The sequence below is a fragment of the Dama dama genome, chromosome 23 (genome assembly GCF_033118175.1).
Source record: "Dama dama isolate Ldn47 chromosome 23, ASM3311817v1, whole genome shotgun sequence".
Taxonomy (NCBI): domain Eukaryota; kingdom Metazoa; phylum Chordata; class Mammalia; order Artiodactyla; family Cervidae; genus Dama; species Dama dama.
The window spans coordinates 53,396,587-53,457,534 of record NC_083703.1 but is presented as its reverse complement, the minus strand read 5'-3'; the positions used below and the strand labels follow the sequence as shown (position 1 = coordinate 53,457,534).

General features: G+C 44.7%; 1 protein-coding gene and 1 non-coding gene across 3 annotated transcripts; both read right to left on the bottom strand.

Moving 5' to 3' along the window:
* Positions 1–15,655: 15,655 nt before the first annotated feature.
* Positions 15,656–29,361, bottom strand: PDYN (prodynorphin). 2 transcript variants are annotated; one of them, XM_061125780.1, is made up of 3 exons: positions 29,054–29,361; positions 19,151–19,298; positions 15,656–17,855 (listed from the first exon to the last, which is right to left on the bottom strand). In XM_061125780.1, the coding sequence occupies exons 2-3, from the start codon at positions 19,277–19,279 to the stop codon at positions 17,208–17,210; spliced, it is 777 nt and encodes a 258-aa protein (XP_060981763.1). In that variant the 5' UTR covers positions 19,280–19,298; positions 29,054–29,361; the 3' UTR covers positions 15,656–17,207. The 2 variants fall into 2 exon arrangements, with proteins under 2 accessions (XP_060981763.1, XP_060981764.1); XM_061125781.1 differs by having other exon boundaries at positions 19,151–19,295.
* TRNAC-ACA (transfer RNA cysteine (anticodon ACA)) lies at positions 20,064–20,135 on the bottom strand. The gene has a single exon. It is a non-coding gene; the product is annotated as a tRNA-Cys (tRNA).
* Positions 29,362–60,948: the final 31,587 nt, after the last annotated feature.

Below are 60,948 nucleotides of genomic sequence, written 5' to 3'. Positions count from 1 at the left end.
AATGGAACAGGTGGAGAAAGAAAAGTGCTTTGTTCTCAAGTGAGGCTTAAATTTCTGAAGCCAATTGCCCAAGATCACTCTTTACCCTTGCAGATGGGCGCTCTGGCAAGCCTTATATCCTTTACTTTGCAGTAAGGAAATTGCTTAATCATTTGCAGCCAAAGAGAAAAGACGGCGCCGAAAAACAGCCTATTTTAATAGGAAGCACAGAGACCTCTCATCTTAATGCTAATGACTGCCCATTTATATTAAATAGGCCTCTGAGCTCCAATCTTAAATCCTCATTTTTTCCCTTGTCTCCTGGAGTTTGAACCACAAGACCACCAGGATGGTGGGGGAAAAAAACCCAACTCCCTCAACATGTATTGCTCTGTCTCACCACCAGGGGGCACTCCCAGATCAGACACAGGTGGATGCTGGCCACCTGCCTCTCTGCCGCCACCTTCTGTGGATGTAGCATCTTTGCAGACTTACCCAGAAGAGGTGGACCAGAGAGCTCCTGCCTTCTGAAGATGACCATGAAGGCCAGATGCAGCTTTGAAGACTGGAAGTCACTACAGAGGAACCAGATGTTCCTTGAGGCTTCTCTGGATCACTATGAAACATACCGGGCCTCAAGAGGAGGCGATGGGAACTAAACTGAGGCCCTATTATGTGCCAGGGCTTTACATACCTCAAGTTATTCACTCCACAAACACTGAGGGCGCATGGGAGGAAGTTGAGGGTCGAGGCGGAAACTTGATCCTCGAATGAGTTTCATTGGCAGCCAGTACCACTCTCCACCTAAGTTATTAAGCAAGAAAGCAGTCTCGGCTGCGGACTAGCCTCAGCCTAATTCCAGGTGAGCTCTGGAGCGCAAAGGGCACCACACAAGGTGAGGGGCTGGTCTTTTGCACCCCAGGCCAGGGAAGGGAAGGGTAGACTTGCCGGGGAGAGGGCAGGTTTATGGAGAAGAGGGCGCAGTGGTGAGCAATGGACTCGAAGCACTGAAAGAGGGGTGCAGCAGCCTGAAGTGGGGGTTTGGGTGTGGCGCGCGCAGCACTGACTGCGGAAGTCAGCGTGATCGCTCTCAGGTTATTATCACGTCCTGGATTTATCCCTTCCCAGCCAGAGTGCGGAGGTGGCTCTCAGAGAAGCCTCTCTTTCAGAGCTCCTCTGAGGACCTCGCTGGCAGCCCAACACTTGCACAAGCATCTCCCATAACCTTTTTCCTTGCTCCAAAGGGAAGCTTTCCAGGAAGATCAGTGTGTGACCTCAGAAAGTTGAGATGAGTGAGATGGGGCAGTGGGGACCTGTGTGGGCTCCCTGAGCTCACACACCTGTGCTGACCTGAAAACAATTCATTCTTGATGCCTTTTCTCTTGCCTCTCCTCATCCAGTCAGTTGCCATGTCCTGCCCATTCCATCCTCTTCATGCTCCCCACCCAGCTGGCATCACTAGGTAGCCAACAGGGACTTTGAGATCACCCACAAAATCCTCAGCTTAGCTCCTGAGTAAGCCTGGGAATTTCAGTGTCAGAAAGATTTTTTTTTGTATATAGAAAAGTTTGCCTATGAGTGCTTATTATTTAATTAATATTCATTGTATTACAGTAACTTAAATAAAAACTAGTCATTCTTAAGTTTGAAGTTCAATTTACAAACCATTATTCTATTTTTATGCAGTCACTTTTAAGGGGCTTTTGATTAATGACCAATCCACTCATAGTCAGTTAAATGATCCATCCCATTTGCAAACTTGGTTAATTAAATTATCTTCAACATTTTTCATAGGACTTACTAATTTAACACATTCAATTTCCTTTTTTAAACACTTTCATTGCCTGACCTGACAAGCATAACTTCCCAAAGTACTTAAACTACTTTGGAAAATCTAATTTAAAAACTTATACATACAGTTAATCTCAAGATCGTGTATACATTCTGGTATCATTTATAAATTTAGTATAAGAAGATTTGTATGCTTTTCCGCAGAAGAATCACGAGTCTAAGACCAATTATACATTTTTAAATTGGAGTCACAAGGCTAATTTGTTCATACTCTAATATGAAAAAAAAAGTCTCTTCAATGTTATGAATACTTTAAATACCAAATACATAATGATATGGGTTTGACTTCTAACCTTTGCTGGGTTACAGGCATTTGCATAGTGAAGGGACAACCTCCTTCCTCGATGAATTGCAGGTGACTTCCTTCAGTGTTCGAGGCCATCTCAGGGCAAAAGGTTTCATGTGGCAGAAACTGCTGGGCCCCCATATCCATACTCTCCTTCCTCTTTAGAAATAGAACTTCAGTTTCTGAACTGGCATTTGGCCATCTGAAATAAAGAAAGTATTTCCCAGCCTCCCTTGCAGCTCAATGTAACCGTGTAATAAAGATCTGGCCGGTGAGACAGAAGCAGAAATATTAAGTGGCAACTTTAAGAAACCTTTCTGAAAAGACAAATAGTGTGTGTCCTTTCTCTCTTTTGTCCTTTTCTCCATCTTGCCACCTGGACTGTGGGTGTGATGGTTAGAATCTAGCTACTTTTGGACCCGAAGGACCAGGGTCCCCCTGGGGATGGTGGAGGGGTGAGCTGGAAGGATCTCCTGGGATTGGAGGACTTCATGGAGCAGAAGGTCCATCTCAGCCTGTGGTAGATTGTTGGGAAGACCCCTGCTGTCCCAATACCTCTGGGCCATGTGACTTTGCCCTCTTTCTGTCAAGAGACAAAGTCTGTTTCCCTGCCCTGAATCTGGACTGGTCCTGTGACTTGCTTTGATCAGTAACATGTGGCAGAATTGGCATTGGGTGACCACAGGGGCCACAGAGCTTCCACATTTGCTGTCTCGAAGGGCTGACCCGAGAACCCAAGAGAGGATGAGGGTCTCAGCTGGGAGCTCCAGCTGCAGGGACAAGAGTGAAGCTGCCCTACAGCTGAGCCCAGGAGAAGCCCAGGGGGGAGGAATTCCAACACCACCCAGAATGGAAGAAATAAACTGTCATTGTTTTCAGCCACTAAATTTTAAGACAATTTGTTTATGCAGAAAAGGCTGGATAAAAGAGCCCTAGGCTGCCCACCTCTGACCTTTTCAGGAAAAAGAAACCTTGTTCTTGAAGCCATTCTTGTCGCAGGTCTCAGGTGAGCCAGGTCCCGATGCGCCTGTGGACCAGAGGTGTACCCTGGGATGTGACACCATGGAGGCTGGAGTGATGCTCTGTGGCCGCTGACTGACAGGCTGAGCCATTTTTGAATTGGTCGCCATGACAACAAGGGACTCCATTTCCTCTAAAGAGATTGGTCTCCTAGACAATTAGATTCTGGCCATACCCATTACCTAATTCTTCTGACTGATCTGAAACTACAACCCCCCCTAACACTCTGCGCCTTGCCCGGGAGGTCAAAGCCGACTTCCTCTGCTAATCTCCTTACAACCTAATTGAATTCTTACCCTTGCTGTCTGCCCGGGCTTACCTCTGATAGATATTCAGAGGCTGCCTTTTGGATTCTGTGTCTCTTTCTGTGCTCTCTGCTGCATCACCCCTGAAGCTGAGTTAGACAGGTTCGGCGCGCCTTCTCCTGCACTGAGCCTCAGTTTCCTGATCTGTAGGCAGAGACTGGATCAGACCTCATGCAGCTGCTGGGAGATCCCTGAGAAAACATCTACGGACAGCTTGCAGCCCTCAGTCCCTTTCTCTGTGTCCCTGAATGACACCCAGGGCACTGGCACATCTCAGGGCTCGCCAAGGCCTGGAGGCCTGGGTGGCTGTCCACCTCTGCCACTGCAAGCCCCTCCCACCCTCTCCCCCACTCTCACCCCCACCCCCTCACCCCCTCACCCCACCCCCGCACTGGCCTCATGCCCTTCCTTCCTCAAGCCCCTGTGTGTTCCCACCTCCGGGCCTTGGCCCTTGCTGTTCCCTCTGCCAGGGATGCTCTCCCCTTGGCTCTTCTCTGCCTGGCTCCTTCCCCACCCTTCAGGCCTTATTGTGAAAGTCATTTCCCCAGAGAGGCCTTCCCTGATCATATTGTCAAAAGGTCCAGCCTGTCCCATCTTATCCCAACCTAAGAAAATAACCTAACAATTAAATTATAACTTTAATAAAAAGTAAACCTCTTAGTTGAAAACATGTCCACACAAAAACCTGAACACAGATATTTATAGCTTTATTCATAATTGATAAAACTAAGATGTACTTTGGTAGGTGAATGAATAAATAAACTGTGGTTCATCTGACAATGGAATATTACCCAGCACTAAAAGGAAATGAGCTATTAAGCCATGAAAAGACACGAAGAGCTCTTAAATGCCTATGAGTAAGTGAAAAAAGCCAGTCTGAAAAGACTACCCACTGTGTAAGTCCAACTACATAACATTCTGGAAAAGGGAAAACTATGGAGACAGTGAAAGATCAGTGGTTGTATAAGCTAGAAGAGAGAAAGATGGAAAGATGGACAGGAGATTTGGGGGAGTGAAACTGTCATTCCATACAACACTGTCATGGTGGACACACATTATTACACATTTGTAAAAACCCAAATACAGCACAAAGAGTGAGCCGAAATAATAATGTATCAGTATTAGCTCATTAATTGTAACAAATGCATCACACTAATGTAAGACATTAATAACAGGAAATTGTGTATTGGGAGAGGTGAAGAAGTATATGGGAACTCTATATTTTGTTCATTTTTCTCTGTGAACTTAAAACTAAAAAAATAAAATATATTAATTTTTAATATATTTTTAAACTGCACTTTTAAATGTATTTTTTTAACTGCACTTAACGCGTGCAGTAAAAATGGGGTTTTATTGTCACCGTTTCATCTTCTAGAGCATGAACCCCAGAAGAACAAGGAGCTGGCCTTGAACCATAGGAGGGATGAGCAATGACCAAGTGAAGTGATTGACAGCTCAGGGCAGCATCCATCCCATGGAAAGGGCCTAACCATGCTGCTTCCACACTTAAAACCCTTGGAGTAAATTCCAAACTCATTGCCAAGTGCATGAAGCCATCATCTCAGGCCACCCCAGACCTCAATGTAAATCACTCCTTCAGGTTACAATGGGCCCCAGCTTTGCCACCAGGAACCTGAAGGAAAAGTTTTCTTTGAAACCTTCTGATTCTATAAAGTGAAACGTTCTGTCAGATGTTAGAATCATTAACATCCTTCAATGTTTGCAAAGCTGCCTTCTCACTGCAGGCTTGGCCCAGAGCTGGTCCTTTACAATATTGTTCTTTGAACGATTGTTATACCATTTTATTTCTATTAATAGAATACAATACTGGCTTTCCACTCATGCTAGTAACATAACATGTCCTTCTCTAATCAATTCATTCACAGAAGTTTTTAAAAACTAAATTGAATTGAAGGAAAGTATTAAGTACAGGCCGGTGTTGACAGTAGGTGGCTGAACAGATGGCATGTGAATGTTTGAAGTTTGAGAAACACAACTAGAGAAGTTCTGAGCATCCTTTTAACAAGGATTGTTTGTGAGTATATGGTTTGTTGAAGCTGATCGGCTGAAATATATCCATCACTGGGTTATTCACAACAGTAATAACATTACTATTAATAATAATGTAAGCAACTCAAACGTTCATCCCATAGGAAGGGTGGCCATATAATTGTTCATCCAAGGCTCTCTTAAAAATGGAAGAAGTGCTATTAATGACAACAGAGCAAAGGTACCTCAGGAAGATCAGATGTGATGTTCAGTCCCTTTATTATCAGGAAATACTTGAGTAAATTATAGTGTATCCAATTTGTGAACTATTATGATTAGGTATATTTATAAATGACACTTATGAAGGGTATGTAAAAAATGCTTAAGACATGTAATTCTAATTGAAAAAAGCATATCATTCAGTGTTCAGGGACAAGCAGAGAACCCAGCCTGGGAGGAGACATGCTATAGTCAATTGCAACTATCACTGAGCGATGGGATCAAAGGTGGTATTTTTTTCTTTGTTGGAGGTTTATGTAGAAATACATATGCTTGATCATGTTCCAGAAAACTCTGATTTAGTACATTTGACCATGTCACTTCTTTGCTTAAAATCCCCTACTTACTCCCTTGTTCTTAAGATAAAGCCCGCCCATCACAGCATGGCCGACAGATCTTGCATGATCAAGCTTCCGCTCTGTGTCCTTGCTCTGCACCCTGGCTTTCCTCTAGACTCTTCTGTGCACAGTGCTCCTTTCACCTCTGCCCATGCCACTCTTTCCACTGAAAACCCTCCCAGTCCCCACCCACACACCCACCTGGCCAACCCCTGCTCCTCTTTCAGATCTCAGCTTCAAAGAGGTATCTTCAGGCCCCTGTCCTCCACCTCTGCTGCTTCTTTATTACACACTCATCCCTGGAGTAACTCTTCATTTATTTTTCATAATTTCTTGCTTTACAAGTTCTTCCCTGATGAAATGTACACTCCTTGTTGTTTAGTAACTCAGTCATATCCGACTCTTTGCAATCCCACAGACTGCAGCACACCAGGCTTCCCTGTCCTTCACCATCTCCCAAAGCTTGCTCAAACTCATGTCCATTGAGTCAGTGATGCCATCCAACCATCTCATCCCCTGTCGTCCCCTTCTCCTCCTGCCTTCTATCTTTCCCAGCATCAACGCCTTTTCCGATGAATCGGCTCTTCACATTATGTGGCCAAAAGATTGAAGCTTCAACATCAGTCCTTCCAATGAATATTCAGGACTGTTTTCCTTTAGAATTGACTGGTTTGATTTCCTCGCAGTCCAAGGGACTCTCAAGAGTCTTCTCCAACACCGTAGTTCGAAAGCATCAATTCTTTGGCACTAAGCCTTCTTTAAGGTCCAACTCTCACATCCATACATGACTACTGGAAAACCATAGCTTTCACTAGACAGACGTTTGTTGACAAGGTGATGTCTCTGCTTTTTAATACTCTGTCTAGATTTGTCATAGCTTTTCTTCCAAGGAGCAAATGTCTTTTCATTTCATGTCTGCAGTCGCAATCTGCAGTGATTTTGGAGCCCAAGAAAATAAAATGTGCCACTGTTTCCACCTTTTCCCCATCTGTTTGCTGTGAAATGATGGGATCAGATGCCAATATTAGTTTTTTGAATCTTGCATGTTAACCCAGCTTATTCACTCTCCCCTTTCACCTTCATCAAGAGGCTCTTTAGTTCCTCTTCACTTTCTGCCATTAGGGTAGTATCAGCTACATATCTGAGGTTGTTGATATTTCTCCCAGCAATCTTGATTCCAGCTTGTGATTCATCTAGCCAGGCATTTCACTCTGCATATAAGTTAAACAAACAGGGTGACAATCCAACTGTTGCTCCATGTCTGGTTCTGTTACCTCTTGACCAGCATACAGGTTTTTCAGGAGGCAGGTAAGGTGGTCTGGTATTCCCATCTCTTTAAGCATTTCCAATTTGTTGTGATCCACACAGTCAAAGGCTTTACTGTAGTCAGTGAGGCAGAAATAGATGTTTTTCTGGAATTCTCATGCTTTTCCTATGATTTACTGAATGTTGGCAATTTGATCTTGGTTCCTCTGCCTTTTCTAAAACCAGCTTGTAAATCTGGGAGTTCTCGGTTCATGTACTATTGAAGCCTAGCTTGAAGGATTTTGAGCATTACTTTGCTAGCATGTGAAATGAATGCAGTTATGCAGCAGTTTGAATACTGTTTGGCATTGCCCTTCTTTGGGATTGGAATGAACACTGACATTTTCCAGTCCTGTGGCCACTGCTGAGTTTTCCAAATTTCTGGCATAATGAATGCAGCACTTTCACAGCATCATCTTTTGGGATTTGAAATAACTCAGCTGGAATTCCGTCACCTCCACTAGCTTTGCTCATAGTAATGTTTCCTAAGGCCCACTTGACTTTGCATTCCAGGATGTCTGGCTCTGGATGAGTAATCACACCATCATGGTTATCAGGGTCATTAAGATCTTTTTAGTATAGTTCTTCTGTATATTCTTGCCACCTCTTTTTAATATCTTCTGCTTCTGTTAGGTGCATACTGTTTCTGCCATTTATTGTGCCCATCTTTGCCCATCTTTGAAATGTTCCTTGTTATCTCTAATATTCTTGAAGAGATCACTAGTCTTTCCCATTCTATTGCTTTCCTCTATTTCTATGCCTTGTTCACTTAGGAAGGCTTTCTTATCTCCCCTTGCTATTCTTTGGAACTCTGCATTCAGATGGGTATATCTTTCATTTTCTCCTTTGCCTTTCACTTCTCTTCTTTTCTCAGCTATTTGTAAGGGCTCCTGAGACAACCTTTTTGCCTTTTTGCATTTCTTTTTCTTGGGCGTGGTTTTGGTCACCACACACTGTACCATGTCACAAACCTCTGCCCGTAGTTCTTCAGGCTCTCTGTCTATCAGATCTAATCCCTTGAATCTATTTGTCACTTTCACTGTATAATCATGAGGGATTTGATTCAGGTCATACCTGAATGGTCTAGTGGTTTTCCCTACTTTCTTCAAGTCTGACTTTTGCAATAAGGAGTTCATGATCTGAGTCAGAGTCAGCTCCAGGTCTTGTTTTTGCTGACTACATAGAGCTTCTCCATCTTCGGCTGCAAAGAATATAATCAGTCTGATTTTGGTGTTGATCATCCGGTGATGTCCATGTGTAGAGTCATCTCTTGTGTTGTTGGAAGAGGATGTTTGCTATGACCAGTGCATTCTCTTGGCAAAACTCTGTTAGCCTTTGCCTTGCTTCATTTTGTACTCTAAGACCAAACTTGCCTGTTGCTCCAGGTATCTCTTGACTTCCTACTTTTTCATTCCAGTACCCTTTGATGAAAAGGACATCTTTTTTTTGGTGTTAGTTCTAGAAGGTCTTTAGGTCTTCATAGAACCATTCAACTTCAACTTCTTCAGCATAAGTGATTTGGGCATAGACTTGGATTACTCTCATGTAATCTCAATGGATTGCCTTGGGAATGAACCTAGATCATTCTGTCATTTTTGAGACTGCACCCAAGTACTGCATTTCAGACTATTTTGTTAACTATGAAGGCTACTCCATTTCTTCGAAGGGATACTTGCCCAGAGTAGTAGATATAATGGTCATCTGAATTAAATTCACTCATTCCAGTCCATTTTAGTTCACTGATTCCTAAGATATCAATGTTCACTCTTGCCATCTCCTATTTGACCAAATCCAATGTATCTTGATTCATGGATCTAACATCCCAGTTTCCTATGCAGTATAGTTCTTTACTGCATCAGACTTTACTCTCATCACCAGCTACATCCACAAATGGGTGTTGTTTTCTCTTTGGCTCAGCCTCTTCATTCTTTCTGGAGCTATCTCTCCATTCTTCTCCAGTAGCATATTGGACACCTATCAACCTTGGGGGGGCTGGTGGTTCATCTTTCAGTGTCATATCTTTTTGCCTTTTCATACTGTTCATGGGGTTCTCAAGGCAAGAATGCTGAAGTGGTTTGCCAGTCCCTTCTCCAGTGAACCACGTTTTGTCAGACCTCTCCACCATGACCTGTCTGTTTTGGGTGGCCCTACAGCACATGGCTTATAGTTTCATTGAGATACACCAGGATGTGATCCATGTGATCATTTTGGTTAGTTTTCTGTGATTATGGCTTTCATTCTGTCTGCCCTCTGATAGAGGAGTATAAGCAGCTTATGCAAGCTTCCTGATGGGAGGGACTGGCTATGGGAAAAACTTGGTTTTTCTCTGGTGGGCAGGGCCATGCTCAGTAAATCTTTAATCCAATTTTCTGTTGATGGGTGAGGCTGTGCTCCCTTCCTAGAATTTGGTCTGAGGTGGCCCAGATCTAGAGCCTGCAGTCTCTATGGCAGGGCTGTAGGCTCTAGGGTAGAGGTAATGGTGACCTCCTCCGAGAGGACTTATGTTAGCATGCTGGACCTCCCAGGACTGCTGTTGCCAGTGCCCCTGACCCTGTGGTAGGCCACTCTCGACCCACACCTCTGCCAGAGACTCCCAAACACTCACAGGCAGTCTGGCTCAGTCTCTTGGGGGAATCACTGCTCCTTTCTCCTGGGTCCTGCTGCAAACAAGTTCTTGTTTGTACCCTCCAAGAGTCTCTGTTTCCCCAGTCCTGTGGAAGTTCTGTAATCAAATCCGGCTGAACTTCAAATTCAGATTCCCTGGGGATTCCCAGTCCCTTTGCCAGAGTCCGCAAGTTGGGAAGTCTATCGTGGGCCCTAAAACTTTTACAACAGTAGGAGAACTTCTTTCATATAATGGTTCTTCAGTTTGTGGATCACACACCCATTGGCTCTATGGTGGGGCTAATGATGACCTCCTCCAAGAGGACTTATGCCACACACACACAAACTCCTTGAGGCAAAGATTATTCACGTTTTGATCCCCACTGGGCCTTGACGCCATGGCTGAGTAAACACTTTGATATCTGAACCCTGATGCTTTTGTGAGTTTTACAAATGTTCCTAAGTGGGCAAGGAACCCTGTTGTAATCTATAAAGTGAATAAGAAAGTTAAATGGCAATATTCCCTAGTGTATTAAAATTTGATTGCAAAAATTTGATTTATGTACTTTCCAAGAGCCATCTTTTATACAAAGCAAGTCTCAATTCAAGGACTTTTCTCCCCGCAAAGTTCAAAGCTCAAACCACTGAGCCTATATTTTTCATGGTTGAGATGGTCAGGGGGTGGGGAGTGTTCACTGGAAGCTGGCTTCTGCAGACTGATTTCTTAAGTGCAACCCACCACCACTTGCATGATGATGGGCCTGATGCCCATCACTGTCTGTTAAGGAGAGAATGCTGTGCCTATAGCCTTGGTCCCAAGACAGGAAAGCTCCTAAGTCATTCCTGGCACCCTGTGTCCCTCGAGTTCACTTTAGAGGGTACCATTTGCCAACAGGACATTCCCTCATGCTCCCTGCAACCTGCTGTCCACCCAGAAATCAGCCTGATCCCCCTAAATCCACATCAGATAATGTCTCTCAGTCATTTTCGAACCTTTCAGCATTCCCTCTCATCCAAGGCAAAAACTCAGGGTTCTTTCCATGGTTTATGAGTTGGGCAAGAATATAATAGATTGCCCAGACCAGGGCACTCTGAGAACAGACAGGGCTCTGTTAATCCCACGAGGTAACAGTGTAAACCAGGATGCTGTCCTGGGACCTGGGAAGCCCTGAAAGATTGGTGCCTGTCTGCTCTACAACCTGTTTCCTCCCCTCTGCCTTCACCAGACCCCGTTGCTTCCTGACTTCTTCATACAACCACAGACCAACCCCTGGGTCTTTGCACTTGCTGTTCCCTTGCCTGGAATGCTACTCACCCACTGACACCCACAAGACTCCCCAACCTCTCACACATCTCTGATCAAGTTCTCCCCCATTCAGACAAGCCCCTGTGACCCCTCTGAGTCATCACTGGCATCTTCCTACCCTTTTATTTTCCCGCACAGCCCTCGTGCCCACCAGAGATCTTGACCCATTCCTTCGTTTATAGGCAATTGGTTTCCCCAGGAGAAAGTTAGCCTCATGAAGTAGGGACTCCACTACCCCAGGGTGGGGTATACCACAGGTGCTCAATAAACTTTCATCAGGTTCTGGGATGAATTTGAATGGGAAGGGCATTAGTACTAATCACACAACTGTGGGCCAGAGTCCCTGAGTCTTCTCATGCAACCTCTGCGCTACCTGCCAGGGTAGGACTCATTACCCCCATTTTCAGACAAGGAAGTTGAGGGTCCTTTGCTTTGTTCATCAATTGCTCACTCAGTGCCTGAAGCAGAGCAGGTATTACGTGTCAGTTCTCAAAAAGGCAGAATTCCTTATGAAATCATCCACGTGGTTTTACAGATGAGAAACCTGTGTCCTGCAGGATTCAAAACCCACCTCCCACAGCAAGTTAGCACAGCTGGGACCACTCTCAGACCCCAGGTCCCCAGACTCTCAGCCAAGCGCTGCTTCTGCAGGTCCAATCACAACCTGGATCTCACCTGGAACAGGAAACTGCTCCTGCCTCCCTCAGCACCATGGCAGGTTGCTCAGGAGCTATGCTGGTGCAATGGGGGTTAAGAGTGAGACGGGAGGGCATTTTCACATGGCAAAACTCAAAGGTGATTAAGGATGAGGGGAGCCCTGGAGAAAAAGAATAATGGGGTTTGGCTTAAGTTAAACAGAGATAAGACAACAGTGAAACTCATGTAAATTTACATATTAGAAGAGTAATTATAAGTCTTTCTTATAAATCTCTCACTTCTATAATGGGAGGCGACAGGGACTCAGCACATGAATCAGAAATGCCAAAATGACATCTATTAGGGCACCATTGTTTCTGACACTGTCATGGGGATTTTGTTGTCTTCAGCTTTGGGGCCTTTAATTAATATACAAGGCCCATTGCTGGGCTCTTAGTGTGAAGGATCTGGAGTTGAGTGGGGGAGGGGCGATCCAAACACACGGGATCATTAGGATTGTCATGATCATTATGACAAGACTTTCCTCCCTGGTGTTGGTGTATGGCGTTGTCGTGGAAACGCCAGGCTTATTAGGAACACACTCTTTTAAGGCCACTGGGATGTTGGCATCCCTTAACCAATGCCTGCTCTGTGATCACTGCCCAGTGTGGCCTTGGTGATGTGGACAAAGAACCAGAATTCCACAAGGCCTGTGATGTCTTTATTCCAATTCTTCCTCTGGCTTGCTCTCCATTGCCGCAAATAGCTCATAAAAAAAGATCACCCCCCTGGGATGTTAGAAATGTTCTACATTGCAATCTGAGTGGTGGTGACACGAGAGTGTACATATGTAAGAATCCATTGAGTCACACACTTAAGATTAAGGACACTTTACAGCAAGTATAGCTTGATTTAAAAAAAAATTTTTTTTTTAATATTCTTTTCTTACCACCAGGAGAATTTTGTCCTTTCAACAGGTGTGTGCCTTGCTCAGGTGACATCTGAAATACCATAATCAGAGGCACTGCCCCTCAAGAGGAGGCAGCACCCAGTGTCACATACTCTGGGGTATCAAGTGAGTCAGCTGTTACTAACCCCTCACCTCTGTCCAGAGAAGTCGGGATTTCTCTCCCCATTTGACGGATTGGAAACTGAGGCTCAGTGAAGCACAGTGGCTTTCCTAGAGTGAAAAGGGATCTGAGCCCAGGTCTCTGTGACCCCTTCCTAGCCACACTCTTTTCACCTTATTTGGGCAACCCTCCTTGACCAAAAGAAATCCATCCAAAAATGGGAGTTCAGAACAATAGTGTTCTAGAATCCATAGCATATGAAGAAAATCTTAAAACCAAAAAAAGGAGTGTTCTCATTTTTTAAAAAATATCACACAATAGTGAGAGTAATGAACATACTATTGCTTGCTCTGCTCAGTACCTTTAAAAAATGTTACTTGACTACATTGAAAAAACTCACAACCCATATTTCTAGTCCTAAAAATAAAATCTGACTACTCCAGGCCCATGTTCCCCTGGCATGCACTCTTCAGTTTGCCGTAGTCCCCACCCAGTCACCCTCACTCATTCGGGTGATGACCATCCTATTTGGTGGGCTGGCATTCATTCACTGTCTTACTGGGACTCATGCTCCAGTTTTTCTCTGAAGAACCACCCCTTTCTCCCTCCTTGTTCAGCTGCTTTGAATTGGGTTGAATGCAACTCTGTCTTTGGTAGTGATCATGTGGTTCAGTTCTGACCAATCAAGGCATCATGTCCATAATGATTGGCATTAGCTCAGAATTGGACATTTGACCCATTCACAGCCTATGGGTGCAATGAAACTTTGGTTGTGATTTTCTGTGAAAACAGCGTGCTAGATTTGAACCTTGCCTGGATAGCCTGGAGCTGCTGTCACCCATCTTAGAGGCATGTTCAGTCTTAGAACTGAGTCCAAGACAGAGGAGAAAAGAGCCTAGTGATAGAGAGGTGCTAGTGTCCTCATTGAACACTTGGATCAAGCTCTACCTAAAGCTAAATATCCTGGCTCTTTCTTTTGTGTGAGTCAACAAATTATCCTTTTTTTCTTTGCTTGTATAATCTATTTGAGATGGTTAGGCATCATTTGCTTGCAAGTAACAGAAAAGTCTGAATGGCTTCCCTGGTTGCTTAGACAGTCAAGAATCTACTTGCAATGCAGGAGACTCGGGTTCAGTCCCTGGGTTGGGAAGATCCCCTGAAGAAGGAAATGGTAATCCACTCCAGTATTCTTGTCTGGAGAATTTCATGGATAGAGAAGCCTGGTGGGCTATAGTCCATGGGATCCCAAAGAGTTGGACACCACTGAGCGACTAACACTTCCACTTTTCAGGCATCATTTGTTTGCATGTAACAGAAAAGTCTCCCTTAGAGAACCTCCTAGGCCAGCAGACAGCAAGATCAGGACCCAATGAGTAAAAATAACAGAAATCTAAATTTTAACTCAACAGAAAGATGGAAACTTCCAGTATGGAATTATTAATTATATGTTGTGAAATCTAAGTAAGTGTTCAAGCAGATCAAAATTTCTTAGTCTGTCAATTTGGGCAGAGGGTAGGTGGTTGGAGGAGATAATCTCAACCTTATGTTCTTTCCAACTTGCTAATCCTATGAATATCAAGAATGGAATATTCCTTGAGAAGGATTTCCTGTATACCTTAGGGAGATTCTTCTCCTACCACAGTTTTCCATTATCACCAAGTCCCAGTTGTCTCCTTCACAGCAATTATCAATGTTTTAAATTTTATTTAAATTTATTTTTAATTTTAGCTTTATACTAATATTTGCCTACTTGTTTATTTCTGTCTCCCCCCTGGGCTATAAATTCCATAAGATATTGTAAAATAATTAGCCTCCAACTAATAAAAATAAATGGAAAAAAAATTCCATAAGAGCTGAGACCTTATCCATCTTGTTTTCTTGTACCTCTAGCACCCGGTAAAATGCCTTCAGTTACTACTTTGTTGAATAATTGAGGAAATGAATGAGATCTCCCTGACTCTACATTTTCTATGGATTTACTCAGAAAAGCAGTATCCAAGCAGAACCCATAGGTCGGTAGCCACTGAATCTTCTAGTCTTAATTAAAGACATCTCATCTATGCTGTTTAACGAAAGATACCATTTTAGTAAAGGACGCTGTGTCCGCATTTTCTAGAGTAGTCTTCATCCCTAGGACACCCCCTCTTGTCTAGAGACATTTCCCCTCCTGCTTGGTCATGCAGCACAGGAGACAGCACCCCCCTTACCTCTCCCCACTGTGTTGCCATATGTTTGAGCTTTGTCACTATTCCTTAAGGCAATATAAGAAAGAAACCATCATTTACTGAGTGCCTACTATGTTCTAGGAGCTTTGCGTACTTGATCACACCTGACCCTCACAGCCACCTTACAAAATTGGCATTGTTCATCTTTATTCTACGGAGGAAGGGACAAAGGCTCAGAGAGGTCACATGACTTACCTAAGGTCAAACAGATTTCAATATTAGGACTAGGGTAGTCTGAAGTTTGTGCTCTTTCTGTTATCCTACATTTAGTTCTTAAACTTGAATATATGTGTGTATGTATGTGTATATATATATATATACACATATATATAATTTTTCCCCCCTTTCCCCATCACTCTTTTCTGAAAAGGGTCTTATCATTCTTGGGGACTAAGGTACCCCCCCCCCAACCACACACACACACATATACACACAGAGCCCAAGTTATCAGCATCTTTTTTTTATTTATTGTACTGAAGGAGTTGGAAATAACACAAGCCTGTTAAGAACTAAGGAAATTCCAAGTAAATTGAAAAAATGGGATGTTGAGAAGCACACAAAATAATTCTAAAACAATCTATACATTTCAGAACATCATGAGAGAGGCCCGAGGGTTGTGCATGAAGAAGTGTGCTCAGTAGCATCTTATACAAAATAACCAAACTCAAGTTCATTTCCTCCCCGTCTAGACCAGCCTCCTGGATCCACAAACCAAACCATATTGCCTGGGTACAGTGAAGAGAGAGAGAGAGGTTTGAGAGACAGACAGAGACAGAGAGACAGGGAGAGAGAGAGGAGAGGAGAGGACTTAGGTCAAGGTCACTTCCTCTGCTTCTGGGTTATTTGAATCAAGGAACTCATTTGGCCTCAAGCACTTAATCATTTCATTCCTCTTTCTAGTTTCATTTTGAGACATTAAGAGGAAAGAATTGCCGTGAGAGCTAAAGAGGACTTTTTCCCCTTTCTAGCTGTTGCTTCTGGATTCCCTTACCCAAGGCCCAATGCATATGCTTGGCCAGATGGCTTGGACTCTTGGCGGCAGATTCAGCTGCTCAAGAACATGGCTGTGCTTAACCTCATCAACTTGACTCAGCATCAGTTCATCCTGGGGTTGGAGTGTGATACCGATCAGTTTAATTAGTTTAATGAGGGCTGAGGGAACTGGTCCACATTTTGAATCTGTTGCACAGAACAAATCAGTTTGCCTCACTCCTGCTTGATTGTTTCAGCATTCAGAAGGCGAGTGGCTCTCATTAACCATTTTGGAAAGAGATTTTTCACTCCCGTCCTCTCCTGTGAGAAGTTGGGTGCTGTCCAGGGTATCAACATGGACTGGAGTCCAGGAACCAGGTTCTTCAAAAGGTGTGTTTCTAAACAGCACGAACTCAGAGTACACTGACTGAACGTTTAACCCACTGGGAGACTGAACTCTGTAGTGTAGAAATTCCTGCTCCAATAAAAAGCAGTGTTTGAGCTTTTTGCCTAAAGCGTGGTCTCTATAGTAGGGAGAGCTTTTGAGGTTTGAGAATAAACTGTTAGGATTTTTATATATCTATTTTGTTTTAAATTTCTACCTTTTATATGTTTTATTTTATATATATATATATATATATATCTGCATGGGGAGGGGGAATGTTCATTTTTCTTCTGAGGGGCATTGATCAGAATACTTGATCATAGATCCAGAGGGATCAAGAGGTCAGTCTGGATTCCTGGGACGGGGGAGTCATATAAAGTGAATTGATAGCAAAGCTGCTGCTGCTGGTAGTTTTACAGATGTAGGGTTGAAGGCAAGCACTAAGCCTACTGGAGAGGGAAACCTCCCTCCTCCCCCCTCACTGACCTGGACAAACACGGCATCTGGGCAGAAGAGAGGCAGACTAGGTTTGGAAGTCTTGTAGACAATGCTGAACTGAGCATGGGGATGGGGACCATAGGGGCGGATGAATGAGTTCACTCCAATCTCCAGGGCATTATGGGAAGCTCCTGACTCAACTCCATGATGTGGAGGTGTTTACTCATCAAAAAGCTCTTCGTAATAGGCGCTGGGGTCTTCCTGAGACCGAGTGACCACCTTGAACTGACGCCGGAGGAAGCCACCGTAGCGCTTCTGATTGTCCCACTTGAGCTTGGGACGGATGCGCCGTAAGAATCCCCCGTAGCGCTTGTACAGGTCCTCATGGCCCACCTCATCCCCCTCCCCTTCCCCAGCTCCCTGCCCAGTCACCTCTGAGCTCCTCTTGGGGTATTTGCGCAAAAAGCCCCCATAGCGTTTGACCTGCTCCTTGGGTTCCTCCTCATCAGAATTCCGCGCTCCAGCCTCCAGGGCACCATCGTTCAGCTGAGCATCCCCATTCAACTCAGACTCTGCACCCTCCCCCAGCCTGCCAGAGAGACCCCTGAGCTTCTCTGCCAGGCTGCTGCTTAGAGCGTTCTCCTCTGCTGGGGTGCTGAGAAGGAATCTGTTTTGTTCTAGTTCCTTCAAGTAGGGCCTGATGTGCTTGGCCGGCTCACTGCTGGACTCTTCCAAAACTGCCTTGCTTTCCAAGTCTTCCTTGCCATTGAGCCCAACAGTGAAGGGAGTGAGGAAAGACAGAAGGCCCTGGCACCTCTCCCACTCCTGAGCAGGCTGCAGGGCAGCCTGGCATTCCAGGGAGCAAACCTGCAAGAGACCCCAGAAGACCACAGTGGTAATGCCACCTCCATCAAACTGTCAAGCCACAAGCTCCTGCTCCAGAGAGTCCCCTGTCTAGTGTCTGATAAAATTAAAAAACCATTACTAAGTCCCAGGCCACCCACTTTCATGCTCCCAATGGTGCCTAAAGGTAAGTGACTTTATGCCCATGTGGAGGATGAGGAGAGATGAAACAGCTTTTCCAAGGGCCCAAGGCTACAGATGACACTGTGAAAATTGGAAGGAAGATCTTCCCATAGTGCTCTGCTGGGCTCATCCATAATCTTCTGCTTCTGACTCCAGAGGGACTACTTGGTTCCCCCAACCTTTCCTGGGTATAAAGGATGCTGCAAACATTTTATACAGAGGAATAGAAGCAATGCAGAATGGTGGAAAGAACACATATAAGAAGTTGTTTAAGGGTTCATTAAACCTGGGATGACAGTATCTACTTCAAAAAAGTAGTGAGGACTCAAACATGATGATGATGGTATTGATAATAAGAGTGACCACAGTGACAATACTAGACAGTACTGGAACTTGAACCCATGTTCTAATGCCATGAGTCATCATACTTAAGCACTGGGCACTTCTGAGATCAAACCAATACATGGTGCGCTGTGTGCATCTCAGTGAAGAGTGGCTAGACTTAATACTTTGCATCATCAGCTCATGGAATCACTCCCATTTTGCATGCAAGGAAACTGAGGCTCAGAGAGGGGGTTCCAGGGTCATGGAACTAGAAACTGGCAGAACCAAAGCCCATGTCCTGTCCACCACAGCCTTGAAACTTTATTACAGCTATCTGTTGTTGTGGGAGAGGCACAGGGAGGAGCTTGATTCAAAGTAAAGCCAGCAAGGCCAGCCAAGCGGTGGTGTAAAGAGCTCCTTCCAGGAGATTGACTAGATTTGGGAATGCCCATCAGCCTGGTTGTGAGAAGCCCTGAAAAGTTCATCTTGGGCTGCCAACACCCAAAGTCAACACCACCTCATGAACGACATTCCTTGTTATCAGGCAACAGGCTCCCTGGAAACCTGATCTTTGCTCCCAGACCTGAGTGTGCCTATGGCAGTAAGGTCTGGGGAGGGAACAGGAGTCTGGAAAACAACTGTCCATTGCTGCCCAGACTGACCACAGGGCAGGATGTATTCTTCACAGTCTGGGATGAGCCTACAGAACAGGCTCACAGCTGCCCAGGCGTGCTACCTCCTCTCTCTGGGCTCCACACACGGACTGTCCCTTCCATGCACTCTGGCATTGAGGAGCCTTGCCTGAAACTCACCAGGGGGTTGATGGGTTGGGGCTCATCCTGTGTCTTCACAGCACACAAGGAGCACTGGGCCGGGCAGTCCGCTGAGACAGAGGGGAGTGCGAGCAGGCAAGCAGCCAGTACCAGCCCTTGCCACACCATTCTGTCTTGGCTCTTCCTGCTGGAGAGAGAGAAAGAGGAAATGAAATCTGTGATCGCCTACTCTGTGGGGTGTGTCCTTAGCCTGCAAAGCGAACTCTTGCTGGCAGCACTGCACTGCAAGGCAACCATTCTTGTTCCCATTCTACAGCCAAGAAAGGAGGAGCAGTGGGTGCCCAAGGCCAGTGGTCAAGGAAGGGAACTAACATGCTGAGTGCCCCAGTGTACTAGGAGCTTTCCTACATGCTCACATTCAAGCTGCACAATAGTTCTTAATGTGGGTTGTACCGTTAGACAGATAGGAAAGTGGAGGCTCAGAGAAGGTAAGCGATTGCTCACACAGCTAGGAAGTGGACAAGGATTGAAACCCATTCTGACCATTCACCAAGCTAGAAGACGTGGCTATCTGTTTTTCTGCATTCTCTGAAGCTTCTACCCCCTGCCCGTCTCCCCCATTCCCCAGGTTGGCCCCAGCCCAGTCCTTTCTGCTGTGGACATTTCCCACGCCAGCACTCCTCCTTGCCCCAGCCATGGCTCCACCTTCACCGATCTCCATGCTGGTCCCCCCTGCCCACCTTGAAATGCCCTTCTTGGTATATCAATTCCAGAATCAGAACCATTGGATTGGGTCAGGCTGGGCCCTTCTCCTAAATGTCAGAAAAGTGAAGTCACTTAGTCGTGTCTGACTTTGTGACCCCAAGGACTGTAGCCTACCAGTCTCCTCCGTCCATGGGATTTTCCAGGCAAGAATACTGGAGTGGATCGCCATTTCCTTCTCCAGGAGATCTTCCCAACCCAGGGATTGAACCCGGGTCTCCTGCATTGTAGGCAGACGCTTTACCATCTGAGCCACCAGGGAAGTACTAAATGTCAGAGACACCCTCAATTCTAACCCTATAGCCAGCTCTTCAACTCTGCATTCTGACCACATTTAGCTACTTGTAAATCCCCTAATGAATGGAGCAGTGCCTGTCCCACCTCTGGCCCTTTGCACATGCTAGGGCCAGAGAATCCTCCTAGAAAATCCTCTTCCTAGGAACCCCTCCTGTCCTCTCCTGTTATCTGTCATTTTGGTCCTAGAGTAGATGTCATCTCCTCCAGGCAGCTTCCTCTGATCTCTTAGGTGGAAGGGATGTTCCTCCTTTGTATTTTTCCAGAGATTTGTGCCTCCTTTTTTAAACTATTCCACTACTCAGTAACTACCTATGTGAGTCTTTAAACTTTGGTTCCACGAAGGCAGGAGCTGTGACTTGTTTTCATCTCTGAAACACTTTCTCTGTGTTCCCCAAACATGCCAGGTTTGCCCCTACCTCAGGGCCTTTAATTCCCTGTTTCTCCATCTGTGGTACTGTGGCCTCAGATTTTTACCTGGCTCACTCCTTGTAAACTAAATGAATACAGTGTCACATCACCTGGGAGATGTTTGCTGACCCGCGGGTTTAGCATGGCTTCCTGGTTCCTCTTGCATTCCTGTGCTTTTGTTTTCATCGGAACACTCACCATCTCAGACTATCCTACTGTTCGATGCTTGTCATTGTTTATTACATCTCTCCCCTAGAATATTAGCTCCCTGCAGGCACAGACCTTAACTGGCGTGTTCCCCACTATAACCCAGCACACACAACTCTGACCAGCAGATAGTAGGCCCTCAATAAATCCTAAGCAGATGAATTAATGCTTCACAAAGAGTCTATTGAAAGCTGTTCCTTTCATAGCTAACTCCTTATAAACCAAATATCAAGATGCAAAGCTGCCAAGGAGGAGCACAGAACTGGAAATGGGCAGGGCTGCAACACACTCTCCAGCCTGGTCCCTGTAATCTGTTGCCTCCGTCGCCGCTCTCAGAGACAGCTGTCCTCCTCCCCGCTCCATCCCCCAGATCCTCCTGCACAATGCCCTGTTTGCTCAGGTGAGGAGGGGGAGTTATGAGATTCCACCTGTGGCTCCAGGGCTCCATGCCATAGCCCAGAACTGGTCTCAGAGCACACAGGAGGTTTCCCTCTAAAGCATGCCTGATGAGGAGCCCAGCCACCATCGAGGTGCTTCAGGCCTTGACTGAGCCCCTACGTCTGTTGTCTCATCTATCCATGCCCAGTGAGAAGGACACTTCCAGTTCTGTGAGTTCCCCATGCCCTCCAGTGAGTGGTGAAAGTGGGGTGCAGGCCCATTCTCTTTGACTCACCACATGTGTGCTTGTAATGACTACAGGTTCTAGAACCACTTTGATTTATTAACAGCTGAAACCTCCACGAGGTCCAGAGGGCCCCATGCACAAGGCTTTTTCTTGTATATTATTCCCAACCCACCTGCCAGTTGTAAGAGGTGGGCATTCTTAGCCCCACTTTGTAGATGAGAAAGTTGGTGCTCAGAGAGGCTTGGCAAATCTCCTGAGGCCACACAGCGATCAAAGGTGAGAACTCAGGCTCATCTGCCTCTCTTGAGGCTGGGCTATTTCTGTTCTCCTAGGTACAGAAGCTCAGAGAAAAAACCTCACGTAGGCGGGCCTGTGTCCATCCACGCCGCTCTCCTTCCTTGAGTTTTTCTCATGCTCTATCAACTGCTGAGCGGATTTGGGTTCCAGGTCAGTGAGCTGTGCTGTTTATGTGCAGATATAAAGCAGCAGCTCATGTTTTCCTCCTATCAGCGATGGCTGGGCTGGCCTGGTACAAGATTAGCAAGGTCTTGCTCATCCACTGGGGATGGGCAGCAGCAACGCCCTCTTACTCCTGGCTGGAAGCTTTCTGCTCGGTGGCTACAGTAGGAAGCTGGATTTGAGATCTCACTGTCCCACGCAAATACAGTGACAGCATCCCTTTCTTTCATCCATTTCCTTTATATCCAGCAAGGATCATTCTAGCCGATTTGATGGTTAGTGAGCACTCATGATATTCTGAGTAACTTTCATGAATGAACTCATTTATACTCACAGCAACTGTGTGTGGTGGGTACTATTGTCATGCCCACTTCACAGACGAGAAAACTGAGTTAAGACACCTGCAAAGACTCCACAGCTAGTTAGCAGAAAAGCTGGAATTTGCACCCAGGCAGTCTGGCTCCAGAGCCCACCTTCCTAACCACCAGGTATGGCCCCAGCTCCTTCAAGGCACCCCAGCCTCCAGCTCCTTCCTCCTGCTTCCAGAACAGCCTCTAATCTTGTCCCCCGAGAACCCTCCACAGGCAACCAGAGGACAATTCTGAATCCAGTCTGACTGCACCCTGCCCTGCATTTGGCTTCTCCATCAACTTTGAGAGGACCTGCCCCTTAGCCAGGCTGTCCAGGGCCTTCCTGCCAAGGAGAGCCACCATTGACCCGGCTTACCACGTGCTGGGCCCTCTGCTGAGTCCTGTGTGTGTCTCAGTATAAGGGGTGCTCGTAATAACCCCCTAAGGCTGGGACCAATATTCTCCCCGTTCTACAGGGAGTAAGTAGAGGCACAGAGAGATCACATCTAAGCAAGCAGCCCCAGCAAGGACACGCAGGCAGGCTGGGTGTGCGCGCCATCTGACCTGGGCCTGACCACATCACCTGCAGCTCGATGAGAAATGCCCTCTGTGCCCTGTCCCCCAAACTTTTGCACATGGAGCACCTTTATCACCACCTCCACACTCCTGTCTCCCTCTGACCTGCCTGCCTCTCATTGTTCTTTAAAACTCAATCTTAGTTACCTCCTTCAGGAAGTCTGTCTAGGTTAGGCTTCTCCTTTGACTGCTCACAGCTCTCCGTGTATCACACAACTGCCTCCTTCTGAGTTCCCTGCCAGGGCAGACTCTAAGTGCAGAGGCCCTGAGGTGAGAGAGGCTGTGTGTGAGGATGACAGGAACAGCGTAAGGGAGGAGACAGGAGACCTGGGCAGAGGCCGCATGGTGTCAGCCCTTGCAGGCCAACGTGCAGCTTGCATTTCATTCTAATGTAATGGGAAAACTAAGGAAGTTAGATTGTTAAATGAATGAATGAACGGATGATGTCCCCTGCACCGAATGCAGAGCTAGAACAGGAACAAGAAGAGCACACATGTGTAGAATGAATAACAGGCAACCCTGCATCTCTCAGAAACCCAGTTTGAATTTTTCTGACTCACACTTCTGTGCCCCCAGAGAAACCTCACGGGTCCACAGGATGTCTAAAACCAATACCTGCTAAAGAAATTCAGCAGATGTTAATGAAACCATAGGAAGAGGTGGGGGCAGGCCAGGGGGAAGAGAAGAGGCAGGTAGGAAAGGGGAGAGAGGAAGAAGGGGAATGAGACCAAGGGAGTGAAGTAAGGGAAGGAGGGGACAGGGAGGAAGTGAAAACCAGTCAGAGACAGAACAGGGAGGGAGAGAGGGGGAAGTGACTAGAGACACAGGAGCAGCGGAGAGAGAGGCAAGGCTGTCGAGGGGAAGACACAGAAAGAGCGGATGGGGGTAGAGGAGGAAACAGGGGGAGTATGAAGGATCCATTCCAACTTCACTTGGGCTACAGCAGATGGAAAAGAAAAAGGCAAAAAGGGGTAATAACATAGGACCTCCAACATTGGAGAAACAAACCAAAAAGAGGTGTTGAATGAATTAACTGCCGCGTGTAGAGACCCTACCATGTACTGTTGCATTGAGAGCTCTCTGTTCATGGTCACATCGATCCTCAGTGCCAGGCTGTGTGTTACCACTTTACATGCATTATTCTCACCCTCACAACACTCATGCTTGCATACCCACTGTATGTGGGACAAGACTGAGGGTGGGAGAGAAGTTCCTTGCCCAAGTTTCCTTGGCTTGTTAGGGGGAGAGTTAGGCCTCCGAATGGATCTCTCTGGTGTCTAACAGCAACACATCAGCCCTGAGGTTTTCCTAAACCATCCTGCTTCCTTCCTTGTGTAGGATAAACAAATTATTGAGCAACGTCAGTTGAGTCCCCCCAGGGAGCCTTTTCGCCTTTGCTGTGAGGATTAGCTTGGAAGTCATACATCAGAGATAGCCCTGCCGGCTCATTCTTGACTTGGGAGGAGGCAGGAGAAAAGGAACTTGGCTGTTCACCTCTGTGTGAGATGCAGAAGTGAGTCTGCTGAATGAGCTCAAGGGGCAGTGAGTCAGCGCACAGACCCCGGGGAGGGGGCTGAGATGGGGGGCTTGCATAGTCTATGGTGAAGGAGCCTCAGAAGGGTCTCCCAAAGGGAAACTTCTGCACTTGCTAGTTTAGGAAGCATTTCCTCAGCCACCACCTCCAGGCACAGTATGACAGCCCAGCCAGGAAAGCAGGGGCTGGCGGGGGAGGAGGGTGACTCTCCCCTAAGGGAAAAGGACACTTTGGACTCGTCAGCCTCCATAATCACATGATCCACTCCTAATAAATTTTTCACTATATGTATACATCCCACCATTTCCGTTTCTCTGGAGAACCCTGATTCATACACCATCCGTTTGTTTATAGCGTGTCTTGTGACAAAAGCACAGCTGAGCATTGAAACAGATGCCAGACTGCCCATAAGTGTAACTGTCTGGTCTTTTACAGAAAAAGCTTGCTGACCCCTGCTTTCATTATTTTATAGCCATTTTATAAATCTAATTATTCTAATAGTTTTGAAGCTGATTTTCTTGGGGAAATCAGAGAGAAATCGTCCCCTTCTCCAAGCCCCCGTCTTCTCATCTGTCAGTGGGTTGCATGTCACCTCCCCGTCGTGGCTCCATTCGGGCCCCTGGATGGTCCCAACAAAGGCCAGCGCACCATAGATCTTTCTTCATCAAGGGCCCAGAGTTCCTTCAAAGGGAAGGGACTGCTTGCCCTCTTCTCCCCTCTCAATATTTCTACCTTATAGTCAGAGGACTCTGAGGAGCAGCGAGCTTTTTCATTTAAAAAGCCAGCAAGGAATAATAATGGCTTGATTTAACATCGCAATTATCTCTCTGAGCACTTTATCGCATATGATTATCCCTATTTGATAGAAGAGGAAATGGGAAAAGGTAGAAATGAAGTCACTTGTTTAAGGTCACATCATGAGTCAGGAGGGAAATGGAGACAGAATTGGAGCCTCCCACACCCAGGCCATGACTCCAGCAAGCGCTGTGCTGCCACTTTGGGCCAGACCCCAGTCTCCCATGGACCCTCCAGGGCAGGTGCTAGTATTATAGGCTCAGGTTCCTGGTGGAAGAGTGAGGACCCTGTGACAGAGCCCCCCACACCCCACCCCAAGGCCCAAGCAGGTGTGTAGCTGAGACAGGATTCTGAGTCCTCCTCATGCCCTTCTGAGGGCACAGCAAGGGGCCTGTATCTCAACAACAACATCCTTTAGCAGGATCTGGTAGACTGGGCACTATTAGCCCATCTACTAGGTGGAAAAACAGAGACTTGGAGAAGCAAAATGACTGGGCCAACAGGCCAGGCCACAGGGAGCAGGCTTGCTTAGCATCAGCCTGAGGCTCTGCTCCACAAACCGCCTGAACTCTAGGCACGATCACGGTCCTGAAGATCAGACTGTTCCAGGAATTCGACCCTACTCGAAAATACATAAAGTTCACCTTTGTGGGTCTCCAGTGGGCTGGCTAACAGAATCCCCCCAAACTGGAAAATAGCACTTTTGTTAGGCCTTTAGAGTCATTAACAAAGAATGGATCATCAACCTAGAGGTTAGACAGGGGGACCACCCTGCAAACCATGGTCATGACTGGATCATTAAGTATAGTTTTGAAAGAATGCTTTTTGAGAGCAGGATTCCTATGGAATTCTGACCTTTTGTTATCGGACACAATTAAGAGATGGGGAGAAAAGCAGTGGAGGGTGGACAGAGAGATGGAGGTGAAAAGACAGACAGAGGGAAGAGAGGATGAGAAGCAAGGAGAGTGGCCAAGGGCTGCATATGGAGAGAAAGAGATGAAGAGCCTAGAAAAGCAGAGAGTAAGATGACAGGCCATGAGGGAAAAGAAAATACAGAGAAGCAGCAGAGATGGGGAGAGGGTGAATGGAAATGAGAGGGAGAAAGTATAAAGAAGAGGAAGGCTGAGGAGAGGGGACAAGAGGTGGGATGGAGAGAAAGCAGAGAGCCTTGATCAGGAGGTTGGTCTCCTATGTGAATCACAAACACCAATTCCCTTCTCCAACAACCCTCTGTTCTGCCCTTGTATTTCTAGTGGCCAGTGGACCAGAGGTCCAATCACACAATGATTGCTCTGTAAGATCTTGTCAGGTTAAATCAAACTGTCCAATAATAGGCCAAGGGACTCAATGCTGATGAACACATTGCCCCTGGTGAGGAAGCCTGTGGCCTGCCGTAACCACTCCGGCCAGTGGGATGGCTAGAAAGATCCAGGGAAAGGCCTCCTGAGCCAAGAGATGTGCCTCATGGCCCTGGGCCATTGCCCTGCCCCCAGGAGCATCCATCTGGACCCAGGCTGGAGGGATTAATGACATCTAACTTCATAGTAGCCAGGGACACTTCTCCATCTCCAGGGCCTGATCCTGGGCTTACCTGAGTGCCTCCAGCGATGTTTACTGCCTGTCACAAAGGCCAACTCTGTCGCAGTGAAATCGTTTTAGCCCTTTGTCAGATCCAGTGAGATTAGCCAACATTTATGGGCTGGGATGAGGGAAAATGGTGAAAGATATCAGCTAGCTGACTGCACTTTCTCAGACATGCGATGGAATCAAATCACCAACTATTGATCCTGCTTGGAAGATGGAAGACATCTAATAAATACAATAATTGTGCAAGAATGACCCAAGAGGTGGGCAGTGGGCAGGGGTGGGGGAGGGGGCGGTGTGGAGAGAGGATCAATCAAGAAGACACTTCAAACCTAAGGCAGGAGCTGAAGATATAATGTCTTCTGTTGGTGTGGAGAGAAGAGGGAGGGCAGGGAGAGGAGTGCTGGCCCCGCAAACAGAAGTATTAGACGCTGCATCATATTTCTTGGATGTAATGCACAGCGTGATGGAGTGGGATGATAGGTTGGGGGGAGGGGATGGCTCCATTTCTGAAACTTTGAGCAGTGAAAACTTGAGGAGTCACACTAGCATTTACTGAGTACCTAAATGCCGGGCATCTTATTGTACCCCATGAGAATCTCACAATAACCTCAGGAGGTAAAATCACTGTCCTTATGGCTCAGAGGAGCAATTGCTCAGTAGGGAGTGCTCCTGTGCCCAGTCACACAGCAAAATGAGTGGTGGATCTGGGACCAGAACCCAACACTGTCTTGGGTGTTGTGAGATGCCCATTTAGATGTCAAATGAAAAATTCCTGGCTCCTGAAGACCCTAATTCCTCTCCATATGCTTAAGGGGACCAGCCTCAGAGCTGGTCCCTTTGCCCACTCTACTAAACAATGTGCTTGATTCTGCTAAGAAGTCTCCGTGGTATCCCCTCCCAGCTGTAGTGGAAACACAGGATTCACCTGCCACCCATCACACCTCTAGCTCCTCTGGGGCAAAGCAGTGGGCTTGAGATCCCTTCAGCAACCTCCCCCAGGCGGCACAGCTCACCCGGCTAGGGCTGCTGCAACAGCTCCCCTACGCAGATCTCAAAGCCTGGAGATAAATGACCTGTAAAAATAGAACAAAAGACAAGGTGGGGTGGGACTGGGGGGGGAGAAGGTGAGGGAAAGGAGATGGAAGGTGCAGCGGTGGCACAGGGGCGCGGGGGGCGGAGAAAATGGAGAGAAGAGGATTGACATTCTGTAACGTTTGGCAACAGATCTTCACTGGAAAGCCTGTCAAATTAGAAAGACAAGACTTGTGTATTTTCCCAACCCTTGGGAAAAAAGTGGTAATGAAGACTTTTGGTCTGTGGGAAGGAAACTGAAATCAAATCCAATAACCTGAAGAGGTTGTTTCTCTTGGGAAGCTTGGAGGCTTAATTAAGGAATGTTTGTAAAGCTTGGAGATTCTACACAAAAGATACCCAGGAAAAAGTCTGAGGTCACAGAATTTACTATTCAATCTGGGAGTCATCAGCAGGTTCCCACCACCACCCCTGAAGCTCACCAGCCTTTTTTGCGAATCAGACCTTGAGATTCAATAATATTTCTTTGAATGCAGATATCTTTTTACCAGAGCAAATGTCTTTCCCATCCGAGTTTCCTCCCCACCTAGCCTTGACTCCTCTGCCTATAATTTACAAGAAAGCAACAAGTCCTCTCAAAGTAAGACTGACAAGAAACATCCTGCTAAGCCTATGTCTCCTGGCATGCTATCATTCTCTCTGCCTGTTCCCTCCCAACAAAACAACCCCAAACTTCACTTCTGTGTAAAATCACATCATAGGAAGCCACTCAAGTCAGCACCCTGTCAGCAATTAAACACGATCCGAAAAGAATGAAAAGGCTGAACTTGGTTGTACATTGATGTACATGATACATGGTAAATGCCAGAGCTCTGACATCTCGTTAATGTCCCCAAGCTCTTGTTCTGTAAGTCCAGCGAGAATCACTGACCTTTAAAATTACCCTGATGATCTAAACCTTTCATTTCCTTCACCCAGGGCATCCTGCTCTCACATGGACACCGCTGTGGAGAGGCAGCCTGCCAGAAGAAGAAGCACCCCGCAGACAAAACCGAGGGGTGGTCCTCTTGGGAAGGAGCAACCCACCTGTTCAAGACAGGGCTGTACAGAGAAGGAAATTCTGAAGAGCAGTCTGTCTCGAACTGACCTGGCTTTTGTAAACTAACCGCACAACTCTTACTACCTCTGCCGGACAGTCAGACCCAAACCTGAAATTCCCCAGCCCAAGCTCCCACCTTCTCCAGGTTCAGAGAATCAGGAAAAAATAAATAAAACCAAGAGAGAGGGTTGCAGCACCCTCTGGATATTACCTGTGTTCCTCTTTGTCCCTGGGCAGCTTCAGGCCCAGCAGGTCGGAGGGTGGTGGCAGCAGGTGACTGGTCCAAGGCTCAGGGGTTATCTTGACTCCGGCTCAGAAGGAGGTGCCAAAGAGGCAGCTGTGCGCACAGCCAAAGCCCCTTAGAATGGCAGTTCTGGTGCCTCGGCCCCCCTTTTATGGACTAGAGCCTCCTCCTGTCACTCAGACCTTGCTCAGCGCACGCTGCTCAGAGCCAATGGGGAAGTAGCTCAGAGCAGTCAGAGGCGCAGACCCCCGGGCCCTTCAACTCGAACTCCCTGGGCCCCACACAATAGGCTTCTCTTCGTGACAAGGGATGTGGGGGAGGAAGGCAGCCGCGTTGGGAGGGGGGTGGATCCTGTGTGTAGTGCTGTTTGTCACTTGAAATCCGGCCACTTCAGTCTTTGATGCATTTCCAGGAGAGTGTCACAGAAAAAAAGAGAGAGAGAGGTGGGGAAGGACAGAGCCAGGAAGAGTTAGAGAGACAGAGAGAGACTCAGAGAGAGAGAGAGACGGGGATATAGAGACCGATGAGACCGAGAGAGAGACAAAAAGACAAACAGATATGAAGACAGAAAGAGACAAGAGACAGAGAGAGACAGAGTCAGAGAGAGACAGAGAGATAAAGAGACAGATGGATACACAGAGAGAGTCAGACAGAGATAGAGAGGCAGATGGAGAGCGAGAGAAACAGACAGACAAACAGATATGGAGACAAAGAGATCAAGAGACAGAGAGAAACAGAGAGATAAAGAGACAGATGGACACAGAGTCAGACAGACAAACAGATAAGAGACAGAGAGAATCAGAAAGATACAGAGACAGAAGGAGACAGAGGGAGAGAGTCAGAGAAACAGAGAGCAAAACAAAGATTCAGAGAGAATCAGTGACAGAGAGAGACCGTGTCGGAAGACAGGGAGCATTACAGACAAAGCAGGGAAGAAAAGAGTCCGAGAAACACAGACACACAAGGAGAGTGTCGATGGTCAGAGAGAGGAAACCCGGAGAGACAGTCAGAGGAAGAGAGATAAAGCGGCCAGGACAGAAGACAAACTCAGAAGCCACACGAGGAACAGATGCAGAGACGGAGGCTATGAGAGTCCTGTGAGAAGAAAGGGAAGAGGCAGGGGAAGCCAGCAGGGGCGTGAGTGGCCCTGCGCTGCGTGCTGTGGTGGCTCCGTGCCTGGCTGGTGCATGTGTGTCCTGGAATGTTTTTTGTGTGTACATTTGCCTGCCACTGACAGTCGACTCTGGTACATGCCTGAGCTGGTGCCAGGCGCAACCAGCCCTGGCAGATGCACAGCCCTTCCCCAGCAGCCAGGAGCCGCAGTTTATTTTTCTCTGTCGGCAACACAGAAGGAATATCATGAAATCCTCCTCAAAATCTGGGCTACAGGGTGCCTTTGCATGCACTATGGGCGGGGAGCAAACCCACCTCGTGTGCACCCTCAGCCTGTGCGGGGAGCAGTTTGAAGACTGCACCTTTCGTGGCTCCAGATACCTTCCAGCGTGTAGGGGAGGGGGGGTCTCTAAGTTTGGAAGAGAACACGCTTCTCCCCTCAGTCAGCTGCAGATAAGCAGTTGATGGTGGGCAGCGCCGTTGTTTCAGAGGTCAGGAGGGGCTGCCCATTTCACAAGAACCTATGCTGTGTTGGGCAGTTAGCCGGTGTTGCTCAGTTCAGTCTCCATGACCTGGCCAGGTAGTGAATATTATTTCCATTTTGCAGATGAGGAAAAGGAAGCTTGAGGGCTGAGAAACTTGCTCAAAGACACACAGCAAGTAAGTCACCAAGCAAGGATCCAAACCCAGGTTCATCTGACCCCTTCCTTGGACCTGAAGCCTTGACTCTGCCTACCCTGGAGAGCGGGGAGCAGGAGCTTCCTTCCCTGGGACTGTCCCTCCATCTGCACAGTGTAGCAGAGGCTGTGCCTAATACTATTTAGGTTGTGGATTTGACTCCCAGCTCTCGCTCATGAGGGGAGAGACCCTAGACAAGTTTCCAGCCTCAGCTTCAGTTTGCTCACCTATAAAATGGAGATAGCAGCATCTAGATAGTGTGAGGCTGAAACAAGAGATGTGCCACAGAGCGCATGATGAGGGTTCCGTGACCATGGGTCCTGATGATCAATAACGTCATTCCTGCCCTGACACCCCACGGTTCTCCAGGGTATCATCTTCTCTCAGCACCCAGTTCATTACAAGCTGGAAGATGCAAGGGGCTGTTCTCTGGGCACCGACTATGTTTCAGACACTTCTGCACGGCTCATTGTATCCTCACAACAAGCAAACAGGTGGTGTGGATACCACAGTGCATCCTTGAACCCCTTAGGCAGCTGAAGTTCAGGGAGGCCCCAGACACACAGGGAGGGGGGAGGAATTGAACCCAGTCCCTCAGCCCCCAAGCTCAGATCCCTCACATTCCCCTCCAGCCTTGAGAGGAGGCTTCCCTCCTCCCTTCCAGAGAGGACTCTTTGGATCTGATCTTGTCCTCCTTTCTGTCCTCATCCCTTTTCCCAAACAGCGTGTTGGAGCTGACAGGCAGATGCAAAGACCCGGGGTACCCTGGTTGAGTGAGTGAGTTAGTGGCCACTCCTCAGGCCGCTTCCCTGCCTGGCAACCCAGAGGGATTGGCTAGAGGCTGTTCACTGCCACCTGAGTATCTGGGACCTGCAGTAGCTTCTTTACCCTCAAGGCCAAGTCCTCACCCCAATGGCTCTCTGTCTTCTTATTGCTCACCATCACCTCCTCCCCCTCGACCCTACCTCTAGAAGCTCTTGGTAATAACCTTGAACAGACAAAGGCCCTAAGACATGGATACCCATTCCTGAAAGCCAGCAGGCACTGGAAGAATAGAGGCATAGGGCCTCTCTTGATTTTTGTTCATCATAAAGAGAAGTAAAAACAGCAGGCATGGAGATCCTGTGAATAGTCCTGCTTTAAGTCATTAATGTTTCATATCCTTCCCCCTCAGAGTCTGTTGTCCGCCTTGACAGCAAACAGTTCATTCACTTGCTTTTCTTTTCCTTCCTTACGCACATACAGGACAAAGCCAGGAACAGCCTTCTCCCCTATCCTAGAGGAGCTTGTCACAAAACTCCCCCGCTCTGGGCTCAGCGATGCTCCATCACATCACAGACCCCACGGCAGCAGCACGTGGGATGGGAAACCATAGAACTGGAACAAGCTAACTTGGGCTCGAATCCCAACGCCCCCGCTTACTCTGGTGGTTACTGGTGGATACATGGCCTCCTTCAGTCCCCGAGTCTTCTGGGGACCAGGGACAGCACCTACCTTGTGCAGGGTCAGGAGTACCCCCAGTCTCTGCCGTGTCTTCAGGGCACACATCTCTGATTCAGATCTTGACGTGAACCAAAAACAAAGGCGGAAGAGAAGAAGGTATTTGTAACCACCAGTCCTCAAACCATTCTGTTAGGGAGGAATAAGGAAGAACTTGGCAGGAGATAGAAAAGTGAAAATATAAAGGCAGCTTCTTAAGGCCACCCATCATGCCAGGCCCTGTTGTCAACTGTTCACAGTTATTAACACACTTGATTTTTCCTAACAGCCCTGCAATTAGAATGTGATCCCCACCCTGCTTTAGGGAACAGAGGCTGTGTGAAGCTTCAAAGTTGTGCAGATAGAACATAGCAGAGCCCCGCCTGCATGGCCTCAAGCCAGGCCGTGGACTTCAGACCTGTGCCCTGACCCAGGCTGGACCACTTCCCAGCCTTTCCCCACCCTGGCTCCGTCTCACTCATGGAGATCTGTGTCTTTCCTTTATCCACCTGTTGCCCTGGAAGGTGGGAGCAGCTGACCGTGGGTCACTCAGGAGGATTCCAGGGAACTGAGTCCCCACCCTCTGCTCAGCTTCCAGTCTTCACTCTGCAATGTGCCTGGCAGGGCTCTCGGAGGACCCACACCAGCTGCAGGCTGCATGGCCGCCACGGGACAGGCAAAGTCAGAGCCTGTGCTTGAGGTGGAGCAATGCTCAGTCTCTCTCTCTCTCTTACTCTCATATTGAAATGTAACAGTGTGTTTGGCCCTAGAAGTGCAATGCATAGTGTGCAATTCTGCCTTCTCTGTGCTCATAATCCAGGTCAGGGGCCGAATGTAGGAACAGGCCACTCTTAGAGGTGTGACGAGTACAGGGCTGGAAGGAGACCAGGATCACTGTGGGAAGACAGAAGAGCCTGGTGGGGGGCGGGGGAGGAGCAGAGTCTGGGAGGTGAGAGCCAGGTGAGCTGATGCAAGAGTAGGAAATGTCCAGCAAAGGGAAGGAAGGGCATTGTGGGCAGAGGCCTGGAAGCAAGGAGAGTTGAGGAGAAGCCATCCTTGACTTCCCTCTTTCTCTGGCCTCACACCCAAGTCATTGGATGTCTTCACTGTTTGTGGCTCCGTCGCCCTGGTCTGGCCCCCATCACTTCTGTCGTGGATGACAGCTCCAGCCCCACTGGCCCCTCATTCCAGCTTTAGCCCCTACCTATTACTTGAGTCTTCAGCAACCTGAGGGATACTTTCACAAATGTAACTCAGATTATACTATACTCCTGTTTAAAACACTCCGGTGGTTTTCATCTCACTTGGAATACGATCCACACTCCTCACCTGCAGGGCCCTCTCTCTGCCGACCTCCCGCTTCCTGCCCGCTCACTGCTCAGCAGCCACCCCGGCTCCCGGCTGCTCCTCAAACAACCGAACACATTCCTGCTGCGGAGAATTCGCTTGTGCTGCGCCTTCCATCTGGAACACTTCTTGCCTTCCTGTTCACTCCGTCACTTCATCTAGGTTTTGGCTTAAACTTCACTTCCTCAAACAGGCCCCTTGCCCACCGCTTGCCCCATCAATCCTGATCCTTTGCCCAGGTCTATTTCTCTTTATGGTGTTTGTCCCTGGCTGATAAGAGATGTCAGTTTGTCTGATTGTTACCTGCGTACGTGCTGGTGGAGTGTAGATTATGAAGGCAGACATATTGTGGTGAGGGGGTGTAAAACAGTACAGCTGCTGTGGAAAAAGTGTTCGTGGTTCCTCAAAATATTAAATATAGAATCGCCATATGGCCTCACAATTCTGCACCTAGGTGTATACCAAAAAGAACTGAAAACAGGGACTCAAACAAATATTGGTACACCAATGTTCACAGCAGCATTATTCACAAGAGCCAAACCAGCGTCAATCAGCAGACGAGTGGAGTAGTCTCTACATGTCGTAGACTATTATTCAGCCATAAAAAGGACTGAAGTTCTGATACTTGCTGCAACATGGATGAACACTGAAACATTATAAGTAAAATAAGCCTGCAACAAAAAAGACAAATACAGTACACGTCTATGTCTATATTTAGAGGTATTTAGAATAGGCAAACTCATAATGACAGAAAATACAATAGAAGTTACTAAGGGCTGGGAGGACGTGTAAATAGTGCTTAAACATCAGAGTTTTTGTTTGGGATGAAAAAGTTCTGGAAATGGATAGCGATGATGCTTACACAGCATTATGAATGTGCTTATAAGTTGTATACTTAAAAACACTTAAAATGGAGGGAGCAGGAAAGGGCTGGGGAAGCAGGTGGCTGCTTTCCTCAGGAGGAAAGCTTTGCAGTAGCAATGAGAAGGCAGAGGGAAAGCTGCGTTGCATTCCCTCAGCCAAGAGTGCAGACAGATGCCAGCAGCCGAGCTGAACTGGAACTGGAGAGAATGTCCCTTCCCAACGGGCCAAACCTCCCGTTTCCTCCTGCTTCGCCTCAGCTGGGCGTGGAAGTTTATCATTCCAGCTAATAGCTGTCATGCATCTACTGATGCTCCACACCCCCATGAGTCGTCTCCACGTGTGACGTCATCTTATCCTCCTAGAAAACCCCCAGGGTGGGTGCCATTGCTGTCTTCCTCCGTCAGAGGAAGCGGCACTCAGAGAGGCAGTGACCCAGCTAAGGGCACACAGCTCTCAGATGGATGGGAACCAAGCTCAAGTTAATCAGAGCCCATGCTGTGAGCTCCTTCCTCACTGATGCCCATAAGCAGCGTGTGCATGGATGCCATCATTCACTGTGCCAGGCACGATGCCAGAATCAGGTATAAATTGTCTTTAATAAGCTCCCAGCAGCCCTGTGAGGGAAGTGCTGTAAGTTCCACTTTGCAAATAAAGAAAATGGGGCCCAGAGAGGTGAAATAGCATGGGTGCTACTCCAGGGAGCACAGTGGTTCAGGTGTGGAGCCAGGACCCACACTGAGGTTGGCACCTCTCCAAAGCGTGACCCTCCCTGCTGTGCCATTTCCCATGATGCTCCTCTGTCACTCCCAGCCACCTGGGGACAGGCCCTGAGCCAGAATCCAGTCAGCGCTTAGGAAGAATGGACCACCCTTTTCCTGTGTTCTGAATCCAGAACCGTAGGCCTCAGACTCATAACCACACGCAGGGACCCCTTGACCTCAGCTACAGTCCAACAAGAGGTCAGTGGTGGGAACCATTTTTGCCCAAATGAAAATGGAAGAGCCTGAAATCTCAAGTGACTGAAATCTTATCCCAGCCACCATGCATCAGGTGATAGCTCAGTCATAGGTGCTTCTTCTAAACCACATTTGCCCCTCACAACAACCCTACCATGTAGATGTCACCAGCACCACTCTGCAGGTGGGGACTGAACTTGGGCAGTGTTGTCACTTGCCCAAGGCCACAGTACCAGTGAGTGGCAGCGCCAGGACTTTCTGCCTCAAAAACCAGAGTTGTTTTCCCTCATCAATCTGGCCATCAGTTCTGAAATTCCTCCAGAGCAGCCTGGGCACCAGCAGGAGGACAGGTCCACGAAGTGATCCCAGATATTAGACCTGAAATGAGACCCTTGATCTGAGAGCTGCCCCTCATCAGCCATGATCTCCACCAGGTACATTGCTCTTAATAAAATCTCTTAATAAGAAGTGAATTTCTTTTTGGCAAAGGGGAAGGTTAAATTGCTATTTTTTTCTCAATCTATGAATCTTACAGTTTCTCCTAAATCCTTTTGAACTGACAAGTTGCTACCTTCTCTGTATTCATTCCATAAAATGCTCCCAGAGTGCCTGCCAGAGGCAAGATTCTCTGCTAAACACGCAGATGCATGGCTGAGAAGACCCAGTCCCTACCTTTGGGGGTCACAGTCCAGTGGGGATGACAGAAAGTAAACAGGAAATGTCACTGTCATGTGGGAAAGTCTAAGATGGGGTGACTGTGGAGGAGTTGGGTCCCTCTGGCCAAGAGGAGAGGTACCCACATCAGCCTGGCAAAAGAGGTCAATCATCCTGGAGCTGGAGACTGAAGCCGGGTTTTGGAGCCTGAGTAGGGGTGTACCATGGTGATTAGTCAGGTTCCATGAAGAAGGAAACATCCAGGCTTTTATAAGCACAAACAGATTGAACATAGGGAATTGGGGAATTTTAAAAGGTGTTGACAGGGACTGGGGGTGGGGGATAGGTGGAGCAGGACTGCTGGAAGAATAGACTGGGTCTCCCAGAGCACTGCAAGGCCTCCAGCCACATGACAGAAAGCAAGCCAACAGGATGCTATCCCCACACGGCGTGAGCTGAAGAACCACAATGACCTTACAATCCAGGGGTCCCGAAGCTGGGACCAGGGAACCACCACTACAGCCTCTCAGCACCCCTGGGGTGGACACTGGGCTCTGAGATGCTGCTGCAGAACCCCCACTCCATGTCTGCTCTGGCTGGAGGAAGCGACCAAAGCAGTGGGAAGGCGGCCTCCATTTCATTCCGTCGTGTCGGCCTCACACAAGTCTAGCTGTTGGCAGAACATAATCTGCACCCAGAACCCTAGCTTCACAGGGATCTGAGTAAAATAGTTTTCAGCTCTGCAGTCCAGGAAGGTGCACGACAAAGAAGCAGAAGGGGGAGGATTGGGAGCTGAGGGCCAAGCAGGCACACACACTGCACATGGGAAAGAAAGAAGAGAGTGTCATAGGCCAGGTAGACACACGTCTTCTTTCTTCTTCTGCCTCCCGCCCCCACTTCCCCTGCCCCACATCCCCTGCCTCAAGCCTTCGTCCAGGTCAACACTCCCCAGGTGGTGTGGGAGCCGCCCACAAGCCCTGCCTTGTGGCCCACACAGTCGAAGAACCTATCAGACCAGTGAATCCGAACTGTCATTTTAGTGATGGGGATACTGAGGTCCAGGGAGGAGGAGCTACTGTCTTAAGGCTGCACAGCCGGCTGAGCCTAGAACTCAGGTGTTCCCACTGTATCACTCTGTTCTGCCTGCCAGCTCACCCTACCTCCACTTCACATTCTGGGGCTCACCCTTCCAGGTCTGGGGCTTGGCGGGAGCTGGGGGGTGGCAGTTGCAGATGGGAAAAGTTCAGTCTCTGGAGTCAGATAGACCAGAGTTCTCTTCCTGGCTCTGCTCCTCCAAAAGCATGGCCCTGGGCAAGTTACTTGAGCCCAGCTCCCTCTTCTATGAAATGGGTGTGAGGGTAGTACAGAGCTGTGTTGAGAACACAGCTAAAACATATAAGAGGGCATAGAGTTAACTACTCTCTAAATGGACCTAGTATGACTAGTTCTACAATACTGTTCATTTTTAAACTGCTATCATCATTATTATTACTAGTAGGTAATCTTCCCCATTTCAAGATGAAAAAAATTTTAAGGTTTGATAGTGATTTAACCTGCATTTCTTTTTCTTCTCCTACATCACGGCAGGATTAAAACACCTGCCATGGAACAGCTTCCATCATCCTAACCAACTGACATTTATCATTTTCTAACCAAACATCTAGATTCCTCCCCCAATAAAGGTACTCAGAAATCACACCCAGAGACCCACAAGTACCCTCAGGCCTCTACACACACAGAGTCACACCAAATATACACACATTTGGATAGGAACAGACAGAGTGACACACAAACGAACATAATCACATCCCCCAGACTCCCTCTTTCTTTCTCTCTCTCTTTCACACACACACATTTCTCCCCCCCCCCCCCACACACATACACATACAGAGTAGCCACAGCAGCATGCAAATAAGCCCTCCGATGCACACCTCACACCCCCAGTCCTGTGGCACACCCAGGAATATTGAAAGTAGCACGAAGGGCAGCTGGGAAGCCCAGTTCCTGACTTCCCTTTAAATAACCGGTTGGCAACAGCTCAAGGGTCTCATAGCCCTTGTAGAAGGGCCTTTATCAGTCTAATTCTGCATCTTCAGTCTAGGATACATCTCAGATAAAATAATTAATTTTCTATTATAGCCTCTCCCTCTCTGAGTCATCCTTACAAGTCCCTGGAATAATGGCATTTAAGGAAGAAGCTTTCTGAACACCACAGATCAGTACAGAAAAGTTCAGCTTCCTTAGTGAAGCATTTACGTGCTAGGCAGGGTACATGGAGCAATGCAGTTTCCACATTTGAGAAAAGTAAGTGGGAGGGAATATCACACAACTGTGCAGTTCAGATCATCATTTAAATTAAATCCCCTGGGGGCTCCTTGGCAGCTTTAAATCACTCTATGCCTCTATGGCAGTGTCTCTAAACAGCTTCTCTCCTTTCTTCTGCTTACCATTCAGAAAAGCAGTGCGGAGCAGTGGAAACATTCTGGAGTTTGATCTTGGGCTCAAGTCTGATCATCATTTCTGGACTATGTAACTTCCCTCTCTAAGTAACAGCTGCTTTGTCAACAGAGTACAGTGATTAAAGGTAAGAGCTCCAGAATCAGACTGCCTGGCTCTGCCTCTGACTAGCTGTGTGATCTCTGGCAAACTACTTAATCTCTCTGGACTTTAATTTCCTTACCTTTGAAATAGGAATAACAATGAGACTTACCTCACAGAGTTGTTGCAAGTATGCTGCTGCTGAGTCACTTCAGACTTGTCTGACTCTGTGCGACCCCATAGATGGCAGCCCACCAGGCTCCCCCATCCCTGGGATTCTCCAGGCAAGAGCACTGGAGTGGGTTGCCATTTCCTTCTCCAATGTGTGAAAGTGAAAAGTGAAAGGAAGTTGCTCAGTCATGTCTGACTCTAGTGACCCCATGGACCGCAGCCTACCAGGCTCCTCCATCCATGGGATTTTCCAGGCAAGAGTACTGGAGTGGGGTGCCATTGTCTTCTCTGTGTTGCAAGTAGAAATTAATGCAAATATTCAGTGTTCAATAAGTGCTAGCTAATATTCTTATTACTGCAATCTTCCAACATTGTTGGGAGGATTAAGAGAGATTAAGAACAAGACTGTGCCATGGAAGAAGCAGAGATGTCAGGTGCTACTATGATCAAAGATAGCTCTGTGGGGGATTGGTTATTAAAAAAAAAAAAAAAAAAAAAAAGCCAAACATGAACTCCACATTTGAGATCCAAGAAAAAATTACTGCAAATGGCTTGGGGTCAGACAGATTTGGTATTGAGTCCTATTTTATCTCTTAAGCACTCTGTGACCCTGGATAAGTTGGTTAAACTTTCCAAGCTTTAGTTTCCCATTTGTCAGTTAAATAAACATTCTGCCAAAATCTCAAAGATGCTGATGATCCTGCAGCAACAAGGCCAAAGGTATAAAATTCCTTTGCAAACTAGGACAATGAGGGGGGAACTCTTCTTGTTTGACAGGATTCTGTTGGGTCTTAGGAGTCTCCATATGGGGATGATAAGGAAGTTCCAATCACCTTATGAAGCTGATTTGAAGACTGCATGAAATTCTCAGCAAAGATGCCTGGAATGCACATTTCTTTACCTATGCTCTCTGGCAGAAAGTAGTCCATACTGCTTTACTCTGGTTACTGAGCCTCAGTGGTGGGCATGCTTCTAAAGCACTTGTTTACAAGGTGCAGCCTACTCTAGACCAGTGTTGTTCCTGTCTCTCAAGAGGCCCTATTGGAGAGAAAGAGAAATCAGAGGGAAGTGGCTTTGCCTGAGTTTCTGCCATTTGGAGCTTCCTACTTGCCTTTAAACATTCTGGTTTCATCAAGTGACTCATTCTCTCTTCTCCTCAGCTCCTAGGCTAGTACTTCTAGTACTTCTAGACAACTCCTAGACTATGATCTTTGGGTACATAGTAGGTACTCAGAAGATGTTGGCTGAATAAACAGTACATCACTAACTCCCACTAACCTTCATTAATTAGATCTTTAAACATAATGAGATCTATAGACAGGAGCTCTAGTTATGCTTGTGTCCCTGGTGGCATCCAGACTGTTGTGGTTTATCCACAGCAGGTGTGGCAGTAACTGTCATTTTGTAAGTGTTTCTTCTATTCTGAGCATCTTGTTTTGTTCTCCTCAAGATACAGAGCTGGGCTTTGTGTATTTATCCAGTCTTTTCTAATGTCCTCTTTGATAAATCTGCTCCATCTGCACTGGCCACTTTGTTCTTTGGACATGCTATCTCATTCCCTCTTTTTTTTTTTTTTGGCCCTCTATGCCTTCTGCCTGGAACACTTTCTTTCCTCAATATTTATAAGTCTTATTATTTCAATTAGTTTACATTTATGCTCAAATGTCATTCCTCAAAGAGGTCTCCTGTGAAATAGTAGAATTTCCTACTATTATCTATCTTCTTGCCTGGAATTATGTTACACACTCATTTGTATATTTGCTTATTTTATGTCTCCCCTACTGGAATGTAAGTTCTATGGAGTCAGAGACCTTGTCTTTCTTGTATTTGACTGTATGTGGAGCTCCTATAATAGTGCCAGACCATGGTAGGCGCTCAATAAATAATTAATAGAGTGAATGAATGAACAAACATATTATCATATGAAATACTGGTCAAAATGAATTCTTGGAATATGCACCCAACTCCAGGCTATGAGTCTCAGGCCCTACCTCTCTGGTTTCCCTATAGTCAGTTCTGACTCAGAGCTGCCCACATTCTTGAGTGATAGATATAGATGAAATCAGCTGGGGGAGACATCCATGACTGATACTTTTTCCTAGCCCAGTAATAAGCTAGAAGAAGGAACTACCAATTTCCAACAACACTTGTAAATAAGGCTTATAAGGCTATGGGCTTCCAATACCTCTCCCGTTGTAGAGATTATTGCCCAGTGTAGTTATTAAGAACACCTATCTCTGCAGGGTTTCCAGTTAGCAAGAAATGCCAAGTGAAGACAGCTGGAAAAAGAAACATCAGCTTTGAATTCCAAGATATGACAAAATGAAGATGTCACTATTAGCCAGTGAAAAGTTGGCTCATTCTTTCCCTCTCTACTCACTTCCCCTGGGCTCCATTTTCTGCCTCAGCACCTGCGCTGCCTCATACTGAGAAGCAGGAATTGCTTTTCAGCACCACGGACAGCAATCTGCAGGCAGCCAGAAGGCAGAAGGAGCCGAACTTAGGGCATCCATGAAGCCAAACAAATACTGGCTGGAGCACATCCTGGGGCCAGGCATACTGGAGAATACGAAGATTTATTTGGTCCTGACCTTCAAATAACTTAATCTCTTCAGGTCATCAGCATTCCTAGGCTGATACAGCTGGGGCAAGGCCCCAAGCCTTCTGATCCTTGAAAAGTGGGGAAAATCAAAGGGGAAATGCTTTCTTTCCCAACAATTGTTGAATTTCTGCTGTGCATCCACATATGTCATCTAATTTTATCAATAGACTACCATCCGTAAGGAGAACAGGTACTACAATGTCCTATGCATTGTTATATTCCAAGTGCCCAGCATGGTGCTTGCCACGTGGCAGATACTCAACAGTTCTTGAGTGAATGTATGAAGAAATCCTTACAAAATCCTATTTCACACCTCGTCTTTTAACCCTCATTTTGCAGATGAGAAATCTGGGGCTCAGAGAACTACCTTCTTATGACAACTATTCAGTGGCAGAGCTTGGATTTGAAACCAGGGTCCCCCAGATTTCACACAAGGATGCCAATCAGAGACGATTACTATTGGATTCTAGAAAAAAAATTCTAGCCACAGAGAGACTAGTTCTGGCCTTAATATAGACGTTGAGTAAAGCATAGTCTTGAGTAAAAACCGTTTTTCCTCCTGGCATCAGTTTCCCCAGATGTAAAACGAGGAAAAGAGGTCGGTACAGGCTAAGGGCTCCCCTCTCCCCGCACCTGGCTTGTAAGCTGCTCTCACCAACCCCCGCTCTGCCCAGCTGTCCTCTCCCAAACTCGATCAGATATCTGCAGCAGTTGAGAAAGGACACCAGCAGGGGGCGTTATAAAATGAATTTGAAACGTCCTCCCCCTGCCTCAGCAGGGCGTCAAATGAGAAGTACTGTATTGATATCCCCACAGACTTCGGGCTCCTTTTTCATCTTCCTGCTATAACCAGAACTTGTGCGCCAGCCGTGCAGGGTCTATTCTTTTTAGAGTGCAACAAATGAACTTCAACCCCTCTTGAGAAGTGAGTAAAGAGGCAGCCCCAGGATACAGAGACAGTGGAATGAGGCTGCGGTGACTTATCACCCAGGAACCCACTGGTTGAGTAACTTTGGACAAAGCCCCAAGCAAAGATAACTGTTTAAATGGCTGCGGCAGCGGAAAAATCAGTTTGGTTGATTGATGTCCTGGGTTTCTAGTTAGTGGGTGGCTTCCAGCCACGGCTCTGCTTCAGCTCCCGGAATTACTCCAATAAGTGATTTGCTCATCCCTAACTCTTCCCGGGAGGCAGGAGAGGGGGCTGAATCAGCTCTCTCCAAGCCTGATTGGGATTTAATGGGGGCCAATGGGTATTTGTACACTGGGTGGTGTGGGGAAAGGAGGAGCAGATTCGTCAGACTTGGCAGAAGTATCTGGCTCCTGCCTGGGGGTGTGGAGGAGAAAATAAAATCAGGAAAGAACTGATTGCACAGTGAATATCTTTCAATTATTTGAAAAGAATGTGAATCAGCTGTTTAATAAAGACTGTTTTTCTAACCACATCTTAGTCATTGAACTCTAGATTTGTCAAGGATGGTCTCCAGATTGAAAAACAGTAATGGTAGGCTTGGGAGATTTTGTTAAGGGGTCTAACCCAGCAGGAGGTATCTAGGATAACTGGAAGAGAACAAGCTATGCAATTAGCCACACTTAGGTTCAGATATTGGCTCTGCCATTGGTTACCTATATGACCTGGATTGTTTAATCTTTATGAAACTCGGTCAGCCTCATCTGTAAAATGGGAAAATAATACTTACCCATCCAGTTATCTATTCCCGTGTAAAGAAATAACATGTTAACATGTTGTGGCATAACAAAACAACCATTTTATTATGCTCACAGATTCTTAGGTCAAGAATTCAGATAAGACATAACAGGTATGGCTTGTTCCTGCTGCATGAAATATGGGGCCTCAAATGGGAAAATTCAAAAGACTGCAGTTGCAATAACCTGGAAGTTATTATTCACCCACATAGTTCTGGGCTGAGGTGGCTCAAAGACTAGGCTCATCTGAAACCATGACTGGAGTATTCACTGGAGTGGAGGCAAAAACCTCCTAAAAACTCAAAAATCTGTCTTAACCTGTTGAATTCCTCAAACACAACCAGCTTTTCCAGGGATCAACTTGGGATGCATATACTCTCCTTTCATGTGTCTACTCTGTGGTGTAAAGAGAAAATGATATAAGAACTCAGAAATCAAGGGTTCTCATTAGACTTGAGAAGTAATGGGTTCTTTCTCAGTATCTGTATTTTAGTACAGGCTTCAGAGAGATGTTATATAAGAGATTTAAGTATTGGATAAGTAATTGGATCATGTGATCTTTAAGGACCCTTAAAGCCCTACTTTCTACTTGTAATCTTGTATCTGCTACCAAAAAAAAAAAAATCTAAGTATCTCATTGCCTCAATTTCCTCATCCTCATAAGAGGGTATAATGTAATGATTTCAGAGGATCCTTCTAGCTTGGTAACTCCAAATGTTTTGTCAACAGCCTCCTCATTGATAGTTCCAAAGGGCCCTTTTCAGTCCTTACCTTTACTGATACCTTATAAGTATTTTACGCTGCTAATTACTCTCTATCTCTTGACTCACTTTCTGGAGCTCCCAAGACAAAGAACTCTTCTCTGTCTCTGAGCATTCCTCTTATGCTCCTTCATGGGCTCCTTTTCCTTAAATGGGCTCCTTCTTTTCTTCTCTCTCTTGACATGCTCTCATGCTCCACTATCACTTCCATACCCACTAGATGCTTACATATCAATTAGAACTCTCATTTGATTGAACATAATCTAGGAAATATGGAGCATAATTGGCTCACGTGATTGCTAAGTCCAGAGGCTGAGCACAGATTGAGCAAGGGCTCAGCTTCCCCTGGACCTACTCATCCCCAGCATCCCTCAGTTCTGCTACCTCCCTTGCTGGTGTGTTTTCAGGTGGCTCTTCCTTCAGTGAAGCAAGCATCTTCCTTCAGCAAGCATCTTCAGATCTTACTTCTTATTGGATTAACTCCAATACAAAGAAAACTGTCTCTCCAAGGTAAGGGGACAGGAGTATTAGATATCATTCTCACTGGCTAAATTCGATTAGAAATCTAACCCTGAACCAATCCCTGTGGCCAGGAGGAATGAGATGATAATTAGCTGAGTTTACCTAAGACCCACTTGTAAAGTTAAAAGTGGGTTTAGTGCCTCTCCTGTGGTCAAGAGTCAGGGATAGGTTACCGGAAGTAAACAAATGTTGAGTGGCAAAAACAACAGATGCCAACTACAACTGAAAATATCCAAATCTATCCTTAACCCCAAAACATTTCTGTTAACTTATGACCCATGTGATAAATTGCCATATGACATCACCACTTGAATGTTTCACAAATATCCCAAACTCTATGTGTTCGAAACAAAACTCTCTTCCCCTAGATACCCTCCATTTAAGTTCACCTTGGTAATGAATGACATCACCTTATACCCATTTTCCTGATCCAGAAACTTCAGTGTCATTCTTAACTCTTATTTCCCCACTCCCACATCATCTTGATTCTAGCAAACTGTTAAAAGTATGTATACTGGCTTCCCTGGTGGCTCAGTGGTAGAGAACCTGCCTGCCAATAGAGGAGACACGGATTGGATCCCTGGTCCAGGAAGATCCCATATGCCTCAGAACAACTAAGCCCACATGCCACAGCTATTGAGCCTGTGCTCTAGAGCCCAGAAGCCGAAATTACTGAGCCCATGTGCTGAAACTACTGAAGCCCAAGTGCCCTAGAGCCTGTGCTCTGCAACAAGAGAAGCCACTGCAATGAGAACCTTATGTACCACAACTAGAGAGTAGCCCCCACTTGCCACAACTTGAGAAAATCCCATGAGCAATAATGAAGACCCAGCACAGCAAAAAAAATGAACAAATAAATAAAATCAATAAAATTATGTTTTAAAAAGTATGTATAAATATTGTAATCCTTAGAACAACCACTAAAAGCTCTATACAAAGAGATATAGTAAAGTTAAAAGGAAAATGGAACACTAAAATGTATTTAAACCTTCAAAGTGAAAGTGAAGTGAAAGTCATTTAGTCACGTCCAACTCTTTGCGACCCCATGGACTATACTGTCCACGAAATTCTCTAGGCCAGAATACTAGAATGGGTAGCCTTTCTCTTCTCCAGGAGATCTTCCCAACCCAGGGATCAAATCCAGGTCTCCCGCATTGTAGATGGATTCTTTACCAGCTGAGCCACAAGGGAAGCCCAAGAATACTGGAGTGGGTAGCCTATCCCTTCTCCAGAGGATCTTCCCAACTCAGGAATCAAACTGGGGTCTCCTGCATTGCAGGTGGATTCTTTACCAACTGAACTATCAGGGAAGCCCTTCAAAAGAAAAATCTCCAAAAGAAGTCAGGAAAAGGAAAACTGAGCAAAGAAAAACAGAAGTCAAAAATAGAAAAAATTTAAATAGGATAACTAAATTCAAGTTTATCAATAATTACATTAAATAAAAAGAATCTACACATATCAGTTAAAAGACAGAAGTTATAAGATTTGGATTAAAAAACTCAACTATAAGCTGTCTACAAGTATCCCATTTTAAATTAATGACATAGGAAGACTAAAAGCAAAAGGATGAAAAATGATATAGCATGCAAATACTAATAAAAAGAAAGCTGAAGTGGTTCTATTAATATCAGACAAAGTACCCCTCAGAGAAAAGAAAATTACTAGAGATAATTTTAGGGGGGAACTAAATAATGATAAAAGGGGCAATTCACACACACACAAAAATGTCTAAATGTGTATGCACCTAACAACAGGACTCCAAACTACACAAGGTAAAAATGGCTAGACCTGGAGGGGAAAATGAACAAATCCATATTATATTTGGAGATGTGAACACTATTCTCTAGATGATGTCTAGAACAAGTAAAAGAGAACGAACAAGGATAGAGGAGAGATGAACACCACCACCAAGAAACTGGGTTGAATTGACATTTGCAGTACCCTCCATCTGAGAACAGCAGGATATACATTCATTGCAAGTGTTCAAGAAACATTCACCGAAATAGACTGTATTTTGCATCATTAAATAAACCTTAACAAACTTAAGGAACTGAAATCATCCAAACAATATCTCTGAGCATAATGGACCTAAATTAAAAATTAGTAACAAAAAGTTATCTGGAAAATCTTCCAAATACTTAGAAAAAATTTTTATTCTAATTTGTAAATGGGGAATTCCCCGGTGATCCAGTGGTTAGGACTCTGCTCTCTCACTGCTGAGGGTCCAGGTTCAATCACAAGCCAAGTGGCATGGCCAAAACCAAAAACAAACAAACAAAGCCTCAAATTGTAAACATCCATGGGTCAAAGAGGAAGTCTCAATGAAAATTAGAAAATTTTGAAATGAAGGAAAATAAAAATAACATCTCAGAATTTGTGGGATAAAGCTAAAGCAGTGTTTGGGGGAAATTGAACTAAATTCAATGCATATATGAATCACTAAATACATATATGTGAAAAGAAGAAAGGTGTCAAACCAACAATCTAAGAACTAGGGGGAAAAGGAGAAAAAAAATAAACACAAAGCAACCAGAGGGAAGGAAATAATAAAGATAGATATAAAAATAAAGAATAATCAAAAATAAAGATGGAGATAATAAAGGCCAGAAATCAATGAAATTGAAAATAAGAATAATAGAGAAAATTGATCACACCAAAAGCTGCTTCTGTAAAAATGTCAATAAAATTGACAAATCTCTAGCCAGACTAAAAGGAAGGAGACATAAATTAACAATATCCAAAGTGAAGCAGAGACTATCACTATAGACCCCGCAGGCATAAATGAATAATAAGAAAATACTGTAACAACTCTATAACTTATATTCTACAACTTAGTTGAAATAGACCAATTTCTTAAAAGCCACAAAATATCAAAACTCACCCAAGAAGAGATAGATGACCTTAATATCCTTATGTCTAAGAAGTCAAATAAGTAGTTAAAAACATTAAGAACAATATGACTCCAGGCTCATATGGTTTCAAAAAATATTAGCAAATCACATATATTCATCTATATATAATATATATGTTCACACACAGAGGCACACAACCACGTAACTGATTTTAATCAAGTGGGATTTATTTTGGGAGTGCAATGCTCCTTCAACATTTGAAAATCAACATAATCTACCATATTAACATAGTAAGGAAGAAAACCACATGATCATATTAACTAATGCAGAAAAAACAGTTAAGACACACCCAACACCCATTTGACCTTTTTAAGGCTCTCAGCAAATTAAGATTAGAAGGGAGCTTCCTTAACCTGATAAAAGGCATCTACAAAACACTGCAGCTAACGTCATACTTAATGGTAAAAGATTAAATGCTTTCCCTAAGACTGGGAACAAAACAAGAAGTTCATTTTCACTATTCTTATTCAACATTGTACTGTAAGTCCTAGCCACTGCAAAAGGCAAGTGAAAGAAATAATAGGCATGTAAATTGGAAAGGAAGGAATAAAACTATCACTGTTCACAGACAATAGAATTGTCTCTATAGGAAATTCCAAAGCATCTACAGAAAGAAAAGTTTCTAGAACTAATGGGTGAGCTTTGCAAAGTCACAATATATAAGGTCAATATGTAGATTATTATTAATCATATTTCTCGATACTATCAATAAACAATTAGAAACTGAAGTTTTAAAAATAGTACGATATACAAGTCCTCAAAAGGTAAACTATTTAGGTATAAACCTAGCAAAATATGTATAGGATCTAAATTCCAAAAACTGAAGACTCGAATAAATGAAAAGACATATCACGTTTACTGATTTTAAAACAAAATGGTTTAATAAAAATAAATGAAAAAAAAAAGATATCAATTATCCCCAAATTAATTGCAGCAGGAATTTTTCTGTAGATAGACATAAGATGATTGTAAATTTTATATGAGTATGCAAAAGAACTAGGATAGCCAAAACAGTTTTGATAGAGAAAATGTTGGAGGGCTCACACTACCCAGTTTTAACATTTATTATAAAGCTGCAATAACAAAGACATTGTGGTACCAACAAAAGCCCAGACAATATCAATAGAACAGAACAGAGGGTACAGGAAAGGGAGCCAAATAAACATGGCCAACTGCTTTTCAACGAAGCCATAAAAGCAATTCAATGGAGAAAAGATAGTCTTTTCAACAAATAGAACTGGAACAATCATTCACCTGCAAAAAAAAAAAATAATAATAAAACTCAACTTGTACCTCACATCTTACACAAAAATTAACTCAAAATAACCACAGAAGAATGCAAAGCATATAAAACATTTAAAAAGAAACCATAGGAGAAATTTTCATGATTTTTAGTTAAGCAAAGTGTTCATTTATATGATCCCCAAATCATGATCTATTAAAAATTACTGATAAGTTGGACTTCATTTAATTTTCAGTGTTTGCTCTGCCAAGAGAATGAAGAAGCAAGATACATATGGTGAGAAAATATTTGGAAAAACGTATATTTTGGAAAGGACTTGTATTCAAAATGTACAAAGAACCCTCAAAATTCAACAAGACAAAAAAACAGGACAAATAGTTGAACAGCTACTTTACCAGAAAAGATCTATGAATAGTAAATAAAGCATATGAAATGATGCTCAACATCATTAGCCCTTATGGAAATGCAAATTAAAATTATATTGAGATACCATTATATACCTATTAGAATAGCTACAATGAAGGAAGGAAAAACTCAACAATACCGACTACTGATTAGGATTCAGAACTGGAACTCTCATACATTGATGGTGGGACAAAATGGTACAGCCATTCTGTTCCTCAGCAACTGATAAGCAACAGTGGATCATTAACAAAATATACTACTACTAAACAATAAAAAAGAATGAACTGTTGATACACATCACAATACAGATGCATTTCAGAAGAATTATGCTGACTGAAAAAAGTCAGTATCAAAAGGGTACATACTGTATAATTTCATTTATATGACATCCATGTGACAAAATTATAGAAACAAAGAATAGGCCCATGGTTTTCAGGGGTTACTGGTTGAGGGAAGGTTTGTCTATAAAGGTGCAGCATGTGGAAACTTGAGGGGAAGATGGAACTGTTCTGTATTCTGATTTTTGTTATTGCTGTTTAATTGCTCAGTCATGTCTGACTCTTTGTGACCCCATGGACTGCAGCACACCAGGCTCCTCTGTCCTTCACTATCTCCCAGAGTTTATTCAAATTCACATCAGCTGAGTCAGTGATGCTACAGTCTGTCCCAGCATCAGGGTCTTTTCCAATGGGTTAGCTCTTCACATCAGGTGGGCAAAGTATTGGAACTTCAGCTTCAGCATCAGTCCTTCCAATGAATTTTCAGGGTTGATTTCCTTTAGGACTGACTGGTTTGATCTCCTCGAGGTCCAAGGGACTCTCAAGAGTCTTCAGCACCACAATTCAAAAGCATGAATTTTTCAGCCTTCAGCCTTCTTTATGGTCCAACTCTCACATTTGTACATGACTACTGGGAGAACCATAGCTTTGACTATATATACCCTTTGTTTGCAAGGTGATGTCTCTGTTTTTTAATGTGCTATCTAGGTTTGTCATAGCTCTCTTTCCAAGGAACAGTTCAGTCCAGTTCAGTCACTCAGTCATGTCTCTTTGTGACCCCATGGATTGCAGCATGCTAGGCTTCCCTGTCCATCACCAGCTCCTGGAGCTTACTCAAACTCATGTCCATTGAGTCAGTGATGCCATCCAACCATCTCATCCTCTGTCATCTCCTTCTCCTTCTGCCTTCAATCTTTCTCAGCATCAGGATCTTTTGCAATGAGTTAGTTCTTCACATCAGGTGGCCAAAGTATTGGAGCTTCAGCTTCAGCATCAGTTCTTCCAATGAATATTCAGGACTGATTTCCTTTCAGATTGACTGGTTTGATCTCCTTGCAGTCCAAAGGATCTTCAAGAGTCTTCTCCAACACTGCAGTTCAGAAGCATCAATTCTTCAGCTCTCAGCTTTCTTTATAGTACAACTCTCACATCCATACATGACTACTGGAAAAAACATAGCTTTGACTAGATGGGCCTTTGTTGGCAGAGTAATGTCTCTGCTTTTTAATATGCTGTCTAGGTTGGACATAGCTTTTCTTCCAAGGAGCAAGCATCTTTTAATTTCCTGGCTGCAATCACCATCTGCAGTGATTTTGGATCCCCCCAAAATAAAATCTATCACTGCTTCCACTTCCCCCCACTTCTATGTGCCATGAAGTGATGGGACAAGATGTCATGATCTTAGTTTTTCTAATGTTGAGTTTCAGGTCAGCATTTTCATTATCCTCTTTCACCATCATCCAGATGCTCTAGTTTCTCTTCACTTTCTGCCATTAGAGTGGTATCATCTGCATATCTGAGGTTGTTGATGTTTCTCCTAGCAATCTTGATTCCAGCTTTGATTCACCCAACCTGGCATCCAGCCTGATTTGAGTTGTGGTTATATAAAAATTACATGTATTACATCACATGTTATAAAAACAGCATATCAAAACATTGTATCTAAATTTGTTAAAGTATCAATGACAGAAAATGTAGATATGTAGAGCAATATCTACAAAGTTCTGAACTATAACCTTATAATTTTATACCCAGCTGTTTTAACTCGTGTGAATGAAATGGCAACACACAGACATTTTCAAGTGTGAATACAAGAAATGCAGTAGCAATAAGATGTTGTTGGAAAAACAGACTTATTTATTAAATCCAGCCAACCAAGAGATAAATAAAAATAAAAAATTCAGGAAACAAAATGACTAGTGGTGAGCACAGAATTATTTAAATATGTAATTAAAATTAAACAGCTCCAGTAAATATTATGATTGCCAGGATATCAATGTTCTAAATCTTAACAATATAAAAATAACAAAAATTTGCAAGTGTGAGAAAAGAAAATGAAAAGAATTTTAAGGGTGCTAATGCTATCGTATTTCATAACAGGGAGCAATTCCACACTGTTTAGGAAAATAGTAACTAAAAACTAATCTCTTGTATTTTATAATTTTTTTCTTAACCTTAAACTGATTTTTAAAATCTTTTATTTTGAAACAATTTTAGAATTACAGGAAAGTTGAAAACAATCATACAGAAAATGTGATATGCTCTTCATTAGTTTACATGGCCACAGTACAATAATCAAAACCAAGAAGTCAACACTGATACAACATGACTAATGGAACTACAGACTTTATTAAAATATCACCAATTTCCCCACTGTTGCTATTTTTCCAGTTCAGAATCCAATCCAGGATCCCACCTTGTATTTAATTGTTCTTATATCTCCCAAAATAATTCTCTTAAGAGTAATCATTAAGAAATGATAACCCTCAGTTGAAATATAATTACTTGAAAATCAGCAATTATTTCAATTTCATTTCAGTTTCTTTTTTTAATTCAGGTAAAGTTAAATTATATTTTCATCTAAAACACCATGTAACTCTATTGTAATAGCACCAGTGTCACATGAGTTGAATGATTAATATGTCAATATTCATCAGGAAAAAAACTGATCAAGGTCTGAGATGTTTTCTGAAAATCTAATCTTTACTAGCCACACAGTGCCCAGGGACAATTGTAGGTGATGGGAAAACTTTGAAAAGTTTTCAGCACAGGAGTTATTGAATTTGTATCATTCACAATATACCTGTGGCTGTGGCTTACACAGAAGAGAGGTTTGTTCTTCTCACAAGAAAATCAAAGGACAGCAGTTACTGGTGTTAACTATTTCATCAAGGATCCAGGTGGTTTTTGTTTCTTATTTGTCTTTTTGTTTTATTACATAAGCTGTTGTCTTCACAGTTGTCACTTCATAGTCCAAGTTGGCTGCCACAGCTCCAAACCTCACATCCATGTTAAAAAAAAAAAGAAAGAAAGAAAAATTCAGAATATATATAAGGCTCTACATCTATTTCTTTTACTCCAGGAGATGTTTGCTTTCATCTCCTTGGTCAGAACTGTCACTTTTAAGTGCAAAAGAGGCTCAGAAAGTGAGTACTTAATCTGAGATTAAGCACATTATAGATGCAAACAAAATCATAATGTTTTTAGAATGAAAGATGGAGGGAAGTATATGTTGGGTAAGCAATCAACAATGTCTGTCAGATAGGTATGAGTTTAATAGCCCCAAACTATGTCAGTGAATGAGGACTGAAGATAAGCAGATACATTTGAGCTACATAGAAGACTGAAAGGGCAGACCCTGGTGACTGACTGGCTATCAGGTATGAGAAAGAAAGGAATGAAGGAAGCCTCTCAGGTTTCTGAGTTAGTGAAATAGGAGGATAGGGATGCTGGGACTGCAGGGGAAAAGGCTACCTGCTATTTACTTGGGGCTCCCAATGTATTGAACACTAAGAAGGTGTTCCTTAATTAATGTAAAAAAAATCTAATAAGCACAAACAATGGACTAGGCATATTACCAAATGTTTTATATGCATTATCTCATTTAATCTTTATAACAACTCAGTGAGTTCAGTATGTTTTAGTCATTGGAATTTCACCAGTGTCCAGAAAAGCACCTGACACATAGTAGGTGCTCTAAAAATATTAAACAAAAGGAAAAAAAAAAAGCAGGATTATCATTATTTTATAGGTGAAAAATCTGAGGTTCAGAGAAGTTAAACGGCTTGCCTAACCTAAAGTCATACATTTGTAGAATGGTAGAGTCAAGAATTCAGCTTAGCTCTGTGCTTTTCTACCATGGTCTATCATCTTTCTGTTAAATAAAGCTATGAAACTCCCATTTCTTCAGAAAAAAATGGAACCACTGGGAAAACTGGAACCTTTCCAGAGGCCAGCTTCCTTCCATAGTTTCCCACACACTGTGGGAGCTGGTTTCTCTCTACCTCCCAATCCAGTATCCTGTCACTCACCCCATCTTGCTGCCCTCAGGTCACTGTGCTCCATTCAGCAGTTCCCAAGTGGATGGATGGCTCTTTCTCATCCATCAGCTCTCAGAGGCCTCCCCCAACTGCAAGACTAGATCAAGTTCCCCAGATCCCCTAGGGTATCTTAACACCACCTAACCCTTTCTATAGCACTTCTCTGAGCCTATGACTAAAAAGATATTAGCATGATTATCTGTTTGTTTAAACTCAAGCTAGAATGTAAGCTCAATGAAGGACAAGTATCTGACTCTTACACTCTATAAATCCCCAATCTTCAACACAGTGTCTGGCACATAGTAGATGCTCAGTACATATTTTATGCTTGAAAGGATAGATAAATGAATGTGATGGATAGGTAATTAAATGAATGGATGAATGTGATGGGTGGATGGATGGATGAGCAAACAGAAAGATGGGTGTTATAGATGAGCAGCCAGATACTATGAATGGATGGATAGATGGATGGGTGGACAGATGAGAGGCTTTCTCTAGACCACGATCCCTGATGCTTCTCATCTCATATTCCCGTGTTTCTTGGCAGGCTGCCTCCTGCTACAGCTTTTGATGACTCCTCCTTTCTTTGCTGGCAAAAATTGCCTGGTTGGATCTTACCTGGGCCCACACTGCTTGGCAAGTAGCCAAGAGACTCCAGATCTGACTTGATCTGATAAGATTTTGTGGGCTGGTGTGAAAATATCCTCTCCCTGGGGAGAAGGTGGGTCCAAGGCAATTATGCAACAGAAAGAGCTCTCAAAGTAAATCTGTCTTGCACAAACAGGTTAGAGTTAAATTTGACCTGAGCCATGAATCATGCTGTCAGTCTCCCATTCAACTGCATCACTGAGCCAGCAACCTTTGTGAGAGCTACTATTTATATAGATACAAGTATATGTATCTATACAGAGGTATGTGCGCAACTGAAGCATTCTGATTAATTGTATCCTTGGTGAGAAAGACTTTTTTCATCACTCCTCCTTTTGTGTTTAGACAAAACTGGTTCAAGGATGTGGAGATGAAGGCCCTTGAAGGACTGGGAGTGCTAGGAGTGGGAGGAGAGATCAAGGATTCATTCAGCTAATGTTTCCTGATTCTGACTCTGGGAGGAGCACTTGGGAAAGAGAGTGGGGTGCTGGAAGGTATGAAAGTTAATACAACGTGCTTTTCGCCCCCATGTTATTCAAAGTCTGGTGGGGCTGCTGACTGACAGGAGGAAGGATGGTGGGTGGTTAAGAATTTAGACTCTGAAATCAAATAGATGGAGATTCAAATACCAGCTTCATCATGTACTTGCTGCATGACCTTGGCAAGTTATTTAAAGTTTCTGAGCCCAAGCTTTCACTTCTATGGGTAAATATATATAGGCCATGGACTCAAAAAGAGTCAGCCACGACCGAGTGACTAACACTCACACTCTTTCATATATATATATATATTTTCTGTCTTCTGGAATTTGTGAGTCTGGAACAAGACAATGACTGTAAAGCCTGGCACAGAGTAAACACTCAAGAATCGTCATCATCACTATCATCATAATTAACACTTTATCAGTTTTCAGTATGTGCCAGGGGCAAGAAGTATTTATGTGTATTAACTCACTTAATCCTCCCACAGGCCCTAGAAGAGATATTATGATTCCCCTCCCCACACTCCCCCTATTTTTCAGATGAAAAAAAGTGTGACATAAAAAGGTAAAGTGATTTGCCCAGGGTCATGCTTCTACTAACTGGTGGAATCAGGCCTCAAACTCAGAATACAAACCTAGTTCCAGAGGGTTATGGATCCACCCCCAGGATTCCTTTAGTGCCCTTCTGGCACCCTTTTCTTAACTGCGATGATCCCCCTGGCCCAACCTTGAGGATAGAGGGAAACTGCTTCTTTGATCATCAATTATTGTTGAGTGCCAAGTATTTTTTATATAGAAGGTACAGTGTTGTACAGTGTTTATGGACTGAATCCATGCTCTTCTCTTATGTAGAAGAAAAGATTCATAACAATAGAAACAAGATGAACAATCTAACTTGAGTTCATGGGGAGGGGAGGAGTCCTGAAGGGCTGGATGGCAGCTGGGAACTGCCTGATCTTGTAGGCACTCCAGGAGGAGGGGAGAGAGAGAGAGAAAGAGAGATGACCATAAACAGTGATGGCCAACCTCATCACCTCTCCTAATTTACTTCAGAACCAAAATGTACTTTCCCCTTAGTCTCAGTGTCCACACCTTAGCACTCACCTCTTGACCCTAAGCCCTGGTCTGAAGGGTCCCATGTTCTATCCACCTACCCCAAGGAGCTTATCAGCTTAGTCTTTTAAACAATTACAGGGCTCTTCAGACCCCACCACAGTCCAACAGAAACCAAACCTGCAGGGGTAGGACCCAGATGTTGGTATTTTTCTTATCCCACCACCACAACCACCACTACCCGTAACCATTTCCACTCCCCTTGAGTGGTTCACTCTCACTGGCCTTTTCAGTCTCACTTCCTCCAGGAAGCCTCCCTGCTGTTATCCCACAACTCCTCATTGGGTACATCTCCTCTGAAATCCCAGAGCACATTCTGTGTCTACTACATTCACACTCATGATCTTGGTGAAGTTGTGCATTTACTTTCTCTTCCACTCTGAACCCTGAGTGATATATCCATATTGTATCTTATGGGCATCTCCCCAGACATTTCCTGAGTCTAGTACAAAAGTCTACCACATTGTAAAAGGGCTGTAGTAACTGTGGAATAAATGAGTGATTGAACAGTGAGGATGCTTCTGGCTTTCTGCTCTTAAAAATAATAGTGAATATATCCATAAATATGTTCATTATTGTGTTTTAGAATATTTCCCTTAAAGTAGGGCTACTGGAACAAGGGCATAAAGATTCTTGTGTCTATTTCTGTAGGTATGTGTGTCTCACCAACAATACCCAGAGTGTGTCACTTATAGTTTAGATGGGATTGACCCAAGCCTAATCCCTTGAGTAAATCTGTGGTTTAGTTCAATCAGGATAACCTACCACTCCCTACACCCATGCACTGCCACACAGTGATGGATATAGGGATCATCATCAGGTCTGATTTTTTCCCCCCCCCACTATTAAGAAAATGTACTCTTCTGACAGGAGCCAAAAAGCATATAATAACCCTGGTGTTGGTGACTTCAATCCTGTGGCCAAAAAGGGAAATCTAAGGATTAGCACATACCCCTGCCTCCTACAAAGAAGCAGAGGAGAAAAAGTCAGTAAAACAAACAGCTGTGCTCACATTGCTGCTGGATTAAGCCTCACCTGAAACTTACCTCTCAGGTTTTGAGTTATGTGAGTCAATAAATTTCCTTTCTTGTCTAAGACACTTTAAATTGAATTTTTTGTTGTTTGTACTTATTTTCAAATTTACTTTCAAAAGCATCTTAACTCATGTACTACACTGCTGCCAAACTGTTTTTCAAAGAGTTGTCAACATTTGCAACTAGGCTGAAATTGTCTTTATCTTACTAGATAAGACAGCTGCTTCTAAGAATTCAGTAATTCAGGATATCAGGGGTCAGAGACTCTAGGAGTGATTCAATCACACTGCCACCCCATTCCTATACCCCAGTGAGCAGTAGAGTATAAAGTCAAGTGATGTCTGTCACCCCTAACCTGGAGGAACAAGTAGATGAAAGACAAATTTCTGTTCCCAGATGATGCTGTGAATTTTTTTTAATGCCTAAAAATGTTAAGAATAACCTTTTCTGTTTTTTTTTTTTTAAACATAATACAACCCTTGCTCATTACAGAAAAATCAGAAAATACTATATTTCAACTATCTACTGCTTTGGAAGGAACCATTCCAAAATATAGCAGCTTAAAATAACAATTTTGTTAAGCTACCACATTTTGTGGGTCAAGAATCTGGAAAAGGCACAGTAGGGATGGCATGTATTTGCTCCATCATGTATTTATTCAACTGGAAAGACCAGATGTTGGGACTGACATGACTGCTTGGGCAAAAGTATGCATGCGTGTGTGCTAAGTCACTTCAGTCATGTCTGACTATTTGAGACGCCAGGGACTGTAGCCTACCAGGCTCCTTGGTCTATGGGATTCTCCAGGCAAGAATACTAGAGTGGGTTGCCATGCCCTCCTCCAGGGGATATTCCTGACCTGGATTGAATCTGTGTCTCTTATGTCTCCTGCATTGGCAGGCAGGTTCTTTACCACTAGCACCACCCGGGAAGCCCTAGGCAGAAGTGTATCTAGAGGTAACTAGACTTACATGTCTGCCTTTGATGCGGCTGTTATCTGGGACCTCAGTTGGGGCTGGAATACATACATATGGACTGTCTGTGTGGCCTGGGCTTCTTTGTAGCACGACTGCCTCAGAATTCTTACATGGAAGCTCAAGGCTTTTGTCCCAAAAGAACTAGACCAAAACTTTATGGCCTTTTCTGACTCAGCATTGGAAGTCACATAGCATCACTTCTACCACATTCCAATGGACATTCAGTCACTAGGGTCACTCCAGATTCAGTGGGAGGGGACACAGACCCCATCTTTTGCCAGCAAGGGAATCAAAGAATTTGCAGACATATTTAAAACTACCATAATATTCATGCAAAAAGACCATAGCAACAACTCAACTATGCCCACTCAGGGAAAATCACAATCAACATCTTGGTGGCTACCTTTACGGATACTTTTCTGTTATTGATTTTATAACACTGGTTTAGTTTCAAGTCAATACTCTTTGCCTTAAAAGTGGGAGAAATCCAATTAAACTAATGTAAGCAATAAAGAATTGATGCTTTTGAACTGTGGTGCTGGAGAAGACTCTTGAGAGTCCCTTGGACTGCAAGAAGATCAAATCAGTCAATCCAAAAGGAAATCAACCCTGAGTATTCACTGGAAGGACTGATGTTGAAGCTGAAGCTCCAATAATTTGGCCACCTGATGCAAAGACCTGACTCACTGGAAAAGACCCTGATCCTGGGAAAGATTGAAGGCAGGATGAGAAGGGGCGACAGAGGACGAGATGGTTGGATAGCATCATGGACTCAATGGACATGAGTTGAGCAAGCTCCAGGAGATGGTGAAGGACAGGGAATCCTAGTGTGCTGCAGTCCATGGGGTCGTAAAGAGTGGACATGACTGAGCAACTGAACAACAACAAAGCAATAAAAGAAATGTATTGGCTCCTAGAGGTGAAAATCCCACAGAGCTGACTTCAAGAGATGGTGGATCCTGAGGCTTGATGAGTGAAACCAGGATCTATCTTACTGCACCTCCTGGTTCTTCTTTCTTGTAGTTGGTTTCATCTCAGGCAAGCTCTCCCACATGGTGCCAAAAGGGACACTACAGCTCTTGGCATGCATGGTCCCTAGTCTTTATGCTTGTAGAAAGAGAGTTGCTTCTCTCCTGAGAGATTTATCATCATTCTAGGGATGACCTTCATTTGGCCCAGCTTGAGGTATGAGCCCAGGGCATCCTTTAATGAGTAGCCTGCCCAAGAGTATCCTGGGGAGATGAAAAACTCATGTCCACCACAGGCAGCTTTGTTCTCTGCTTTTTTTCCTGATTAACTTTATATTCATGCCTATGAATATGCTTCTAATAACATCATTTAGAATAACTGCTTTGTAGCCCTATGAGGGGATGCACCATTATTTAATTTAGTTCCCTGTTGTTGAGCATTCTGATATTTCCAATTTTTCACTGCAACCATCAGTACAGTAGGCCTTTTAACTAAATCTGTGCAAACATCCACTAAACATTATTTCTAGATGTGGAATTGCTAAGTCAAAAGACATGCATGTTGTTAATGCTCTTGATGCTTTTTCATCAAATCATCTTCACAAAATGTAACAACTTATACTCCCACCTACATGATTTAAGATCGCTGATTTCCCCCACTGATACTGGGTACTAACACTTCAGCAACAAAATCTTTGCCAAACAGACAAAATGATATTTTGTGGTTTTAATTTGCATTTCTTTCATTGCTAGTGAGGCTCAGTGAATTTCAAATCCTCCTGTACAAATTGCGTTTCCTGGTAGAGAAGCAAAATGCCTGTCAGAGTGGCCCCAGTCTCAGAACCCAGAGCCCCCAACCCCTGAAAGGCAGTGGGGAGTAACAAGACCGCTAACTGTAATGATAATTGAAATAATCATAAAGACTGTCAGAGACCATATACTAGGATCAAGCTTTGTGCCCAACACTCTCCAGTCACCATCATGGTTAGCCTCCTCAGATATTGCTGGTTACCACATCCATTAGGGTCTTGAAGACCCAGAGCTTTGCTCAGAGACCCCAATTTCATGGTTATCAAATCTCCCTCAAAATTTCTGCAAAGGGATTTTCTTTAATGTGCCCTCCGCAGAAGAGTCGAGGTTTCATCCTCTGTCTACTCTGCTTTTTCACTTATTTGCCCAAGATCTGTACTCACACAGAGCACTTTTTAAGTTTTGTCAACATGAATAAAGAGGGGAGCCACAGGAAGCAGTCAAGAGGCTTATTGCACACTGTCTGGGCAACCTCATCGGTTCTTATTTTCTCTGTCCCTCTGAGAAGCAGAATACATTCCTGTCTCTGTCTGTATAGCAGCATAGAACTGCCTTGGTTCAAATATGCCCTGTTGAGGGCGAGTATGTGTCTATCATCCTCCATAGACTTATCGAAGTATTTGTTTCCATACAAATAACAGGGGGGAAATGGAAAATAAAATTTCCTTCCAGGCTTTTAACATCTATAAGGTAGAGGGCTGGTGCTGCTTCATTTTATAGGTGAAAAAAACTGAGATTAGAAGAACTGCAATAATTTCTTTGCAGTCCTACCCTTTCACCATCTCAGAAACTCTAAAAGATGCTGCCCTGCAACAGGAATTACCTACTGACCCTGAACTTGCAGCACATCTTCCTGCCCTCATGCCTTCCCTCCTGCTGTTTTCTGTGCTTCTCACTGACTGTATGTACCACATTCTCTCATTCCCCCAGTATTTGCTGCACAAATAGACCCTATCCCATCCTCCAACCTGCAGAACAGTGCTCAGCCTGTAAGGGTTGGAGAGCTCCAGCACCGACACACACCCACGTCAGCTTGAAAGGTAGGAAAACGTGACCCTGAGACCTGTTTCTCCAGCCCTCCCAGAGCTCAGCCTTGAGAACAAGGAGGCTTGAGCACCCTCGAGTGGGGCACAGCTCCCTGGGGCCAAGGAGCAGTCTGTACCAAGGCTGATGACTGACTCATCCACCCAGATCTCTCCCATTTTCTCAAGGCAGGCAGTTTCTGATGCAGAGCTGAAAATTCTCCGCTACCTCATTGTGTGCCTGTTCTTGAGGGCGGGGGCTTTGGGTAGATTTCTGAAAAGCAATTATGCTTATTACTGGTTAGGATTTCAGAAACCTTCTCTGTTTGCTGAATGCATTAATTTGCAGCCCTTTCCTTCACTCATGCTTCCTGACAGCTCCATTTTGCAGGTGGGAAAAGATGCAGATGGAGAGTGGTAGAGAAAGGCTGTAACAAGAAACCAAAAATGGAAGAGAATTCAAAGATGGAAAGAGAGCAGGCTAATGACATTATCAGTGACTAGAGAGTTCCCAGGACTTCACCTTGGGCATTTCAGCTATG

What these genes read in the sequence shown, in the direction of transcription:
- PDYN (XM_061125780.1), bottom strand. Translation starts at nt 19,279, where the DNA reads ATGGTGTGGCAAGGGCTGGTACTGGCTGCTTGCCTGCTCGCACTCCCC. An exon ending in CCCAACCCATCAACCCCCTG is followed by an intron (nt 17,856 to 19,150) that starts GTGAGTTTCAGG and finishes GGTCTCTTGCAG; the next exon opens with GTTTGCTCCCTGGAATGCCA.